The sequence below is a fragment of the Bos indicus genome, chromosome 14 (assembly GCF_029378745.1).
Source record: "Bos indicus isolate NIAB-ARS_2022 breed Sahiwal x Tharparkar chromosome 14, NIAB-ARS_B.indTharparkar_mat_pri_1.0, whole genome shotgun sequence".
In the NCBI taxonomy this organism is placed as follows: Eukaryota; Metazoa; Chordata; class Mammalia; order Artiodactyla; family Bovidae; genus Bos; species Bos indicus.
In genome coordinates, this window is record NC_091773.1 from 68357554 (window position 1) to 68429206 (window position 71653).

Here is a 71653-nt window from a genome sequence, read left to right on the forward strand (position 1 = left end):
AGCATTTCTCATGATGTACTCTGCATAGAAGTTAAATGAGGCTCATCCTAATTGCCTTTAGCCTCAGTTTTCACATCCATAAAATGGAGTTAGTAATACCTACCACATAAGAGCGCAATGAGGATTAAGTGAATTAATATGTGGAAAGGACTACAATGGTACCTGAAGCAGAGTAAGAGCTAAGTAAGACTTTGCTCATTAAAATATGTAGAATGATAATAACTGGACTTGCTTCAAAATTTATCATGAAGTATTTGGGGCCAAAGTCTGACATTTCATAGCCCTCAGTTAAGTTAGCTACTACTGTTACAATTCCAATGAAGTCAATCCTAAAGGAAATCAGTCCTGAATATTCATTGGAAGGACTGATGCTGAAGCTGAAACTCCAATACTTTGGCCACCTGATGCAAAGAACTGACTCATTGGAAAAGGCGCTGATGCTAGGAAAGATTGAAGGTGGGAGGAGAAGGGGACGACAGAGGATGAGATGGTTGGATGGCATCACCGACTCAATGGACATGAGTTTGAGTAAACTCCGGGAGTTGGTGATGGACAGGGAGGCCTGGCGTGCTGCAGTCCATGGGGTCGCAAAGAGTCAGACTCAGTTGAGCGACTGCACTTATTACTATTCCAAGGGATGCCCCAAGCTCAGGGGAAAACCCAGAGGGTGAGTTAAAAGTATGCAGGGAAGGATATTTTCCATTCCGGTCAATACATTTGAACACAGGATTGGCTTTGCTGTATTTCTACTCTAAATTTAGTTGGGTGTATTTATTTGTCAATCATTTTTTTGCATTTATAGATTTTCTCCTATACAATCAGCAAGTTCCATCTATGAAGAGATATTTAGCCCCTGCTCCTTACAGTAGGACGAGATTTTTATCTACCTGAAGCTGTTTGAGTCCCCCCACTCCCGCAACGTCCGCCTGCTCTGTGGCAGAAGGATGAACTAAATGACCTCCTCTCACCCTAAAGTTTCTTCTCCTGAAAGGGATGCGACAGGTCAGATTTCCTCTGCTGTCTCACACATCTCTCTGCACCTCTCAGCCCGTTCATCTCACTGGTTTTGAAAAATGAATGCAGGATCCCTTCTTTCCTGGAGCTGCCCCTGAGTTGGGAGAGAGAGAAGAGCCATAGGGAAGGAGCCTCAAGGAGAAGAGAAGGTGAACATTTCACAAAAAACCAGCGAGGTCACCAGGTACATGGGAAGCTGGGGGAATTGGGACATCACTGCCATCCAAGGGCTTCAGCCCCTGGTCCTCTCCCATGAAGGACAGCATGCCCTCCCTCGAGAGGGCTGGTCTCTTGCGGGGAAGTCCAACTGGGGTCCCAGCTCCGTCTCTTGAGCTACAGGGTCTGGAGCTACTTACCTCTCTAGCTTTTTCTCATCTGCAAAATGAGAACAACAACAAAACAAGAATATGTCATGGGCAGTTAGAAGGATTCTGTCTTTCTGTTTCCCAGACATGCCAAACTTCTTCCCACCTCCGGGCCTTTGCACGTGCTGTTTCCTTGGCCCAGAGGGCTCTCCCATCAGATTTGTGTGGCGAGTTTCTTTTCCTCATTTAGGCCTCAGAGAAAATATCCTCTCCACAAAGAGCTCGTTTCTGACCACCCCATCAAAAATGGCCATTCCTGAACACCGTTGTCACACTACTATGCTTTATTGTTTACGTAACTCTCATCACGATTTGAAACGGCCTTTCCTTACGTACTTGGTTGTTGTCTGCCTCCCCTGACTAGCACGTAAGTTTCACAAAGACATGTCCACTGTGGTATATCCCATGCTTGGCACATTCAATGAATGAATAATGTATTAAAAGCACTTATATTTTCAGTCAAAACTCAATGATATTATTATTATCATCATTAATTTCATTTCCAGGAAAGAACAGTCAGGTTGACTGTTGTTTTGTTTCTAACAATCCAGAATTCTCTAGGCTTTGATCATAGACAACTTCAACCTATGTCCCATTCAAGTTTCATAAAAATACATCTTTGGTGAAAAATGCCTATAGAGTCACATGATTCCTTCATTTTTCTAAGCATTGCAGAAGCTACACGATCAGAAGAAAAACTACTTCCTCATCCCTTGGACCATTAGAGCCCATTGTCATGATTTTTGGAACAATTGGATGGGCAGGATCCATCCTCTGGTGGTTGCCATGGAGATGCCCACTGCCAGAATGGAGGCCCATTCTAGAGGGCACCCACTTCCTCTGGGCCAAGTTCACATGCTGCGTTTGCTGCTGGCTGGGCCATTCCAAGGAGGAGGCAGGAGGATTGTAGGTACCTTTTGATGGGTTGCATCCCTGCTGATTGGGAGGAAGTCAGGCTGGGCACTGGACTCCCCATCGTGCAGACGCATGGAGGCCAGAGCACAGGCTTTGGCCTCTCTGGGGTTGTTTCCTCCCCAACCCCTCCCCACCCCAGGCTCAGTGCTTGCCTCTTTAATCACTTTATACCCAATACCCAATGCATCTACACTACACATTCTCCTTAGCCTCGTCTCAGCCGGGATATAAAGGGCATGCTGAGTGTGGGTCCGTGGGGCATTGTTCTCTCCGGCGCAGGGGAGTAGAGTGACATTCTATATTAATGTAACTAATTAATGTAACAAGAGGCTGGGTTTGACCTCCCGGCCCACAAACCCCCAAGATGATGCTGGGCTACCAGGCCATGTTTCCAGGGCAGTGGTGCTGGACTCTCCGCGTCTCAGACAAGAACAGGATTATCAGGGTGTATCAAAGACGGTTCCTCTCCTGGGGGCATTAATTAATTTCCTCCCCCTGCCCCAGCTTCCAGAATTTCAAAGGCTCATGTCGCTGTTTGATCACCAGAGGGCACCATCAGCCTGGTTTCTGGTGTCGCTGCTGCTCTGATCAGAGAGAACTTAACAGGTATGACCCCGTGAAATAAAACTAAGTATTTTAGACCCATTTTAGAGTCGATAATTGGCTCATTGCTTTGAAGTAAGGCCACTAACAGTTAAATAAGGCAGGATTTCCTTGATTCCTTCCGGCCCGATCTCAAGATGAACAAGAAACCAGGAGGCTGGTTTAAATGGTTTTCAGGGAACTAACTGGTGGCTCAGTGGTAAAGGATCCACCTGCCAATGCAAGAGAAGTGGGTCAGGAAGATGCCCGCCCCCCACCCCGGAGAAGGAAATGGCAACCCGCTCCAGTATTCTTGCCTGGAGAGTCCCATGGACAGAGAAGCCTGGCGGGCTACAGTCCATGGGGTCACAAAGAGTCAGACACGACTTAGGGACTAAATGACAACAAGAAGGCACTGATAATTCCAGGCGTAAAAGGACAAATAGTGATTCTGGGCATGAGAAGCACGTGGCTTTCTATGGAAGTTGAGGAAGGCTTTGAAATAATTTCAGGGAGAAGCACTTCTGAGATCTGCCTCTTCATTCACCTCGAAAGATTCATCCTTTCCCTGGCCCTGAAGAGCCAGCACTCCATCAGGCCTCTGGCGTCCAGCACTGTCTCCAGAGCCTCTCTCTTCAGGTGAGTCCCCATGGGGATCAACACAGCCATCAGGACTCTTCTGTTGGGCATACTTTTGAATCTAGCTGACCCACAGTAGGTTTATGGAGAAGGCACTTGTTAAGCAAATGAACACTGCAAAGATTGCTAGGGTGTGTGATCCAAAGCTTTTGGTCCACAACTTTTCATTGTGTGTAAACAGACTGAATTCAAAAGTGAGTCTCAACAGGGCCAGAAGAGTTGGTCTCAGGGCCAACTTGGAAATGCTGGCAGCCTTCACTTGGAAACGCTGGTAGCTGTTATGGTTTAGAAAATAATAAAAATACATTTAGAAAATCCGTAACTCAGACTCTCTGTTCATTCACCCACCATTCAATTAATAACTCTTGAAACACTACTTTCCACTGTGTTGCATAGACGCCCCTTTGCCCTGGGCTCTTCATTGTCTTATGGGGGATAAATATATACAAAAGGGAACTGCTGTGCAGTAGGGTGAGGATGACTGGAATGTAAACAGTGCTCCTGGAAGAGAGGAAGAGAACAACGCGGTCTGAAGGGTGAAAGACGCCTTTCTCCTTCCATCATTCTCTACCTGATCGTGCTCTCATTCATTCTGCACATATTCATTGCATGGCATCCAGGTAGCAGGTGTGCGAGTACATAGGCATCCATGACAAGGTCTGCATAAATTGGGGCCCTATCATGAAATTAAAAGACGCTTACTCCTTGGAAGGAAAGTTATGACCAACCTAGATAGCATATTCAAAAGCAGAGACATTACTTTGCCAACAAAGGTTCGTCTAGTCAAGGCTATGGTTTTTCCTGTGGTCATGTATGGATGTGAGAGTTGGACTGTGAAGAAAGCTGAGCGCCGAAGAATTGATGCTTTTGAACTGTGGTGTTGGAGAAGACTCTTGAGAGTCCCTTGGACTGCAAGGAGATCCAACCAGTCCATTCTGAAGAAGATCAGCCCTGGGATTTCTTTGGAAGGAATGATGCTAAAGCTGAAACTCCAGTACTTTGGCCACCTCATGCGAAGAGAAAAGACTCTGATGCTGGGCGGGATTGAGGGCAGGAGGAGAAGGGGATGACAGAGGATGAGATGGCTGGATGGCATCACTGACTCGATGGATGTGAGTCTGAGTGAACTCCTGGAGTTGGTGATGGACAGGGAGGCCTGGAGTTGGTGATGGACAGGGAGGCCTGGTGTGCTGTGATTCATGGGGTCGCAAAGAGTCGGACATGACTGAGCGACTGAACTGAACTGAACTGAAGGGGATGACAGAGGATGAGATGGTTGGATGGCATCACCAACTCAATGGACGTGAGTTTGAGCCGACTCTGGGAGATGGCAAAGGACAGGGAGGCCTGGCGGGCTGCAGTCCATGGATCATAAAGAGTCAGACATGACTTAGTGATTGAACAACAACAAGCTCTCAAAACTAACCAGCCGACGCACCTGGGTAGGACAAGTCCCTCCCTGAGGAGGAACCTCTGGCAGACTCCTCCTGTTCACAAGGAGCTGGCACTCCGGTCTTTCCTTTTGACCTGAGAAGTGTTTCTTTTTCTCTTTTTGATCATATGCATAGAAGGAAATGGGTTGTACTTTTCTAGAGGAGGAGCAGAAACAGCGTTTCTCCCGAGGGCCACCGACTCATGGAGAAATTGAGGAAAGAGAAAATGAATCCAGAAAAGTCAAATGCAAGTGTCAGAAACCCAGCCTGAGCAAGCATACACTGCAATTAGGATCCATCAGAATGCACTCTTGCTATGACTCATAGCAGTGAAAGAACATCTGACCATGTTAGCCTTGGGCTTGCGTCTGGGGACCTCAGTAGCTGGAAGCAACTTTCGAGTTACTCAAAACTCTTTTGATTGCAAGTGACGGACACCTGACTGAAACTAGCTTCAGCTGAAGAGGGCAGAGGTGAACTACAGATGGTGGCTCTAGAGACTCCCTTTCTCAAAGCTCTCCTCTCATCTTCACCTCTCTGGGATGTGGGCTCCATTCTCTACTCCAGAGAGCTAGTTTTCTCTGGAGGACGAGAACCAAAGTTGCTGGCAGTTCTTTGCTGACATCTTTTCAGCTTTGCCTGTGTAGCGTAAAGCAGTCCTCCTTCCTAACTTCTCTTAGAGAAATCTGGGTGTAGATCCTGATTGGCTCAGCACTCATCTTTCTTCAACTGCAGACCAATCACAGAGGTGAGGGGGGAAGGGGTCGCGTACCAAGGCTGGCCCAACCTCGGTCCTACACCTCTCCCTATGTCTGGGGTGAGCGTGCTTGGGAGCAGAGGCTCAGAAAGCACTTTGAAAATTGTATTGCCATTCTGTGTGGTGTAGAGGGGCTTTCCAGGTGGCGCTAGTGGTAAAGAACCCACCTGCCAATGCAGGAGATGTAAGAGACATGGGTTCGATCCCTGGGTTGGGAAGATCCCCTGGAGGAGGGCATGGCAACCCACTCCAGAATTCTTGCCTGGAGAATCCCATAGACAGAGGAGCCTGGCGGGCTATATAGTCCATGGAGTCACACAGAGTTGGACACGACTGAAGTGACTTAGCACGCACATGGTGTTGGGTCCGTACTGATAACCTGACCAGGCCTCCTGTGGGTACGGTTCCTCTATCTTGTAATTATAATAGCTGCTTTTGGTGATCTCCATGATAGTCATCAGACTGTGAGTAGCTTATCCCCAAGAGAGGGGTTTAAAATTCAAGTTATCCCAGAAGCAGGAAGCTATGATTCCTTAAGGGCATTAGCACAGACATCTCCAGATTTTAATGTCCTTGTTTTAAATTTTGAAAGAATCAATGTGTCCTCTGGCATATTACCAAAACAACTATTTTTACTCGTGATTCATATCAACTCTACTTTCTTTCAGGTTTATCATTTGAACTAGGTTTTAAACATAATGAGATTCAGCATATGATCACCAAAATTCCAAAGATGTTAACAGCAACTAAAGGAATGGTTTGGGAAGGCAATTTACAAGATTTACAGAGTTTTATTAAGTGTCAGACACATGCATTATATCTCACAGATGTCAACATTGGCATTTGAACCTCAAATTACTTTTATTACAAATTTCTCCCCAAAACTCTCATGTGAGCTATAGCCGGCCCTGTAGGAAGAACAACAATAAAGACTTTAATGGGGAGACCTATTTACAAATACATGATTTTTTAAAACATAGTATGATGAGAGGGAATTTAAATTATAACTTTTATAATGACTGCTTTGTCCAGCAAGAGAACTTGTTTATTACTTCTTGAGTCTGTCGCTGTGGAGCATATCTTATTTTTCGGCGTAAAGTCACATGGACAGTCCTCAGATATGTGAGTGCTCCTTGGTCTTGGGCAGAGGGGCAAGTGAAATCGGATTTTTTGTGGCCAAGCAGAGATGCTTTCCCCAATGCTCCTTAGTAGATCTGGTGATTTGGGAGCAGGATGGGGAATATGCAAGAGTTACAGTTGGAGGAGAAGAAATCAAGACTTCAGAGCACTTCCTTTCTGATTAGAATCTTTCTGATGGATTGAGGTGGTCCCAACTAAAGTCCATGACGGAAAGGATCCCAAAGATCCTTGAAGAGAAGGCACAGGAAGGAGAGAGGGAGGGTCAGTGTATATTTGAGTCTGGGAGTCACTCTTGACTTTGACATCTTGTTAGAAAGGCAGAGTTGAGAACAGAGCTGGAGCACAAACATCAAAGCTTTAGCCAGAGAACCCAAACGTTTAAGAGCTAAATTTTGGAGAAAGAGGGAAAGGCTGGCTCCTTTGGACTCAGTTAAGTCTCTGAGGTTCTCAAACCATTCAACTGGAGGTGGCAAGAAAGTAAGAGGAGAGAACAGGAGCAACTGGGGCTCTGTTAACAGCAAATGACTACTTGAATATTAAAAAGAGATGAGACCTTATTGGAACATCAGGCAGGTCATACTAAAAATAGTGAAATAGTAAAAATATTAAAACATGGTAAAATAGAGATTTATCATCCACCTCAGATTTACAGGGCTTACCTGATAGCTCAGTTGGTAAAGGATCCGCCTGCCATGCGGGAGACCCAGGTTTGACTCCTGGGTCGGGAAGACTGTCACAGGTTTTAAAAATCAGTTTCTGAGTCAAGAAAGTTTTTGAAATGTCTATAATAGCGAGAAGAGGGAAAATGCTATTAGATATTAGAAACAAATTTTTTACAAAATGGGTACCACTTCTGCATTTGAAGATTACATATTTCCGGGCAAGGTAAGGATGCCTTCTCCAAGAATGTAGCCCGACTCAAAACAAAAAGCTAGAAAACAAAAGAAAATGAAGCTGTAAATGTCAACCTTTTTGCAGGCTCTGCTATGTAACAGGTGGAGGCAGGCTCTCCTGGTTGACTGTTGCTTTGCGAGGCGTTTTCCTGAGGCTCAAAAGAAAGGCCTCGTTTCTTTTGAGCAGCAGTGAGGGAGGAGACAGGAGCGGATCTGATTTATATAATAAGGAAGTGGGATTTTGAGATTCCCAGGAAAAGCTACAAGAGAAAGGGGTGGTGGTGGTGGTGGTGGTGAGGAAACAGGGCAGAAGCTAGGAGGATGGAGAAGAGACAGGACCAGTGAAAAGGTCTCAGAGGTGGGCTCCAGGGAGACCGCTCGAGGACAAAGGCCTCTAAAGTGACTTTATCAGTCACCTCCCGGGCCTGTGGCCGTGTAACTTCTCTACACCTGCAGTGTAGTGTGCCTAGCATACGTGGCATCCTGAGGGCTGTGGGGAGCCAGGGATCAAGGATGATAATCACGTTGAAGACAAGATGGCAAGAAGAAACTGAGAAGGATAGGGAAGTGAGTATTCCGCCTGAAGAGGATCCTGGAACAAGAGGGAACTGGGGAAACCTACTGCTCCATGATTCCCCAGAAATATCGGGAGCAGGAAAATGCTGGTTTTCTCAGCATTAATCTGAGATGCAGGTTTCAGATGTTTTAAGGGGAATTATTAACAAAAGGATGCTCCCACAAGGACAGCGAGATTTGCAGGCATCCAGATGGTTGGCCCTTCCCTCAGGCTCTCTGCTAGGGATTTCTCATGGGTTTCTTCATTAATTTCCTTAGAGACATTTGACTATCTAGGTCTAAAGCATGTTAGTACACCTGGAAGATATCCAGCATGGATTGAGTTTTTCTAAGTGAATGAATTTCAGAAACAGGGATTTGATGGGAGCCAGAGAGAGAGCTGGGTTTCCCAGGTGGTGCCAATGGTAAAGAACCTGCCTGCCAATGCAAGAGATGTAAGAGACGTGGGTTTGATCCCTGGGTCGGGAAGATCCCCTGGAGGAGGGCATACAACCCACTCCAGTGTTCTTGCCTGGAGAATCCCATGGACAGAGGAGCCTGGTAGGTTAACAGTCCATGGAGTCACAAAGGGTTGGACATGACCAAACGACTTAGCAAGCACTTAGCACACACACATGCAGGGAAAGGGCCAGGAACAACCAGGTTAAGTTTGCTGCCTATGTATTTGAATTTTATAAAAGAGTCTCGAATGAAATAATCACTTTGGACAGTTGCTGTGAAGATCTCTTCCAGTTTGTGTGTGTGTGTGTCGGGGGTGGGGGAAAATGGCAGCTTGAATTAATTGGCCTCAGTTATTGGTTTGCTTTCATCTGCAGCCACGTAAGAAAGATAACCCCAGGACTGTGCTAATTGTAGAGCCATCAGAACAATTTGTTAAAAGGTAAGCCTAGCTGGTGGAGTCCTAGGGATTCTGTAAACATTTTGTCAGTTTGCACATTTTGCAGACAACCTTTAAGGAAACATCTGCTTGTTTAATGGGCTTCCTTGGGTGAGCTCTGTCCTGGGAGACACTGACTCCAGCTTTTAATCCTCCTTGCATTCGAACTGATGGCCTCTAATGTTTTTTTTCGGCCATTAATCACATGGCCAATGCACCCCGTCTTGCTGGAAACTTGGAGGCTATGGTCAGGGCTGGTCCCAGATGGTTTTCTGGAGAATGGCCACCGTGAGCAGCCCCTCCCCTTCCCTGGAAACTGCCCCCTGCCCCCCGCCCCCTTAATACGTGACTCCTCTGTTCTCCTCTTCTTTTGCCTGGAATGAATGACACTGTTGAAGTAGGTGAGCACCCAGGCAAAGAAATTAGTAGAATAGGGCATTTATTCCAAAGGAATAGCTGTATGCCTTGCTAAAAAGTATTATGGAATCCTTTCTAAAAAAAGTACTTTTAAGAGTGTTGGACTTTCCTGGTGGAGCAGTAGATAAGGATCTGCCTGCCAGTGCAGGAGACACGGGTTCGATCCCTGGTCCAGGAAGATTCCACATGCCGTGGAGCAACTAAGCCCGTGGGCCACAACTCCTGAAGCTGGTGCACTCTAAGGCCCTCGAGCCAAAAGTCCTGAGCCCATGTGCTGCAAAGACTGAAGCCTGCGCGCCTAGAGCCTGTGCTCCAAAAGAGAAGCCACTTCAATGAGAAGTCCAAGCACATGATGAAGAGTAGCCCCCCACCCGGTCCCCCATCGCCTGCGGCAACTAGGTAAAACCCTTGCACAGCAACAAAGACCCAGCAGCTCCTCCAAGTTTTTACAGGGGCAACCCACAACACACACACACACACACACACACACACACACACACACACACAACGGTTTTCCAAGAGAATATTTGTACTATGTAGCATAAGACATGCTGGTATTTCCTATCCTATTGTATTTTATTCTATCTCATTCCATTCTGTTCTTTCAGTGAAAAAAAGCTGCGGGCCATGACTCATGACTCTGATGTGATAACCCACTAATGTGTTACAACCCACAGTTTGTAAAACATTGTAATCTGGAGCATTTGAAATTGGGTCACAATATTAAAATCCCATTTGTTTTTAATCCAGCATGCCTGGAAAGTGATTAGAAGGCATTAATAAGGCTCTCTACACTCTGATCAGTCCTCTTTCTGATCTAAACAAATCAGCCTTTCGAATCATGTTGAATCTGATGAAGGGGCAGCCCTCTTTCTCTTACCTGGCTGAACAGGAGTTGGGAGGACGTGGTTTTGCAACCCAGCTCTTATTCCAGCTCTGCCACCAACTGTGAGACCCTGTTCAGGATACACCTCAGCCTCTTTTTCTAGTCTGTAAAATAATAATGTTGCTAACAGTTAAGATGTTTCTATGTGCTAATCTCTGTTCCAAGTATTTTACATGCACAATTCACTGCAGATCTGCCAGTGAGATGCTATGTTGGCCCCCATGTCACAGCTGTGGAAGGCGAGCCCAGGAGAGGTTTTGCTAAGGTAGTCTACATGCTAAGGCTGTAGACCTGAGGACAGCCAGGATCTGTGACTGGGCAAGCTGTACCATTATTATACACCACCCATTTGCATGCATGCTAAGTCGCTTCTGTCGTGTCCAACTCTTTGCAACCCTATGGACCATAGCCTGCCAGGCTCCTCTGTCCGTGGGATTCTCCAGGCAAGAATACTGGAATGGGTTGCCATGCCCTTCTCCAGGGGATCTTCCCAACCCAGGGATGGAACCCATGTCTCTTAAGTCTCCTGCACTGGCAGGCAGGTTCTTTACCACTAGCACTGCCTGGGAAGCCTGCCTCTATGTGGGGCCCGTTGAAATAAGTGACCTCTCAGGTTTTCCTCAAATCTGACTTTCTGTGTTTCTCCTTGTCATGTGCTTGGGAGTTTCTCAAAGACTCAAACTATCCTCCTTGTGGTTTTTTGGGAAAATGTTTGTGATATATGGCCCTAGAATATTATCACCTCTATAAGATGAACCCCAACCAATGTTTCTTACTCTCAGAAGAGGTGTGAGTGTGTGTGTGCATGTGTATGTGTAGGTGGTCAAGGAACACGGAAGGCAGGGAAGCTGAAAAAATCATCCAAGCACGTTTCTTTCTTTGCCCTTCGCATCCACGCCCCCACAGTCCACATCAGGCCACATCAGGTGCTGGGTGGGAGTGGGCACCGTGGGACTGTAACTGTTACTGCTAAGAGCTGATGAGGAGAGGATGCAGACAGGCCAGCCTTCCAGGTGAGACCCCTGCCTGTGCAGGAAGTCAGTGGTGAGGGTACACAGGCGGGGTCAAAGGTTCCAGGACACCAGGTGTTAATGGAACTGCCGGGAGTAACGGGAGAGAGGTTAGGGCTAGCTTGCAGTAGGAGGCCTGAATGCCAGGAGAATCAAAGATGCTTGTAAGAGACCTTTAGCAATGAAAATCATAATGTCAGGTATTACTGTGTTACACTTCTACGCTGATATTCTTGGCCAGTCGGGCACTGTCTAATGTTGCTAAAATATTAACTGACTTCTAACAGAGGGTCAGACAATCCTCAGCAGCCATTTGGACCTTGAAAAAGAAAAATGCAGGAAGGGAATTGTCATGTTGGTTCCACCCAATTGTAAAAATGTACTTCACAAGGAAGCAGTCCGTATTTACTTGATGCTCCATTTTAACAAATATCAAATAATAAAATCCTCATGGAGGAGACAGGGTTCCCGCCTCCCACCCTTTTAGGACCACTGTGGGGAAAAAAATCTCTTAAGGGACACACATGTAAATAAATAGGAAAGTAAACAGATTCGTCTCAAGGGGTAGGTTTTTTTTTTGGTTTTTCTTAAAGAGGAAAATTTTCTTAAAGAGGAAAATATAAATTCCCTCTACAAGAGGAAAATATAAGCACCAAATATCCTAATTGGTGCTTTAATTAGGATTAATGTGAAAGGAAAGTTTTTAGATGGGCTGCAGTTCCCAATGGCAGCTAGTTAAAGGAGACTAGAAACAGTGATGAAATGAACAAGAATGAAACACATGGCAGGGAGAAAGAGGAGGTGGGGGGGTGGGGGTGTAAAGAGAGACTCGGGACCCAGGAGCAGGGACAGGTGACAGCCGGGTGCTGAGCTGAGTAGCAAGAGCTCAGGGTGAAAGGGACAGTGGTCAAAAGTCTGAAGGAGGCGGGAGTGGAAATAACTGAAGGCAAAGTGAAATGGTCTTATTTAAGGGAAAAAGTAATCATATGAAGAAAAGGGATTTAGCACAGTTGCCATGTATTTTGGAGAGGTGAAGAAGGGATGGATTTTAATCCTAAGAGGACTAATGTTGTTTGGTTGCTGAGTCCTGTCTGACTCTTTTGCAACCCCGTGGACTGTAGCCTACCAGGCTCCTCTGTCCTTTGAATTCTCCAGGCAAGAACACTGGAGTGGCTTGCCATGCCCTCCCCGACCCAGGGATGGATCCCGCGTGCTGTTTCGTCTCTTGCATTAGCAGGCGGGTTCTTTACCACTAGTGCCACCTGGGAAGCCCCAGAAGACTAAAGCAGTTTTCCATTGACATTTGTGTAGTTAGGCATAAATCCACTCCTGGTTATGCCTACTGACAGGTTCTGTGTAAAGGTGTTAAAAGCCAAGCTTGTCTACAAAGCTGTCTAGAAAGTTCTGCCCTTAAGCATATGATTTTACAAATGGGCATTGTTTGAATTGTGTTTTATTAAATCTTTGTATTTTTTATTGTGGTAAACTGCACTTTAAAAGGGACCATTTTACAGTGTACAATCCAGTGGCATTTAGGATATTCACGTTCTTGTGCAACGCTATGATTATCCAACTCCAGAACTTTTTCATCTTCTCAAATTGAAACTTTGTACCCATTAAACACTAACTCTCCATTCCCCCTCCCCCCAGCCTCTGGCAACCACTATTCTACTTTCTGACTCTGTTTTTAAAGACCAATTCATTATAAGTTGTAGCTGTGGCATTTCATCATCTTAGCATTTGAGAAGCAAAGTCATGGAAGGAAAGCTTTTCAAGGAAAAGTAGGGCTTATGGTGACATTTCAAACTCGTAAATCTCATATTTATCTATTTCCAAATAAAGTTTCAACCATTTTTCACATTTAAAGTGTTCATTTAATTAATTCTAAATGAGTAGACAACAAATTTATCTTTGTTTTTAGTGATTCCTAGGAATGGATACATTGAAGTCTCTTCAAAAAGAACAAGAAATCAAATTGTTGTTCCACCAAACCATTCTATTTGACTAGAATCTACTGAAACTAGTCAGTATAGGCTCCTGCCCTAAATTCTAACAAAATATATGGAATTGTTTCTATAATGATTGAGAAAACATTCACCAAGTTAATTGTTACTTGCCATTTCTTTTACAGGTAAAGCCTGGGATATTAACAAATAGACAAGAGAGCAATAAACAACAGATACTCTGATCATTTAGCTAATTCTACTTAGAGTTCTGAAGCAAGAATAGATTATGATACATTGATAGTAAACATGACATTCTCAGCACATGTAAATAAACCTGAATTTGAGAACCTCTGTTTTCCCAGAGTGCTAGTAAATACACTTTTAACAGAGATCTCATGTAAAGTAGCCATATGCTTATAATTATCCAAATATTGTAGATCCCCTGTGTGAAATTTCACATCTTTATTGCTTCTATTTTAATGTTGACAAAGTTGGTAGTGATTTTTAAAACCAAGTCTGATCCTAAATAGGAAAGACAATTTCCTATGTAATTGCAGTTTTCTATGCAAGATTTGGCAAAGATCAAATCATTTCTAGAGTTTAATCATCTTTACTCTCATAAGCATACTAGATGCTCATTTGAGAAGGCATTTTGTCTGCTCAATTTAAGTATCCCAATACTTATTAGCGAACTGCAATGTGTTTTTAATCTAGACGATTTGGACAAACATAAAACATGTTGAATCATTATAGAAGAAAAGTGTTGCCACAAATTCACAGTGAAATACAGTAAAAGATCACTATGTCAAACAAATTAAGCTTTTTTAGAGAAGCAACTTAACAAAAGAAATTCTTAAGAGAATATGAGAGCTGGTTAGATTGACGTTTTAAAATATAATTCCAGAGCAAAAGTATAAAAACTGAGAAATAATAAAATTACCAGCGAATTATTTTACATTTAAAAAATCCAAATGGCTGAGTAATTAATGGTCACCATATTTACATACGGGTTTCCCCAATGGCTCAGCAGGTAAAAGAACCTACCTTCAATGCAGGAGACTCAGGAGACTCAGGTTCGATCCCTGGGTCAGGAAGATCCCCTAGAGAAGGGAACGGCAACCCACTCCAGGATTCTTGCCTGGCAAATCCCATGAACAGAAGAGCCTGGTGGGCTATGGTCCATGGGGTTGCAAAGAATTGGACACAATTGTAGTGACTGATCACAGCATATACATACATGCATCTTTAATAAGAATTTGCATAATTTGCTGTATGCAATCTACATAAAAACCCCAGAGGGGTTTATTTTTACCTCCATCTGAAGTGACAGACGATTGCCAAAGCAGACAGACCTCATGGCACAATAGGTCTCCACATCACACTGGGGAGAGCAGGGGGGATAGGGGGCTGGTGCCTCTAAGGCTGAATTGTGCAAGAGTTTTATCTTCATGTGCACCATTTCCTACGGGGCTTTTTTTTTCCCTCTTGCCTTCTCCACCACTTTTCGTCTTTCTTCCTGTTGCTCAGGATTCCGTTGACTATTCACCCTTGACCTCCTTTGAGGAAGATTGCTCAGTACTCTTAAGTATTTTCTTTTTTCTTTTCTGAGGGACTGTGGCCTGAAGATGAAGTCAGGAAAGGTCAGAAACACAGAGCAGCGATGCTCAGCTTGTAGAAATGTGGGGCGCCAGGGCCTCAGTAGTAGGTTTCCTCCTCACGCCTCTTGCTGAAAGCTCTAGGAGCTCAAAGGAAGAGAATTCTAAACCCACTGTCCCGGTTCTTTTCGTCCTTAGCCTTCTTTCAATCAAAAACCTGCCAGTCTTAAGTCTTGTTTCTCTTGGACCATACAGGTATCAACTAGTTACTGTTCTCAGATTATCCGTGTCAGTTTACTTGGAATAGTATGATGGTGGTAGAAACACATGAATGGGGATCATACCTGATCCCCATTTGTTTAACTGGGACACTATGAAAACAGTACCACAAACTAAAGAAATTATTTCATTTGTGCAAATTTCAAGTGTTAGACTATCCTCCTAGAATATATTTCAGGAGACTTTACAGAATGTCTGCTTCCCCTGTGGGTAGGCCCCCTTCCCCAAAGGCTCAATGGGTAAAGAATCCACCTGCAATGCAGGAGACACAGAAGACGTGGGTTTGATCCCCTGGAGGAGGAGCTGGTAACTCACTTGAGTATTCTAGCCTGGAGAATCCCCATGGACAGAGGAACCTGGTGGGCTGCAGTCCATAGGGTCGCAGAGTCAGACATGACTGAGCGGCTAAGCACGCAGGGCCCATACTAAAAAGTTAATCTCCTCTGTCACTTCTGTCATAAAAGCTGCTTTTCAAGTGACAGTCTAATGAAAAAAAATGGCATAATGCAAGAGATGAGCTCTTTTAAATTAATGTATTATTTATTTTAATTGAATATCGTTGATTTACAATGTTGTGTTAATCTCTGCTATACAGTAAAGTGATTCAGTTATACACATTCTTTTCTGTATTCTTTTCCATTATGGTTTACCACAGGATATTGCTGTGTTGTATAGTAGGAGCTTGTTGTTTATTCATTCTCTCTGTATATGTCCCTAGTTTGTATCTGCTAACTCCAGATTCCCACTCCATCCTTCCCCTACCCTAAGATAAACTATTTACTTAAGAGAATCTTCTCTCTCTGGGTCAGTATGAAATAATGCTTTAAAGACAACAACAGCACCGATTTCAGATAGTAACAGGGCAATTCTGTTTGCTTTGATTCTGTATCTTTGGGCAGGTACATCTTTTTTAATGGATGTTTTGTTGCCAAATGCTTCACACACCTAATAGAGGACCCTCTAATTTCTCAAACTAGTGTTAATGTAGATGTCACTATCCCTTGCTTATCTTGCAAGCCCCTGAAAACTTCACCAGGTCCAGCGCTGTTTGGATTCACCACCGGTAACTCTCTCAGTGTCCACAAGAGGGCAGGACACACCATACTGCACAGCTGTCGGTATTCCCTTCTCTTTGGGGGGGAAAAAATGTAACCATGAAAACAATACTAAGCTGTGAAAGGTGCCTATACCAGACCTTCTCATTTCAGCTCAAGAACCTCTCCCCCTTTTTGCTGTTCCTCATAGAAGAAACAGCTAAAGAAATTACAAGAGAATCTAAGACTGGACAAGAAACAGCTGAAGAAATTACAAGAGAATCTAAGACTGGACTGAAAAATTCTACAACATTGTTTCAAATTCTTAAAATGTTCTGAGAAGGTCTAGAGGCAGATCTTCGTAGTTTGTTCTCATATCTTTATTTTTTACAACACATAAACACACACACACACACGGAGCAAAGGCCTCTGTGTGGTCTTGTTAATATTGAAATTCTTATTTGAAACATATCCACTAGGGAGGAAGAGGTACAGCTTTATCCCTTACTGAGGATCATTGTCATAATACCTGAGATGTGAAATGTTTTTTAGTATAGGGAAAGCACTGGCTTAAGAGTCAGAAAGACTTGCCTCCCTCCTAGTTGTGCAGATCCCTGACTGGCTTGTGACCTTGGGCCCCATTCACTGAGTTTGTCCATCTGCTCATCAGTGTCATTAGAAGTGGTTTCAGGCAAAGGAGAGCCATCACCTCCTTTGCTTGGACCTGAGTCTGGGAGCAATGTAGGAGGATAATATCTGCACCAGTGGAATCCTGCTAGGAGAACAGACCACATCCTCTGTGGTCCCTGTTCTGGTGTCATATCCTCTTACCCATGACTCCTTCCAGTGCTCCTAAGGTACAATAGGCTGATGACTTTGGTTCCTGTTTACTGATAACTTGTGGCAGATAATAATTGCCATGAGCAAAAAGAAGAGTGGACATACAGGACAGCAGCTGCAGGCAGGAAGCCTTCTTACTGACTGGGGGGATCTGAAACCATGAATCACCACTAATCAGACTCCATACTGATAGAAATTAAAATACTGATAACCCAAACCACAAGTGTTTGTTTCCCTGAGGGAAGGGATGGAGAGAGACCGCAAGGAGGAGGCCTCTCTGGGTTGACACGGGAGAGAATACAAGCAGCAGGCGGAAGGGGAAATGCTTCCTCTACAAGTGGGAAACAAGGGGTTTTAGTCTGTGGTTTGGGAGAGGCGGCATGTGCAGGGAGGGGAAGGGCTGGTGAAGACCTGCAGAGGGGACAGAAAGGACACGGAAGAGAGACGTCCAAGGAAATGGCCTTGGCAGTGAAACAAAATCAAACCAAAAAACGTATAGGGACCAGCAGACATGCTTGGGACATAATGTTAAGTGACAAGGGGCGGAAATGACATAACATCTATCCCTGTGCGGCAATCATAAGTACATAAAAGACAGAGACAGATTACAAGAGGACCCATAATGGCAAGCACATTTTCAAAGTCTGTTGTAGTGGCAAAAATCTGAAAAACAATTTGTTTTGTTCAGTTCCACTTCCTTTTATGTTGTTAAGTTTGAAAAAAAAAAAATAAACTATTTGGAAGCACAGAGAAAGGAAGGAAGAAAAGGTTATGGTAAGGCATCTTGGAGTCTAAAGTCTCAGAACTTGATAATCTTGAAATAAAAACTGGGTCATAAGTAGGCCTGTGATAGAGCCAGAAGGGACATCCACAACAGATAGAGAGGAGACTGGCCAGTTCCATGGCCCAGTGGTTAAGAGCTCAGGTTCTGGAGCAGTGTGAACTTGGCCCTCAGTTCCATTAGCTGTAAAATGGGGATAATACAATCCTGACCTCATAAGATCGTATTGAAGATGAAAGGAAACAGGTTCTCTTGGGTGTTTGCCATTACCTAGGGAGGCCAGTGTCCAGACCTTAAGGAAGTTTGGGAACGAAGGGAGCACGGAAGCAAAACTCCCTCTTTACGCAGTCAGGTGACTGGTCTCTGCAGGGACAGAAGAAGGAATGAAATAGCAAAAGGGAGAAGGGGGAAGAAATTGAGAGGGTGAGGAGTAAGAAGACTGGGAACACGTGCGCGCCCGCGCGCACACACACACGTACAATGCGGTGTAGGCGAGGAAATCATCTGACAGCAAGTAAAACCATAAAGAAAAGAAAAAAGCAAGAAGGAAGTAGAGACATCGGCCCAGGAAGACATCGGCCCAGGAATGGGACCAGCACTGGGTCTGGAGCCTGCGCCCTCAGATTCTGTTTCTGGCCGCACATCCTGTTGGCAGAGCGTCCTTGGAAAAGTCATTTATCCCCTCTCAGTCTCATCGTTTAAATCTGTGAATGTGGAAAACTGGAAGGCCAACCTCCCATAGAGGCTGGGGCGATTGAAGAGCATGTTATGGTTGGTGCCGGGAGCACCCAGTAAACGCACGGAGAAACTCGACGTCCACAGCGCTCCAGGGGCACGGAGACCAGCGAGTGAGAGGCAGCCCCTCCGCCTCGATTTCAGCCGTCAGGCCCGGGAATGAGTGAGGCAGTGGGTGGAGAAGACAGGCACGGGGAATCTGGGGACAGATAAAGGAAACTCGTGACGGGGCGAGGCTGAGCTGAAGAGAAACAGATTGGGGAAGAGTTGCAAAGGGAGGGGTCCACCGAAAGGGAAGGGGGGGGGGTCCGAGGAGGGAAGGCAGAGAGAGATGGGAGGGCGGTTTGAGAAGAAAAGCAGGCTGGGGAAAGAGGGTTGGAATGCAGAAGGAACTTGGGGAAGGAGGAAGTATGGAAGGCGGAAGGGAAAGAAGAGAGGGGAAAATGGGGACGCACTGGAGGCGGGGGCCAGGCCTTCAGAAGGGAGAGGACCGGGGTGACAGCTGGAGGAGAAAAGAGTCGCCTAAACGCAGCTTCCGAAGAGGCTGGGGACTGCGAGGAGAGAGGCTGGGGCCTGCACGAGAGCGCTGCAGCTTTCAGCATCCATCCAGACTCTAAAGACTCGTGGCCTTTGGGTGACCTCGAGGGTCGGGAACAGACGCCTGGTCTTTGTGGAAAGCGGTAACCCCAGTGAGAGAAAGGGGCTGTTCTGGGCTGAGCCCTACGCCTGGCGTGCGCGGCGAGAGGCTTCCCTGGCTCCTGGGCTGGCCATTGAGGGGGAGCGATCGACTGGCCCGGGAGGCCGGAGCCGGGAAAGGAAGGTACCACTGCCCGGAGTCGACGCGCAGTCGGTTGCAGAGACGCCTGCTCGGAGCTGTCCCTGGGGGGCGCCGCCGCCGCTTGCCTCCTCCCGGGGCTGCACGTTTCCAGCCAAGTGGAGGCGACCGAGGTGGTGGTGCTGGTGGTGGGGGCGGGGGAAGACCGGGAGCCCGCGAAGCGCGGTGCTGCGGCGGGACCGAGCTTCGAACAGAGCTGGAGGGGCTCTGGCGCTGCGGAGGACCCTGGCTTCCTTGCCGCCGAGCGGCCTCGCGAGCCTACTCCTGCCCGCCGCGCCGGGCCCCGCTCCGCGCGCACCGCCCGGCAACCCCGCGCACGTCCCGCGGGGGCGCTGCGTGCCCCTTCCCCGGCCACCCGGCCCACAGCGGCCCCCTCTCCCCCACACCTCCTGCCCACACCACCCAGCCTCTCCTCCCACCCTCTCCTCCCCTTCCCTCCGTCCTCTCCCCTCCCCTCCCGACGAGGGGCGGGAGGGGGCGTGGCAGGGCCGGGATTTGTGTGGCTGGGACCCGGCTCCTCGCACTCCGAGTCCGCCGGAGGAGCCGGGCCCCGGCCGCTGTCCAGCCGCTCCGTGCCGCCCCTCTCGCCCGGTGCCGCCGCCTCTCGGGGAGACGCTCGCCATGGATACCTCCAGGGTCCTGCTCTCGGCCGTCTTCCTCATCAGTTTCCTGTGGGATCTGCCGGGTTTCCAGCAAGCTTCCATCTCTTCCTCCTCGTCGTCCGCCGAGCTGGGCTCCGCCAAGGGAATGCGAAGCCGCAAGGAAGGAAGGATGCCGCGGGCGCCGAGAGAGAATGCCACGGCCCGGGAGCCCCTGGATCGCCAGGAGCCCCCGCCGAGGCCGCAGGAGGAGCCCCAGCGGCGGCCGCCACAGCAGCCTGAAGCTCGGGAGCCTCCCGGCAGGGGCCCGCGCGTGGTGCCCCACGAGTACATGCTGTCAATCTACAGGACTTACTCCATCGCCGAGAAGCTGGGCATCAATGCTAGCTTTTTCCAGTCTTCCAAGTCGGCTAATACGATCACTAGCTTTGTAGACAGGGGACTAGGTAAGTGGCAAAGAGGACACCCGACTGCTTTCTCCCTGGAGGTCAGCCGCCAGGGCTCAGCTCCGGCGCTGGCAGGAGGCTGCATCTGTGAATTCGCCTTTCCGCTCTGGATACCTCCCCCTTTTCTTTTCTTAAATTGCTTTTTCTCAAGCCCAATACGTTTCCGAACGCGGCTGCAGATTTTATTCCAGTGTGCAATTCTCCCTGCCTCTCTTTCGTCTGTTTCTTTCTTTCTCCATTCCTTCCCTCTTTCTCTCGCCTTTTGCAGAAAGCAGCGTGGGGGCCGCATGTCTGGTGGCTGCTGGAGGAAGCGTGGAAGGCGGGAGGTGGCGGGTAGATGACCCGGGCTGGAGAGGAGTCGCGGCGGGCACGGATGAAACCCGCGGCGAGGTTTCCCGGATGGTACCGGGTGTACGGTCCAAGGCCCCGAGCTGCGCGTTGCGGACCGAGCGGCCCTGGGACCCGAGCAAGCCCTGGGAAGCCCCGAGCTCCCATCGGCTCCGGGAAAAGCCGTCAGAAGCGAATGCTGCGGTCCAGAGCAGCGAGTTCTCGAGCGGCGGGTGGCAGTGCCCTGGCCCAGCCGTTCCGCTGGTACCCGACCGCTCCTGGCGCTGGGTGTGGGCATGGTCAGTCGCATAGGAGCCCCGCGCCCTCGGGGTCGCAACCGAGTCATTTCTGCAGAGGCAGCGGCAACAACTGGCTGGGAGAGCCGGGAGCAGAGGCAAGTGGGCTCAGTTTGGGTGTTTTGTTGGTTCTTAATCCACGTGGGTGCCTGACTGTGCTCACCCACCTTTCTCAGCCAGGCAACTCGCCTCTCTCTGCGCATCGACCCAGGGGCCCCGTCTTTGGGCCCCTCCGTGGGCTCTGGTGCATGTGTGGGTGTCTGCGGAAACCCCTGCGCCCCCTCCCTGCCACCCGCGCGGGTCTGCAGCGTGGCGAGTGCCTTGGAGAGAACCTCACGCTACCCTGGTCCCAGAAATTGGGGAGGGATCCGCCGGCGCCGGGCACTCAGCTCCTAAAGAGACAATAACGTGGAAGGAGATGGGATGAAGGGGAATAAAGCAAAGGGAGGGCAAAGGGGAGGTAGGGGGCGAGGAGAAAGGAAGGAGGCATCGGTCCACTCCGCCACCCGCCCAGACGTAGCTCCTCGGCTTCGATATACCTTCCCAGCCCCGCCACTTCCAGGTCAGTGTAAGTGAGGTCTCCCAGGAACTGGCCAGCACCGGGGTTCGGACCGAGACGACCACCCGGCTGACCTGGGGACTGGCACGCCCTTGAAATTTACAGAACAGGCCCCGAGCCCCCGGCTCTTTCCAGGCTTCAGGCCCCAAGCCCCCTTCCTTGCCGCCGCCTTCCTGACCCGCATGGATCCAGCCCACGAGGCGTTCGCGGCTGCAGCAAGAGGTCAGCGAGGTTCACGAGCTGCCGAAAGGTCTGGGCGGCAAATTAACGCCAGGTATTTTATGGTGATTTCAGGACTAGTAAAGCCACCTTGGCAAATACAAGTGGCTTCTTCGCAGCTTTGCATCAGGGTCCCCGGCCTCCCTGCTGCCGGCACAGCTCGCCCTGACCCCACTTCCAACCCTCGCCCTACCTCTGTTGTTTCTCTGCCTCCAGATCCTCTGTGTATCCTTCATCCTCTCTAACTCCCTAATCGAAGACTTACCCCAGACTTCCCCAGTCGAGAGACTAAGGAAGAACAGAGGGGATTATTCTAAAGGCCTTTCCCCAGGGAAAGAAGTCCCGGAGGCCCAGGGTGGCCAGCGGTTGGGCGCGCCTTTTCTTCTCCGCACGGGAAGTTGCCAGAACCTCTGCCCCTCCCCCAGACAGACGCCCCCTAACTCGCAAGCTGCGCCCCAAGAGTTTGGCAGAGGACCAGGGGACCCTGCGGGCTGCTGGGAGGCGTCTACCGAAGCCTGCGGCGTCGGGGCAAGTGTGGGAGGTCTCTGGGGACTCCAGGTCGGGCGCAGACGCGGGCTCGCTTCACCCTGGCTTGTGCGGCTGCCTCTCCCCGGGCATCGCGCTGGGCGCCCCTGGGCGCCAGAGGTAGGGAGGAGACTGGCTGCGCGCCCAGCCTGGGGGAGGCAGGGGTGGGGGGCGGGGGGCTCTGTTCCTGAGCCAAGCTCTCCAGGCTAGCCGGACCGAGATACAGACGTTCGGCTTCCACTCCCGAACGCGGTCCCCAGCCGGAGGAGACGCGGCGTGACCACCTGGCCCTCCGCGTCCAAGGCGCGGTCTTCCCCGAACCCTCAGGTTCCCAGAAAACGGGAAGAAAAGGCAGTTCGTTGAGCCGGAAGGTTGTGCGGCGGGTAGCACGCCGCGCGGGGGCGAAGGAGTGCGAAGCCGCCGGCTGCAGGGGGCGCGCGGAGGAGGGGGCGCGCAGGGGAGGGGGTGCTTTGCGGACCACAGCCCCAGCTTGATAAAGGGAAAGCCTCACTTTCCCTCTCACTGATTTTGATTTGATGTGTCACCGGCGGTGACCTCGGGCTGGACCTTCCGGGGCTTGCTTAGCATCGGGCCCCTGATTGGAGTGTTTCAACTCAGCGATCTAATTGAGGGTTCATGTCATAACACATCAAACGGTGTCTAGTCTCCCGTGATGGAAGGGACCCGCCAGCCGCGCATCCCGGGTTCCTGGCGAGGACTTCCGCCCCTCTCACGTGGGGACTCTCAAACCGCGCCAAACCCTCGGGCCTCCCCTCCCCCAGCTGGGGATGGCAGGACAAGGAGCAAAGAGAAGCGGCCAACCGAGAGCCGCGCCGGCCGCGCTGACTTGGCGCCTTGCCTCGGGGATGTTTAAATCGCCGTCGAGTGTGGCAGGCTTGGCTTTGAGAAGCAGCGGGTCCCTCGGGGGCACAAGCAAAGACCACGTAAGGAATCCTGAAGCCCGCTGTTGAGGTCTGAACTACTTAACATACAGTATTCCAAAAAAAAAAAAAGTCTTCCTCACCTGAGGGCCCCCGGAACCCCAAAAGTTACACCTAAAGCTTGCATTTCAAGAATGGGAGCGTGCGGATGAACTTTGCCCAGCGTGGATGGATTCAGAGCGCTTTAGATTTGTGACGACTGCATGTTCAGTACTGCCTCACTCCCTGCCCTCCTTCTCTCACCGCCCCCCTCCCCCCACCCAGGAGACTTGATTGCAAGCTTTTAAAAATATGTCCACCCTTTCAGTTTGCTCTCCGATATAACTGGGATATGTTGACATATTGAGCATTTACTGTGTACCGAATGCTGGGCTAACATCTGTTACATGAATTATTTCATTTAGTTCTAACAACACCTCCCTCCCCCAGGAAGAAAGTGCTACAATCCCTGTTTTACAGATGATTTTAAAGAAGGCAGAGAGATTAAGCAAGTTGTTCAAGGTCACACAGCTAATGAGACCTGAAGCATATAGCCAGTTCTGCAGGCTTACCTCTGGCGCTACATGGATAGAGCAAGGCAAGAGGAAATTTCTAAAGCATGGTGGCAGGAAACAGAAGTAGAAAAAATGGACAGACTCCCTACCTCTGTAATCTCTCAAGACTTAGGAGTTGGAGTGAAATGTTGAATTCACAGGTCTAAAACTGAGATGCACCTTGCTTCCTCTTTGATCTCCCTGTAAAAGGCACAAACCGCTTTATCCCTGACCTTCAATTTTTAAAGGTAGTTTTCACATAGCATGTATGTGAGTGAAAGTCACTCAGCGGTGTCCGACTCTTTGCGATCCCATGGACTATACAGTCCACGGACTTCTCCAGGCCAGAATACTGGAGTGGGGAGCCATGCCCTTCTCCAGGGAATCTTCCCAATCCAGGGATTGAACCCAGGTCTCCTGCATTGTGGGCAGATTCTTTACCAGCTGAGCCACCAGGGAAGCCCTGACCTTTAAGAATGCCTCCAAATCGTGCTTTCAAGATGATTTTGGATCCACAGAGATGGGAAAGTGTGTGCATGTGTGTGTTGGCACAGTGATAGGATCAGGATGGACCAGGTTGGATATACAGACATTGCAGTTAGCCCATGATAGAGCTTATTAAAAGACCACAAGTACAGGGGGCTTGGATCCCCAGCCCCGGAGCCTGGGAAAGGCAGACAGTGAGAACTGTGAATTCAGTGTGGCTGTAAGATAGAGGGTGAGGGAGAGTGAGGCCAAACTCGGACTTTAATTTAGGTAGTGAGAAGCACCACTGTTAATTCCAACAAGGGACCAAAAAAAAAAAAAAAAAAAAAAAAGCCTCTTAAGGATGAAGAAAACAAAATGAACCTAAGAACACTGCTGTGAGTTAGGTTTCTAGATAATTTTGAAATAAGAATACTCTTTACGTTTTTTTTTTTTTTTTTTTGGTTGTTGTTACAATAGCACTCTCAGAAAGGAGGCAGTAGGGAACAGATAAAAACCAACCAACCAAACAAACCCAAAAAAAAAAAAAAAAAAAAAAACCCACTAAAACCTAGATCTGAACATCCTTGAAGAACTTGACACCCTGGAAATGAACCTCAGGAGAGTTTGCCCGGGATCGCTGGCTTCTAGGTTTACCTTCTGGGTCGCGATTGCCAGGGGGCAGGGCAGGACAGTTGTGGGGATAGTCTGGCGGCGGGAAGCACTTCTAAGAGCGGCGTCGTTCCCTCCTAATTGAAGTGCGTCTGGCGCGGTATGTTTATGCAAAACAGCGAGTTTCTGGGTGGACCTGGGCAAAGAGTGGTGCAATCAACGCAGCCGGGCTTTTGCCCGAACCCTGTTGTCGTTGGCAAACGGAAAATGAAATATAAGCAGGGAAGTATTTTAATGGGGATGGAGGGAATTCACAACTGTTAATTATTTGGTGACCTTGTATTCGATTTGTTTGAGTCCCTTATAAAAACACTAATGCAGACCAGACGGCCAAGTGAGGAAGCCGGCAGAAGGTTCCAATCTAGGCTTTATTTCCCCGGAAAGAGGGAACAGCCTTGGGAAAGGACTGCTGAGCGTTCAAGTGCGTGCGGGTGAGGACGCGCCCCCCTGAGCCCCGCGCAGGGTTTGCGAAGCCCTCCAGGTTCAGGATCCCGGTCAAGTCCAGTGAACGGGCAGGTCCTGGAACTAACCCCCGGGGTAAGGGAAGGAAGCCTGAAACCAGAAGTTTGTTCTGCCCTTCTGGATGGGATGACTAAAACATTTTTCAGGCCATAAACCTAACCCTTGGCCACGGGCTCGTTGTTAAATGGCAGTTACTGTCACTCCCATCCCTAAGGCCTTAAGGGCCGCCTTACAAATGCCGCTTTAGCAAGAGGCTAACAACGCCTAGTGTCTTCTACAGCGAGAGGGCAAGTATCGCCAGAATTCTGGGCCGGGCTTCCTCAGCAGGAGAGACTAATCAGAAAAGGACACTGTGCTTTTTCCTGGCGCGGGAGGTTCTGGGGCTCTGGGAGTTTGCGAGTTGCTGGGGGGGAGGGGATCGAAAAACGTGCACCAACGTCCTTGTCGTTTCTGCACATGAAAAAAAAAAAAAAACATTCCCTAAGCCACAACCCACGATAGGCCTTGGGAATCCCTTCCCGGGCAAACTGAATCAAGACATGAAAGCTCCCCCTTCTGACCAGAGTGACCTCGGGGAATGCAGAGCGTTGGACTGATGGGCTCTCTAGTGCACCCCGTTTTTTTCTCTCAGCTGGAGCTCTGGGGTTCTGGCCGCACACCTCGGGGAAGCTGGTGACTTCTTCCTGGGGGTGGCGTGGTCAGACAGGGAGAAGGCAACTGAGCAGACAGGTGGGGGAAATATGTAGCAGGAGGGCGGAAAGAAAACTTTTGTTTCCTGCCAGGACTTCTGCTTGCATCCAACGACCCAGAGCAAATCAACAAAGAATCCCTGGGAGCCTTTAAGTGCAGAGGAGAGTTCTGGTTCTAGAACTCTGCGGGTATGGAATACCCCCTGGTTAAGCGATGCTCTCTGGACCTGGGAAGAGGTCCGAGTTGAGGCCGCGAGGGGTGGTGAGCAGGAATGTGGGTTCACAGCGCCATTTCCTTGCTTGGTACATACCACCTCCCTCAACCCCGTTCCCATCACCCCCACCCCAACCCCCGCGCCCTTAAAGCCTGGCTGTTTATTTTTAAGCTCAGTGTCGGTTAAATGGTGTCTCTTGTTTGGTGGTGGTTGTAGTGGTGGTGGTTTAGTAGCTAAGTCGTGTCCGACTCTTGCGACCGGCTTTCTGTCCATGGGATTCTCCAAGCAAGAATACTGGAGTGGGTGGCCATGTCCTTCTCCAGTCTCCTGTTTACAGGGATCAAATAGGTCCTCGTCGGCATAATGGGTTCCAGGGAGGCTGCTGCCTCCCTCCAGGACAGTCCATTAGCGCTGCTGGGGGCCCAGGGTTGGGTCTGCTGGGGGTGAGCTGCTTCAGGCTCTGGGAGCCGGGAGGCGCGCGCTGCGCGGCCCGTGGCCGGGGCGCCTGGGGACCCGGCAGGGTTTAGGGACCCGGTAGTGGGCGTGCGTGCAGGGGAGGAGAGGGCGGGTCTGACGGCTGGAGCGGAGGGGAAAGCAGGAGCGGTGGCAGCGCGGAGGATTAATTTTGGGGTCAATCGGGGATGGTTTACCCATACCCCTTCTCCCCCTAAATAACCTCTGACCCGAAGAGAATCCGTGAGCCTGTTTTATAAATCTGGCATCCGGGCAACTTGGTCCAGTCGCGATCCCACTTCTCAGCCGACCGCCGCTCCCATGCCCAGTAAGGTGGGCGGGGGGCGGGGAGGAACTGAAGGATGCTAGACTATGGGTCATAACTGCCACCAGGAATCTCGTTTATGCTAGCGCGTTATTTCGGGACTCAGCCCGAGGTGAACACAGTGCAGCGGAGTTGCCATGATGCCGGCCTCAGGAGGAGTGTCCGGGTCAGCACCTGAAGAAACACGAATCACTGAGGTTTCTCCTGAGCAGGAAGCCCCCCCCCACCCCCCCCCCCCCGCCCCATCCCGTCCCCCGCCCCGGCGCTGACCGTCCCATATCCCCGCACATAACCACACGCCAGTTTGAGCCAGTCCTTCCACCTGCAACTTCAGGACTGGTCATGGAGGGGAAACAACGTAAAATGGGAAGCTTTTCTTCTACTTTGAATCTCCAAGCTCTCAAGTCCAAAGGCCGAGATCATGTTCAGCCCAAAGGGCAGTTTCAGGGCTGAGATGCAACTCCCCTGGGCTCTCAGGTGACCCTATACAAGTCGACATAGCAGGTGGGGCGACCTTGGGCAAATCAACCAGGTGTGGACCCTGCTCCGAGGGTCCAGGAGACAGCAGTGACCTGCAGGCGATGCTGCGGCCGAGGACAACGGGGCACAGGCTGCTTAGCTGCAGAGGAAAGGTACGAGAGAAGGTCGACTCGTGGGTGCTTCCGAGCTTCTGTTTGGATTTCAACTGCGGTGCTGTCAAATTAAGATCTGAGCCAATGTGGTCCAGAGCCCAGGATAGGATATCAGTGAAGAGAGAAGCCTGATGAAGTGTCCTTCATCTGGGCTTTGCATCTCTGGCTCATGAGCCCCTGTGGCCAGGAGAGTTGCACCATGTGCGTGGAAACTGCTTTATAAATGAATCTGTTTCATCCTGAGAGACAAAAGGAGTCTCTTCCAAGTACTCTGGACTCCTGCTAGGGGTGCCCAGTGCCCAGAGATCAGGAAAAGGGCTGGCATGTCTCCTTCCAGAAACTTGCTGAAAGCTCCCTGGAACAGCGAAGTTGTTCCCAGCCGGGTGGAAATCGGGGTTCCCCTTCGCTCTCCCCACCCAACCTCACTGGTTTGCCTCAGGCTGAGTGAAAACTTGCTGTGGGAACATTGAGGTTTCTCTTCCGGATAGAGGCTGGCCACCAGACTCATTCTTTGTGGTTCCCAAGGCCCCGGCTAGAGCCAGGCAGAGGGGGCAGGGACGTGCTGGGGCTTTGGGAAGAGGGTGGAAAAGTCCTCTGTGGAGGCTTTCCTGGGGCCTTTCTGATCTTTAAAAGGTGGAAAGAAGCTGAGAAATTCAGGGCAAGCTATTGGGGAAAACACTGGGGAAGCCAACAGACCAGAGCGAAGGCTCATTGGGTGAATGTGTGGTGAGGAGGTGCTGGCCCAGGGGAGGTCTGTGGGACTGTGATGCCACAGCCTCCTCGCACTGAGGCCCAAGGCGTCATTCATGGCTACAACTCCTTCTCTTCCCAGCTGCCTGATGAAGCTAGGGAACACCTCTTCTGTACCCTAGATTGGCTCTGTGGACAGTTTGTGCCCCACAAACGTGCCAGCGGGAGAGTGGGAGGCGAGGAGCAAGGAGACCAGCCACTAGGGCTCTCAGGGGTGAGGTAGATTTGCATACTGCCTACCTGCTACCTGCAGAGGAGGGCCCTGTCCTTGATGAGGTTCTGGCTGGAGGTTGGTAGTTCACTTGGCATTGTGGGAGGGACCCAGAGCAGTGGATAAAGCCTAGGGACTGAGATGGAGCAAGGTGATGGGAGTGAAGCTGAAACCCTTATGGGCCTGGCCCTTCACTGGGAGCCCTTGTTTCTTTCTTGACCCCTCTGCCCAGCACCTCCCCTCCACTCACTTCTGAAAATCTTGTGGAGAGAACTGGACTGCATCTCAAAGAAGACCAAGAGGACAGGTGCGTCTTCCCCCCAGGACCCCTTACCTGGCCATAGGTAGTTATAGTAATATTGGCTGCATTGGTTGGGTGCTTCTGTCTGTCATGCACAGCCGGCTCTGGTTGCCTCCACTCTGACCTTTACAATGACTCTGCAAAGTGGAGGGGTGGTGGTGTCATTTTCCTGCTTTACAGATGAGGCATATGATGCTGGGAGAGCTTATGTGATTTAGTCCATCCAAGATCATCCAACCAATAAGTTACAGGTCATAATCCCAATCGGAGAAGGCAATGGCACCCCACTCCAGTACTCTTGCCTGGAAAGTCCCATGGACGGAAGAGCCTGGTGGACTGCAGTCCATGGGGTTGCGAAGAGTCGGACACAACTGAGTGACTTCCCTTTCCCTTTCCCTTCAGGATCCCAATCACGGCTCAGACTCTAGATTCCTATCCTCTTTCCATGTCATCAGTAGTAACTAACAGGTACACATATCCTCGGATGTCTTTCTTACTCTATCTCATTTGCCAGCCTTCCCTCAGTGACTGTGAGCTGGCATGACGTTCTCATTTAGCGAAAGTTGTTTCCATCTAAGTTCTATTTCAAAAGTCCAGTTGTTGGCATTCCCTCGGTTCTGCTGATTAGGAACTGATTGACACTTGGAGATCAGGGATGGATGTCCTCCCCACAGTCACCGGCAACGCAAAAGAGCTGGAGAGTTCTCAGGGTCTCTACCAGACACACAGCTCAGCGGCTGGGAAGTCCAGAGTGATGGCACCGATACTGGAGCCAGACTGCCACATCTACCTCTATCTTGGACAAGTGACATTTGAGCCCTCTGTGTTTTAGTTTTGTGAATCATGACATAACAATGGTATTTTTTCTTTTTTTTTGAAGAAAATGACTTAGATAGTTTTGAAACTTAAATGACTTATTATAAGTTTAGAATTTAGATCATGCCCAGCACACAGTGGGCTTCTCAGATGGTGCTAGTAGTAAAGAACCTGTCTGCCAATGCAGGAGACATGAGACATGTGTTCGATCCCTGGGTCAGGAAGATAGATCCCTTGGAGAAGGGAATGGCAACCTACTCCAGTATTCTTGCCTGGAGAATCCCATGGACAGAGGGGCCTGGCAGGCTAGTTTGTAGGGTAGCAAAGAGTCAGACACGACTGAGGTGACTTAGTACGCACATAGTGAGTGCATAAAACAGAGTTCACTGTTAGGATTATGCTGGAGTTGAGCAAAAGCATCCCAGACAGGGTGAATTGTGTGGGTGGCCTCATGAATCAGTGGGACGGCTCAGCAAGGTCAGCAGTTTGCAAGGCTCAGATCTTGGTGGAGGTGGGGCTCAGGACAAAATGACCTGGAGATCACTGTCCCAGAAGAGGGTAATAGTTGGAGAAGAAATTATTCAGAGACCTTCATACCCCATCGGAGAAAGGACGGAAGACTCCTTTTCACTCACCCAGTACACCTGGCTCTATTTCCAACTTGTGGACTTGGGCAACCTCAGGGCATCGTCAGGGCTGAGTGACCTGGGAAGAAGAGGCTCCAAGCCAGCTCTGAGTTCCCTGCTTCAAGGTCTTCTCATTTCCAGTAAAGGGAAAAAACAAAAAAGGAATTCCTGGTAGAACCCAGCGCCCTTTGTGTTGGCGGCTCTGTGATGGATGTGGGTCTCATGTCCTCCCTGTTTGCCCCGCTGCCCAATCAGAACCCTGGAAGAGGGGCGTGGCTCCGGTCCCAGGGCTTCCGTCCGAATCAAGACCTTCAGATCGTGTCCCCCTTCCGAGTTGCAAGACCCTGGGCGAGGGATGACTCCTCGTGGAGCCCCCTCTGTCACCTATAAAAGAATGAGTGCGTAACAGTTAGAACGGGCCTCCCACGCTGTCGCTGAGGATTCACGCACGGGACCGAGGCCACCAAACCCTGAGCACGTGCCCGGCACAGAAGCGCTCCCGGGAGCATTCAGGGATGTTTTTGAAGGTGGTGGTGGGGGGGTGTGGGGTGGGGGGCGGAGGAGGGAAAGGCTGAGCAGCTAAGACCTCCGGAGTCTCCTTTGTGAAGACGGGCGATTATCCTCCCCGCTCCGTCCCCACCTAGCGGACTAGGGGTGGGAGACCCCGCTGTCATCGGAGCTTTCTGGGTCGCAGCCCATCGCCGGAGGACACGCGGCCGGACGAGCGGTGGGCGGCCGGTGGAGGCGGGTGGGGCCTGCCAGTGGCCGCTTAGGTCACGGCGGATTTAGAGGACGCGAGCGGGACACGCACTAATTGGCAGCGTCCTGGAGCCCAGGGTCTGGGCGCGAAGGGCCTTGCGGGGCGAGCTGGAGCTGCGGGGCGCCCTCCGGGCCCCGCAGAGTGACGCACGATGCAACCAGGACTCTCAAGAGGGACTTCAAGTTTCGGACATAGGGCAAGATGTCCTGGGGAAACGCATTGCGGGCCGGGCCCTTTCCGCCCCAAACCAAAGGATGTTTGGGGTTTTAGGAGACTGTCTGCAGGATGGCGCGCGAGGGAGCCGTCCGCAGCTCGATTAGTGCGGGTGGGCGGGGTAGGCTGCCTTACCGCTCTCCTGGTATCCTGACTTAAGGCGCCCTCGGGTATCCTTTTTCTTTACGCACTGATATTTGCTTCTTGGGCGTCCCTGGTGGCTCAGATGGTAAAGAATCTTTCTGCAATGCAGGAGACCCGAGTTCTATCCCTGGGTCAAGAAGATCCTCTAGAGAAGGGAAGGGCGACCCACTCCGGTATTCTTGCCTGGAGAATCCCATGGACAGAGGAGCCTGGCCAGACTACAGTCCATGGGGTCGCAAAGAGTAGGACACGACTGAGCAACTAGCACTCCAATGATGGGAGAGGAGGCTTGTGGGAGGGAGTGTGAAGGGCTGGTTTTCTACCCACAGATGGCCAGGACAGCAGGAGCCAGGCCTTGTGATGCCAGGATCGTCAGGCAAAGTATCTGCAGGGTCACAGTGGATGGTGTGTGCACTCCCCAAGCTGGAAGCCTCCTCTGGGGCTATTTCTGTAATGCATGCCTCCAGAGCAGGTCCAGACAGGTGGAGAATGTGTTCTGATGGGGAGCTTCACAGAGCCACCACGGATGGTGGATTAGAGGTTCTGGACACACGTGGCTGTAAGAGTTTTTTTTTTTTTAAAGTGGGGGTGTCTGTGGCAGGGGGCAGGAGGAGCAGGGAGCGATAGGAACTTGGTTCTGGTGAGTGCTGCCTTAGCTCTGGCCCTGGCCCTGAGTTTTACCCTCCCCACCTGGTGGGGCATCTGAAAGAGCCCAGGGGGTGGGCTCATCTAGATGTCTGTGTGGTTCCTACAGTGGTAACTCAACCAGCATCACCTGGGAACTGAGGAAAATGCAAATTCTGGGTCCCACCTCAAACCTCTGGGGCCCAAGAGAGTATACATTTCTGACAGATTCCTGGGGAAAGCTGATGATGCGTTTTTAGGGACCACTGCAGTTTCAGTGGCTTGGAGAGCTATTCACACTGCTCTACTCTGGTACCCGAGTCACCGCATTCTCACGCACATGGCCCTGAGCCCACTTCCAGGCCCTGGTCAGCTTCTTCTCTGGGTCTGTGCTCCTAAGGGTGTGTCAACTGCCCAGTGTGTGCACCTGTAGCTGGGGAAGTGCGCACCTGTGGCACATGTGTCCATGCAGGTGAGGCCCCCCAAACTGTGGGATGGAGCCAGTATGGGAAGAAAAGACAGCAGGATACAGGTGGAAGCCCCCATTTGTATTCTTTCTCCTAGCTCTGGAATGGGTGGGGAAGCAGGCTGATCTTGCTAGAAAAATCAAGTGAATCCCAAGTCTGCAGAACCAGTGGAAACCTCTTTTTACAGAGGTTTTATCTGTTTTGACCCCTCTTGAGGACTACAAAAACATGGCTCAGCTGTGTAGACTAAGCATTTATTAGTTCACACTTTTACTTTTTAAAATTTAAATTAAAAAACTTTTTTTTTTTTTTTACAATATTGTGTTGATTTCTGCCATACAACAATGCAGGTAGGGAGGGGATTAAGTGTAATTATGGCTGATTTGCATTGTTGTATGGCAGTCCATGCTTTTAAAAAAAGGAATGGAGACAAAAGCAGGCTGATTTCTCTGTGTTGCATGAGAGAAAACTAAATAAATCATCTTTTACACCTCCCTCTTCTTCCCCTATACCTCTCCAACCAGTGACAAATTGTCTCAAAAGTTATGTAAGCAGAGATGGAAATGATTTCCTAAAGGATCCCAGGTTTGATTCCTACCAAGCCCTGAAAATACAGTTTGGACTGTATGCTTCATCACTTATACCCTGGCCACTCCCAGTTGCCTTGGCTCCAGGACCTGGACTCTAATGGATAGGCAATGAGAGCCATGGGCTCCTGCTGCTAAGTCGCTTCAGTCGTGTCCGACTCTGTGTGACCCCAAAGACATCAGCCCACTAGGCTCCTCTGTCCCTGGGATTCTCCAGGCAAGAATACTGGAGTGGGATGCCATTTCCTTCTCCAATGCATGCATGCATGCATGCTAAGTCATTTCAGTCGTGTCCGACTCTGCGACCGTATGGACAGCAGCCCACCAGGCTCCACCATCCACGGGATTCTCTGGAAAGGATTCTGGAGTTGGTTGCCATTTCCTTCTCCAGGGAGCCATGGGGCTTACCGGCTAAATGCTCCAACTCTGGAATTAAAGAGACCTAGGTTTGAGTCTGAATACCACCACTTATTGGGCTTCCCTGGTGGCTCAGAGGTTAAAGTGTCTGTCTGGAATGTGGGAGACCCGGGTTTAATCCCTGGGTCGGGAAGATCCCCTGGAGAAGGAAAGATCCCCTGGAGAAGAAAACGGCAACCCACTCAAGTACTCTTGCCTGGAGAATCCCATGGAGGGAGGAGCCTGGTAGGCTACAGTCCATGGGGTCACAAAGAGTTGGACACAACTGAGTGACTTCACTTTCACCACCACTTATTAGTTTTCAGACTCGGGTAATTAGTTTTTCCAAGCCTTGGTTTTCCCATCTGTAAAATGGGAACAATATGAGTACTTACCTTGCAGGACCGATCTGTGCTCGTGGATAAAGTAAGGATGAAAAATATGTCAGCCCTCAAGACATCGAGCTGGTGCAGCAAGAACCTTAGGTTTGTCCCTCTTATCACCTCCTTAGTTTGGGGAGAGAGAAATTTGAGAGACAGGAAGGGGAAGCCTCAGGCAATAATAGGCCCAGAGATCTGGGTGGTGGTTGAATGTTGTCAGACACAGGTTTCTTTAAAGGAGAAGAAAGTGTGCTGAATTCCCACTGATTTTAATGTGACCCTGGTCGGTTTGAAGGTCTCGGCTTCCATAAATCAAGTGCCTCCAGCGGCTTTTCCCTTTTCACCTCTCTAACCCTTCCCACAGCTCCATCTCAGGTCCGGACTTGCACGACTGAGTGAGGCGGCCGGCTGCCCAGCGGTCAGCCTGGAGTGGGGACTAGGTGTGGCAGAGGCTCCAGATCTAGTGCCCCGGGGCTACATCTGGACAGGCATCGAGGGCCGGACCCCAGGACCCGGTGACACTTTTACTATTGAAGTCTACCCCAACTTTACTAGCTTCTGGGGCAAGCTGGGGGCTTTGGGGATTTTTGTATTTGCTGGGTTGTAAATATTTTATGAGAAGGCAGCCCAGGAAAATCTGGTTAGCTTTCTGCCTTGCACACTGAAGTGGGATTGGCTTCATGCACAGATGTGTCAAAAAAAGAAGTCCAGTTTTGCCTGGGTCCCCAGGAATTCACCTTGAGTTTTTAAAAGCTTGTTATTGTCCCTCCTCTAGGTGCCCCCATTTTTTTCTCAGTGGTAACCAAAAATTTTATCTTCAGGATTGGTTGCAAAGCAAGACGATTTCAGATTGGGTAGGTGGAGGAGGGGAGAACGTCAATCTGTGTGTGTATGCATTGCTTAGGTTCTTCTCCTTGCTGATGTATTTATTTCTCATTGGCTGCAGGATCTTCTCAATGGATAGATGCCTGGTGTTAGTGTTGATTCATTTGCACCCTTGCAGACTTTGGAAACCCTTCTTGCTCTTATGTTTCTTAAGTGACTAATGAATTTAAAAAAGAAAGAAATTGCCTTGCAGCTCCACATTCTGTGAACTTCCTACTGGGCCTAAAGGTTTCAGCAAACCTGTCTGCTGGGCAGCACCTTCCACCGTTCCACCAGACACCTGGGTTTCAATTTGGGCTGTCCCTTCAAATAAGCTTGGAGCTTTTTTTTTTTTTAAAGCAAAGCTAAGAAACCCCAACAAAACTCCAATACCCAGGCCCCGTCCTCAGATATTGATCCAGTTGACTGAAGCACACCCTGGTGCTGTCATTTTTAAACTCTCTAGACAGTTATAAAGGGCAGCCAAGAAGTTCCCCACTTACTGACTGGCCTGTACCCTGGGTCAGACAGGCCTGTAGACGCTGAGGTGAGCAAGATTGGCCAGTACAGGGGGCTAGCTCCTACGGGCTGCTGGAGATGGGGCATGGCTGTTGCTGGGAAAGGCAGATCATGAGGAGACGAATACAAACGAGGTCCTTGTAGATCGTGCTCAGTGCCGAGAAGGTAATACACCAGGGTCCCCCGATAGTGACCGAGGGAGTCTGCTTTAGATCAGGGTGGTCAAAGATGGCCCTTTCGGAAGAGGTGACATTTGAACTGAGACGGGAATGATGAGAACGAGCCAGTCAGGAGGTGTGGAGGTATTGCGGCCACAAAGGGCGCATTAGTGGTTACTCAGGCTCCTGGGAGTGGGTGGGAAAACCGGGAGGCCGCTGCGGCCGCCTTCTCCACTGACTTCCGCGCAGGGTGTCCCGCGCTGATGGGGACGAGGGGGCCGCCCTGGTGCTCCTTCCTTTTAGCCGCGCTCCGCCAGGGCGGGGAGCCGGGGTGGTCAGCCCTCCGGGCAGGCGCCCCGGGACCCCTACCGACCTGGCCCAGCTCCCTCCCAGGGGCGGCCGCAGAGCTCCGGGCTGATCTCCCTCTTAAGTGAAACTGACTGTAATTATTATTATTATTATTTTTTATCTCGCAGACGATCTCTCGCACACTCCTCTCCGGAGACAGAAGTATTTGTTTGATGTGTCCACGCTCTCAGACAAAGAAGAGCTGGTGGGCGCGGAGCTGCGGCTGTTTCGCCAGGCGCCCGCTGCGCCCTGGGGGCCGCCGGCCGGCCCGCTCCGCTTGCAGCTCTTCGCCTGCCAGTCGCCCCTGCTGCTGGAAGCGCGGAGCCTGGACCCGCAGGGGGCGCCCCGGCCCGGCTGGGAAGTCTTCGACGTGTGGCGGGGCCTGCGCCCCCAGCCCTGGAAGCAGCTGTGCTTGGAGCTTCGGGCCGCGTGGGGCGGCGAGCCGGGCGCCGCGGAGGACGAGGCGCGCGCGCCTGGGCCCCAGCAGCCGCCGCCCCCGGACCTGCGGAGTCTGGGCTTCGGCCGGAGGGTGCGGACCCCCCAGGAGCGCGCCTTGCTCGTCGTGTTCTCCAGGTCCCAGCGCAAGACCCTGTTCGCCGAGATGCGCGAGCAGCTGGGCTCGGCGACCGAGGTGGTCGGCCCCGGTGCTGGGGCCGAGGGGTCGGGGCCGCCGCCGCCGCCGCCGCCGCCGCCGCCGTCGGGCACCCCGGACGCTGGGCTCTGGTCGCCCTCGCCTGGCCGCCGGCGGCGGCGCACGGCCTTCGCCAGCCGCCACGGCAAGCGGCACGGCAAGAAGTCGAGGCTGCGCTGCAGCAAGAAGCCCCTGCACGTGAACTTCAAGGAGCTGGGCTGGGACGACTGGATTATCGCGCCCCTGGAGTACGAGGCCTACCACTGCGAGGGCGTGTGCGACTTCCCGCTACGCTCGCACCTGGAGCCCACCAACCACGCCATCATCCAGACGCTGATGAACTCCATGGACCCCGGCTCCACCCCGCCCAGCTGCTGCGTGCCCACCAAATTGACTCCCATCAGCATCTTGTACATCGACGCGGGCAATAATGTGGTCTACAAGCAGTACGAGGAGATGGTGGTGGAGTCGTGCGGCTGCAGGTAGCGGCGCCTTCCTGCCGCCTCGGCCCGGGATGGCCCGGGGGGAGGTCCGACCGCGGAGAGGCGGAGGGGAGCTGGCCCCCGACGAGGCGGAGAGCGGGGCCGCAGCCTGGACTTTTTTCGGCCGGTGGGAGACCAGGGAGTTCTGCCTTCCCAGAACCTTCCACCTGCCTGCCCAGAGGGAGAGACGGAATTTCACACCTTCCCCGGGGGGGGCCATCCTGGAAAAACCAGCCAAGGAAGATTTCTTCAGTTTTTTTTTTTTTTGTTTGTTTTTTTCGGTCGTTATTAGTGTGGGTTTGGGTTTCCTCATGTGTTTCAACAGATTTCCATGGGAGGTGGGGGGCAGGGGAGACGCATACCTATTTCTCAACTGCTCCAAGGATTGGGGGGAAAAGAATGAATAGTTAGTTTAAGAAGGGAACCTGTGGAAGGAAGACTCACCTTCTACCACATCTCGGTCGGATTGTTTTCTACTTGTGCAAAGGAGGTGGGTCTTTCTGGCCCTGTTCTGTGACCCCCACCCCGCGCCCCTGCAGAAAGTGTTAAGGTAGAGATATTACAAAGTCAAAAGGGGTCCTGCCTTTGGAAGAGCTTTGCAAGACAAGAGGCGGATCCAAGCGGGCCTTTGCCGCTTGCTTGTATACCCAGCTCTGCCCCGGCCTCTTCGGGTATAGAGAAGTGGCAACCTGCATCTCACTCCAGGGGGCTCAGGTCACCGCCTTCACTGGCTTTTTCTGGGGGAAAGGGGAGCTGGTATGGATGGAATGACAAGAATGAGTCCAAATGGAACCCCCTGAAGGATAATGAGAAACCACAAGACCAGCCTCTGACGGGCTGACACCGAGGTGCCTTCGCCCAGGCTGGAGGTAACCTATGGAAAAGCCCTTCCCCATATCTGTTTCTCACTGATTTCTTTAGGCAGAATTTGCCAAAATTCAGACATCCCCTTTGAAGGGGAAGGTGATTTCCCATTTAAACAAACAAACAACAAAAAAAATGGGCAGAACTGGGGAACTTAGAACTAAAGTAAGAGATGCAGAGGATAGGAAAGTGACCCAAGAAGAGGAAGGGTGAAGTCGGAGGGGAGGTGATTGCCCACCTTCCTCCCCAAGGATGCGGATGGAGGGTCAGGCCCAGGAGCTGGGAGGAGAGGGATGAAAGGAGGCACACGTCCTTGTCTTCGAAGTTTCTTTGGAATCTCTCTTCCCTCCCCTCTCTCTGACATTCCTGCAAGATTACCAGCCAGCAATAGCCCAGGGCTCCCCCAAAAGAATTGTTTCAGATTGTAATTACCAGTTAGGCAGTGTTTTTAAAACTTAGTAATGAGGAACTGTGAAAAGAGCAAAGTGTTACATTGAGCTTGGGGTGGGAGATGGGGAACGGTGTGTTGAGAAAGAAGGCAAGGGTGGAATTCATCTTCCGGAAGCAAGAGAGAGCCGGGTGCAAGTTAAATACCCATCCTCAGGTTGCCAAAAGCATGAACTTTCCCCAGTCTGCACCAGTGTTATTTTCAAACATCGTCCATAAGTAGGCCCTTTGAAGAGTTAGCTTCCTTCTTGTCTTTGACCATGAAATGGTTTAAACAAGGGAACTTGTACCAACCGTTACAAGACCTTTTTGTTCTTCCTAAGTGGTGTTGCTCTCTCTGAATCTAAACCTGTCGCTTGTTTGGTTCAGAGAACTACAAACTATCCAAGAAAGGGTGAGACTGATAATAAATGCTAATATAAAATGCTAAGTAAAAAAGAAAAAAAAAAGACTTGGCCAGGAGAAATAATTTAAATGCACATTTGCTTTGGATGCACTGTTGTTCTGTTAAGGCTGTATATATTTGTTTATTTAAGGTGACTGAAAGTGCAAAGAGGAAATGGACAGCATGCAATTCATCTTAATGTACAAAACGTTATATGCACTCAAATGTTATAATTTCTAATATTTTTAAAGTTTATATTCGAGTTGTACAAAGTTAAGCATTCATCAGATATTTCATTCTTTCATAATGTTATCATTTTCTTAAATATTATTACAAAATTTTAAGTCTGTCTAATGGAGAGTTTTTTTAAAACTGTCTACCTCACTATAATACAAGTATTTACGACACAAAAGTTACCAGAGGTCAATTAATATTCAAAACATTTTTTACAGTACACTTTTCCTGGATGATACTCAATCTAATACTGTATTATTAAACTCATTTTTCCCCTTAATAAATCTGCCTGTTTTATATGGATCTATTTAGAAAAATCATGTTCTCAAGGAATTACTGTCAATGGTATTTTGGTCCAGTATGAGACTGAATGTCTGAAAAGGTGTTGATGATTTTGAAATCCATCATTCAGAGCATTGCAGTTTCTCCTCACAACTCTTCCATAACTCTCTTTTCATAAAATTTTCATTCACTAGATTAAAGCCAAATCCTTGTCAACTGTTAGAACAGCGTTTATGAGCCTGTAACTCGTTCCAACATCTCCAAAGCCCAGATAGGAACTGGATTGCTTCTTAGTTTCTTTAATGTTGAAAAAAATTGTAAGTTAGCTAGGCCAGCCAAGATGTCCATAATTACCGCTTACATTATGGCATAGGGGGAGCAGAAGATATGAAATGCTCCTTGCTATAAATTAGGGAGCCTGTGTATAAGTGTAACTCTGTGTGTTCACTTTGTAAGGCATGATGCTGTCCATGGATTATCTCATTTAAACCCCTCAGAAACTCCATGAAAACTTATTATAACCCTCATTTTGCAGATGAGGAAACTAAGGTGTGGCAAGTTTAAGTAACCTGGCTGTGGTAGTTAGGATTTAAACTTAGTTCTTTCAGATTCTAGAACCTGAAGAATTAACCGCTAGACACTTCTACCCTGAGATATCTATCTGCTCTCTAATTGGTCCTGAAAAGCGGGGATTTGCTGTTAGCCACTATTGTCAGGAATGACCAATTGGAGGAGGAGCTGCTGCTCCAGGGGCCACCAGCATTGTCTGAAGTTTTGGAATATGTGAATTATGACTGCTGGAATAAGGAATCTGAAAAATGGGTACGGATTGCAAAATCCTGGGAGTTCTCAGCTTAGGGCTCACTTCTGCAAATGCATGGTTTAGGTCATTGCTGGGCTTCTGTAGCGTCTCTGCAATTTTCTGGAACTGCCTTGGGTGTGGTTTTTGTGAATTTTGGTTATCAAAATACTGATTAATTTACAGATAGGTTATGTTTCAATAGACTGGTTTTAAGAGGACTGTTAAGAATTGAGAAACATTTTCCTTTGGAAGCAATGTTGTTTGAGTTGCCAGGTCATCTTGCAAAAGCTTTATTTACCCTGATGGAAATTCTGCCCCGCCACCCCACGGAAGTTTTTAACAAAGCAATTTTGACCAATGGGTTTTGGGCACAATCACCTGAGAAAGCAAAAGAGAAGCTCCTTGTCTTTCCTGGGTGGAGTCTCTTTTTGAAATAGTTGAACATTCTTTGCATTTTCCCACTACTTGTTCTGTACCCTTCACTCAAGTCCCTCAACCTCACAACTGCCCCAGGACTTCCAGCCCTCCCCCTACTCTGCTCCCAATCCAGAGATTTCCTTTCTCTGCACAGATATTTCCATCCCCAAAGTAATTTTCTTCTCTTTCCTCTATCAGAAAATTTATTTCTCAACTCAGATGTTAGAAGAAACAATCGATTGAATTAGATGAAGATGTTAACATCTCCAAGCTTCCTAAGCTTGGAGACATTTGCAGTTTAAGGAAAAAAATCTTGCTTAACTCAGATCTCTTGTGAGCGATGTGAAGTCAATATGGGAGGACTCAACACAATTTTGAGCTAGGCACTAGGGACAAAGGGATGAATGAAGACACTTAGCAATGTGAAACTTTTTGGTGTCCATTGGGGGACATTTTGTGCAATAAAGAGACTATTTACAGCTAACATTTAAAAATTAATATCCAATGTATTAAAGCAAGCAGTTAATAATTTAATTGTTTCCAAAGATCGTTAATTTAATGAATGTAGGCCCCATGAAGCTTTTTTGGGGGGCTTGTTTATTTCTATATTCTTAGCATACAGAATAGTGCCCAACATATGGCATGCACTCAATAAATATGTTGAATGAACATTTACAAATCCAATTTTACTTATAAATCTAGTAATTTTAGCAAGCGTTTTCAAGGGAGCCTTTGATTTTTGTCTTCTCAACTCAAGTTGAGTGGACCAATCTCCCTTAATCAACCAATTCTGGTTACAAACCTAGTTAATAAACTTCTTTTAAATATCGTACATTGCTTTTGTCAATTTAATATATTCATTTTCCCCTCAAGCCCTTTACAGTTCCCTAACAGGAAAAAAAAAATCTTCCCACATACTTAAATTCTTCTAAGTATTTCAATACCGCTTACACCATTTGATTTAACACTGGGTGGGAATCTAAAGTTAATTGCCCAGGTGACCATTTAAACCGACATCAGAAGGCTGTTAGATACCTTACTAAGCCACGTTTTCTTCAAACGTGCAAACATTTAAAATATCAAATAAATATAGGTTGTCTCAATGATTATAAAACATTATTTTAGAACTTAATATAAGTATTAATTTAGATTAATTTAGGTTCCAACTAATCTTTGTACTTATTCCAAAGTTTCTTTGGGTTAAAACCACTAACCCTCTACTATAGTTTCACAAGCAAGTGAAAAGACCATGTCAACAGACTGTGTGGTTTCTAATCTACCAGAGGTTCAGTTGAGGAAGAAGCAGATGGATTCTTCTGAGAGGCCAGAATGCCAACTCCTCCTTAATAGTCACCCACCAACAGGAACTCCAAAGCCACATCTTTTACAAGTTGGTCTCTCCTGGGTTCAAGAGAGGCTGTTAACCCATCTTTCCTTCTGATTTGAGTAAACTGAATTCCATGCTCCCCATTAAGATTGAGGCTTTTTTTCATTAATGAGCTGGATTTCACATTTATTTAATAACTTTAGGACATTTTCTTGTTTTCACCTTTGGCTTTAAAATTACTGCCACTCTATTGAATTCTTCTGCCCTTCCATAACTTTTCCACCAGCTCTTCCAACTTTATCATCAAACTCTGGTAATCAGAATTCTGTAATCTTTTTCTGTATTTGTCCTGTCTGGAAAATCTGCAACTCTTACAGTTATGAGAATGACATCTAATGGAAACTGCACATGCTTGTTCCTTGCCTGATTCTGTGGTTCACCATACAAAATTGTGGGAATGAGAACACAGTTCCTGCACTTGAGGAGTTCACAGGAATATTATTATTGTTATGTTTACTATTATCTCCTTGGTTAATCATTACAGGAACTCTAATTATGATTGTTCTGCTTTACAGATGAGAAAACTGAGGCTTAGAGAGGTTCAAGCAATTGCTGGGGAGAGCTAAGATTTAATCTGATAGACTCCAGAGTATATTTGCATCTGCTCAGTCTTTCGGCGGTTATTTATTAAGTTCCCATAGTGTGGAAGGCTCTGTTTGAGGCTCAGAGAAATTACAAATAGAGCTAGAGGTAAAGGAAGTTCCAGAATTGAGCTGAACTTTCCAAGACTTTGCAGACTCCTAAAGGCAGACTGCTCTCTCTACCTAAGTTCTGCTTTTAATGGCTTATTTCCTTTCCAACACACAAATTCTCTGAAAGCTTTATCCTCCCTCCTCCAGAAATGTTGAAGAAGCAGGCAGAGTAGGATCAGGAGTTGAGAAATGAGGAAAAGGGCAATATTTGCAGCCATGGGTTCTCTGTACCATTCAGATGTTCAGAATTACAAAGGGTGTAACGCTAACCCTTCCAAGAAAGTCCAAACTTATTAGTAATAAAATGTGTTTGATTTAAAAAGAAAGAATTTAATAAATACTTATTATATATTAGTGTCATCTGTGACTAGGGGCAGAATTCACCAGATGTAACTGAGGATGATCACATGAGTTGAAATTAGAGCCTCTTGAGGCAACTTTGTTTTTGAAAATTCCTCTTTCCAGTGATGATTCCTTTACCTCTACTGGGAGTTCTTAAGCATGATAATTATTCAGAAGTAGGAATGTGAAAACTAGTTAATATGCCTTTTCTTCTCAAAACAGCTAGGGAATCAACAGTGTGTGCATCGGGAATTTTAAAACAAGTTTAACAGGATTATTTACTTTTGACCTAGGCAATGACCAACTGGGATACATCCCTAGTTTAACAGGATTATTTACTTTTGACCTAGGCAATGACCAACTGGGATACATCCCTAGTTTAACAGGATTATTTACTTTTGACCTAGGCAATGACCAACTGGGATACCTCCCTGATTCAGGGATTCGGCAGTCCATGCTTCCAAGTTTGGTTGCGTTTGCAACAGCGGGAATCTTCTGTCTGCACTGAATGGTTTACTTGGGATTGCCAACTGACTTACACCAGCCAGTTTTTTTTTTTTTTTTTTTTTAATTTCTTGATTTGATTTCTACTTTGTTAGAATTCACTTGTAATTTCTAGGGAAATTATCTTCTCCAATTTGTCAGAAGGAAGGGACACTTGGATTGCCAAATATCTACCCTCTTTGCCTTTGAAACTAATGCAATCATTTACATGGAGGAATACTTACCTATGTTGAGACAGTCTTAAAAACTCAGGGTTTCTGTTTTAATCTTGAAACTTCCCTTTATCTCCAGTTTTATATCTAAAATCTTCAATAAGTTGAGCAAACCATGGAGATAATTAACTTCCGAGTTATATTTTTGTCCTTACTAGTGGTTAATGCTGTGGGATACCAATAGCATTCATGTCGTGGTAGAAGATTGAAATGTATTCAAGGCCCTTGGTGGAGAGCTCAGTTCATAGTTTATTCTCATCAGAAAGAATTTTTAATGTGGCTTATTTTAAAATTGCTGTCCAGAACAAATGGACAAAATCCACCTTATACGAATGTTTGGTTTAGGCTTAAACAATTTTGTATGTATTCATTCCAGATTTTAACTTTTACTAAAACCTGACTGCTAAAGCTTCTTGGGAGTGAGCTTCCAGTGAGACAGAACCTCTGCCACTGCAGGGAACAAATGGTTTTTCCAAATAAACAGATGATTGTTTCACTAAAAAAACAATTTTCTGTTTTCTAACATTTGCTTATACTAATTGGAAAGTGACGTCTCAGCCAACACATTGGTAGGTGTTGCCTGGCTGGCAGTGAAAGTGTCTTGGGTTGAACAGGAGGACAGCAGAGTGGTTGAAGAGTACCATGCTCTGAACAGACACTGTATCTTAGAACTCCTCCAAGTTATCCCAAATCTTTGAATTTGGGTTATTTGTCCAGAGGTGGACTGCAGGTACAGGTAGATCTAGTTTCAAATTCAGTTCAGTTCAGTTGCTCAGTCGTATCCGACTCTTTGCCACCCCATGAACTGCAGCACGCCAGGCCTCCCTGTCCATCATCAACTCCCGGAGTTCACTCAAACTCACGTCCATCGAGTCAGTGACGCCATCAGCCATGTCATCCTCTGTTGTCCCCTTCTCTTCCTGCCCCCAGTCCCTCCCAGCATCAGAGTCTTTTCCAATGAGTCAACTCTTTGCATGAGGTGGCCAAAGTACTGGAGTTTCAGCTTCAACATCAGTCCTTCCAATGAACACCCAGGACTAATCTCCTTTAGGATGGACTGGTTGGATCTCCTTGCAGTCCAAGGGACTCTCAGAGTCTTCTCCAGCACCACAGTTCAAAAGCATCAATTCTTCGGTGCTCAGCTTTCTTTATAGTCCAACTCTCACATCCATACATGACCACTGGAAAAACCATAGCCTTGACTAGACGGACCTTTGTTGGCAAAGTAATGTCTCTGCTTTTTAATATGCTGTCCAGGCTGGTCATAACTTTCCTTCCAAGGAGTAAGCATCTTTTAATTTCATGGCTGCAATAGTGTCTTCCAATCTCTTGGTGTCACCTAGGCTGCAGGTGGTCACTCTGTAATCAGGTTTCCTGGGTCCTTATTAGGTCCACCCATGTTCCTTAGCAGGGAATTAGCCAGGAAAATTTGTATCTTCCCTAGCAAGTCAAGAGGGTGAAGGAGAGGTTATAAGGGCAAGAACTTTGCTCCTCCTGTTGGCATGTTGGTGGGTTTTGTGGTTTGTGGTGAGCTTCGACTCTCTGCTATTTATATAATGTATAGACAATGGTGGTGGTAATGGTAGTTACAGTGTCAGTCTGTTTAACCATTAGAAATTAGAGATAGGGACTTCCCTGGTGGTCCAGTGATTAAGAAACCACATTTCCACTGCAGGTGCATGAGTTCCCTTGGCAGAGAACTAAGATCATGAATGCCACACACGGCCAAAACATAGGATGAAAAAGAAATTAGAGATAAATATATGATAATAATAGAATCAGTTAGGCCTATTCAGTTTTATTTAATAGAAAACTCTTTGGTTAAGAATAACTTAAATAAGAAAAGTTAGTTCTCACATAAAAAGAGAAAAGTTTAATTATAGTCCAGGGTTTAATGAGGATTCCACAGTGTCTTCAGAGTCTGAGAATCCCGTCTGTTTGCTCCATCATTTTAGCTCAGTTCTTTCATATTCAAATTTACCTCATGGCCCAAGATGGCAGCTGGAGTCCAGCAGTCACACCCCAACTAGAAGTCAAAAGATAAAGAAAACAGCCAGAAGGGAAAAAAAGGACTTTCCCAGCTGGTTCAGCTCCCTTTAAGCAGCCTTCCCAGAGGTTCCAAACAACATTTCTCTTTAATTTTCATTGACCAGAACCTACCAACAGCTGGCTTTGAGGGAGACTAGGGAATGTAGCCTTACTCTATATAGCATGTGGGCATCCTTTGGTTAGGCAGCAAGTAGCGTTCTTGCCTGGAGAATCCCCATGGACAGAGGAGCCTGGCAGGTGGCAGTCCATGGGGTCACAAAGAGTTGGACACTACTGAGTGACTAAGCACAGCACAGCACAGCCTTGTGATAGGAGGGGCTTCCTTGGTGGCTCAGATGATAAAGAATCTGCCTGCAATGCAGGAGATCTGAGTTTGATCTCTGGGTCGGAAGATCTTCCAGAGAACGGAATGATATTACAAGCATAGATCCAACCCCATCACTTATGCCTCCTATTCCCTGGAGCTTTCCTAGCCCTGAGTACTCCTCACGTAGAGTAGAGTTAAAACCACAGTGGAAACCAAGTGTCCCTAAAGTGACAGTTGAGAAGTGCAGGCTCTACAATAAAAGCCCGACTAGAGAACAAGACTAAGGCTGGGAAGACTAAAGCCCTTTACTTCCTTCCTCCAGAGCTGAAAATGCACACCACCCTGATTTAGCTATTTAACTGCAGAAAAAATGACAGTTAAACTGAAAGACAAGAGCAAGCACTTATTAAGGAAAATGTCCACTGGGAAGGCAAACGGTTGACTTTGACAGATCAGATTAGGAATTCCTCCTCCTGTGAGAAAGTGCTGATAAGGGAAACAGCATATGTGGAGGATCCTATCTCAACATTAGCTGTCTTACTATAGGTGTTCATATTATGCTGAATGTGTAACTAGCCATACATAGTTACAGATGTATAAATAAGCCTATTATTATATGCATATGGATATATTCTCTATCTTTATCTGTTTCATGTACCATATGTATCACCATGCATAATGTTATAACCCTGAGCTTTGCAATCAATGGGCCTGGAAGGATTACAGTTGTGCTGAGATACCAGGTCTGGGGCAACCAAAGTTTTAGCAGATTACCTCGACCCAAGGGCAGACTCTCTGTTTGTTCCATCGTGTTCTACAGACATTACCAGCGGCAATGTACACTCTGACTCAAAAAAATGCTGGCAGGCACTGCTAAAAATTAGTTTGTTTTAGACAGTGTCATGGTATATACCATGGGAATACCACTTTTAAGTGTCATTTATCCATGCTGGGAAATAAGTAAAAACTCAAGTTAGTTGTAGGTGCCAAGCCATACTTGATTGAAATGCAGTGCTAACCTGGGCTATTGATCAGGGGTCAGCGCATAGAAGTAAGAACTAGTCAGGCTAACCATAATTAAGAACCAAAAGCTCCTTAGCCTCTGGACCAAAGAACTTTAATAAGATAAATGAAGAGACCAGGTAACTCAAAGAAATTATAGTGTCACTGATAACTGTGTAATAGTTATGTATACACACCATGTATAATAAAAAACAAAACCAAAAGCAGTATTCCACTACTTGGATGTTTCCAGTAGGGTTTCTGTGAAGTTCTGTGAATAATGCATCAGCATTCAAATGGCATCTTTTGCTGCACATCTCAAACATTCTACCTTATTCATTATTTAACATGTTGGCCTTTACAAATGGGCAAAATGATGAATTTTAATGATTGTTCACAGCTGAGTTTCATTCAAGAACCAAGCCTTGAGGGCTCAGTAGCTTCATATGTTATTTTGCTCAAATGTAGACTAGAGAACAAATATTTCTCCCCAAAAGTATGCTCAGCGAGATGTTCAGAAGCCAGTTCGGGTTGGTGTGGCTGTGGGGATGAAGAGGAGGGGCTTTCAGTGACCATGGCATCAAATGGCGTGGCTTCCTGATAGTGTGTGTCATCTGCACGTGTGGGCCATAGAGCTATAACATAGAAATGTGCACACACCTATGTTTAACTCGCTTACAGGGTTTTTTCAAGTTTAACAAATGACCTAGTATGTAGAAAATACTCAGCAATTATTAATGATTATCATCATCATTATTCTATTGCTTTGGGGTATATTTTTGAAAGCTGTATTCATTTTTGACTGGTGATAGAAAGGACAGTTCAAACGAGCTGGTCCTAAGGAAAAATCATTTATTTGTGAAAGAGTTGTGAGTACTTTTTTGACTTCTATCATATGCCAGATGCATCAGATCAGATCAGATCAGATCAGTTGCTCAGTTGTGTCCAACTCTTTGAGACCCCATGAATCGCAGCACGCCAGGCCTCCCTGTCCATCACCAACTCCCGGAGTTCACTCAGACTCACATCCATCGAGTCAGTGATGCCATCCAGCCATCTCATCCTCTGTCGTCCCCTTCTCCTCCTGCCCCCAATCCCTCCCAGCATCAGAGTCTTTTCCAATGAGTCAACTCTTCGCATGAGGTGGCCAAAGTACTGGAGTTTCAGCTTTAGCATCATTCCTTCCAAAGAAATCCCAGGGCTGATCTCCTTCCGAATGGACTGGTTGGATCTCCTTGCAGTCCAAGGGACTCTCAAGAGTCTTCTCCAACACCACAGTTCAAAAGCATCAATTCTTTGGCACTCAGCCTTCTTCATAGTCCAACTCTCATATACATACATGACCACAGGAAAAACCATAGCCTTGATTAGACGAACCTTTGTTGGCAAAGTAATGTCTCTGCTTTTAAATATGCTATCTAGGTTGGTCATAACTTTCCTTCCAAGGAGTAAGCGTCTTTTAATTTCATGGCTGCAGTCACCATCTGTAGTGATTTTGGAGCCCAGAAAAATAAAGTCTGACACTGTTTCCACTGTTTCCCCATCTATTTCCCATAAAGTGGTGGGACTGGATGCCATGATCTTCGTTTTCTGAATGCTGAGCTTTAAGCCAGCTTTTTCACTCTCCATTTTCACTTTCATCAAGAGGCTTTTTAATTCCTCTTCACTTTCTGCCATAAAGGTGGTGTCATCTGCATATCTGAGGTGATTGATATTTCTCCCAGCAATCTTGATTCCAGCTTGTGTTTCTTCCAGTCCAGCGTTTCTCATGATGTACTCTGCATAGAAGTTAAATAAGCAGGGTGACAATATACAGCCTTGACGTACTCCTTTTCCTATTTGGAACCAGTCTGTTGTCCATGTCCAGTTCTAACTGTTGGGGATGACTCAATAGGAGGATCTCTGTAGAAGAGAAGACTTGCTAAAGTCACTGGAGCACAGTGCAGTAAGCATCATTAGATAAGTCAATGCAGAGAATTCATCCTGGTGCCAAAAATATGTGTCAGTTAGGATCAGGTTCATCTACTTGAACAGAAAGCCCCAAGTAACAGTGACTCAAAGCAGATAGTTTGTCTCAATTTTGAAAAAAAAAAAAATTGGAATTTGACATTCCGGGGTTGATATAGTGATTTCTTAGTCATTAGGAATTTTTTTTCATCATTTAAATGTGGTTTCCATCCTCAAGTTTGCCACATAGTTCAAGATAGCTGCTGGAGTTCCAGTCATCACATCCATGTTCTAGTAGGCAAGAAAGGGAAAGACATGCAAAAAGAAGGCACCCCAATCCCAGCAGTGTCAGCTACCTTTACAGAGCCTTTCTGAAGTTTCACATAAGGCTTTGACTTACATCTCACTGACTAGAACTTAGCTGTGTGATCTTACCTGGCTACAAAGGAGGGTGGAAAATGTAGTCTTTTACATGGGCACGTAATTGCTGGGAATAAAACAGTTTCTGTGGTCATGGAAGGAGGTAGCACATGGATATTGGGAAGATACTGGTTTTTAGGAAGAATATCAGTACAAATTCTCCCCAGGAGTATGGGACTTACCACTGGAAATAGAGAAAGAGTAGCCAGGAATGTAGGGTTAGCTTTAAACATTTTTTTTCTAAAATTGAAATATATAGTTGAATTACAATGTTGTGTTACCGCTGTACAGAAACGAGACTCAGTTACACACACACATACATGCATTCTTTTTCATGTTCTTTTTCCTTATGGCTTATCATGCTATGCTATGCTAAGTCACTTCAGTCGTGTCTGACTCTGTGCGACCCCAGAGACGGCAGCCCACCAGGCTCCCCCGTCCCTGGGATTCTCCAGGCAAGAACACTGGAGTGGGCTGCCATTTCCTTCTCCAATGCATGAAAGTGAAAAGTGAAAGTGAAATCACTCAGTCGTGTCCGACTCTTAGCAACCCCATGGATTGCAGCCTAACAGACTTCTCCATCCATAGGATTTTCCAAGCAAGAGTACTGGAGTGGGGTGCCATGGTTTATCATAGGATACTAAATATAGTTCTCTGTGCTATTGAGTAGGGCCTTGTTGTTTATCCATTCTAGTATACCAGTTTGCATCTGCTAATCCAAACGCCATCCATCCCTCTCCCACATCCCTCCTCCTTGGCAATCACAAATCTATTCTCTATGTTCCAGATTAAAAAAAAAAATTGCCTATTTTCTCAATTACAAAGATGATTTATTTTTAATATTGCTTACTGTTATTGTACAATGTACTATCAGATACTGCTTTCTTCAAATATCTGGAAAAAACTGTGACCCCATGAGAGGAGAAAGCTCATGTTACAGAAGATAAGGGTGAGTGCTCACTTACTTGCCCTAAAGAGCAGTAGCAGCTGGGTTTCCTATCCTTTGAACAGCACTGGAAGGGTTAACCAGCTAGGGCTTACCCAGGACTAGAAGATGAAAACCAGTAGGCTGGGATATTACTTTTATTGTGTTGACACAGATGCATTTTTGTAAGGATTTATAAGAAACTTTTAATTTTTCAAAATACTCTGCCTCTTGCTTTTCAAATTCCATTTTACTTATGTATGTGTCATCGAGGCTGCAGCCTCACAGGGGGAGAACGACAACAAAAATACTTCTCTTTTCTTTGAGGTTTTATATTCATGGGGAACATTTTTACTGAGTCAATAAATTGCTGCTTACCAGTGAGGGTTCCCCAAAGGAACTGATTTTCAGAAAATGTTCTGAAGTTTGGGCAAAGTACTAATCATTTCAGGAAGAGGGAACAAACAACGTGAGCCCGTTAACTTCCAAGAGAAGCAGGAGTTTTTGTGTGATAACATCACCACCACCAATAGTGATTAAAAAAAACACACACGCACACAACAAAACAGCAACCATTTATTGACTGCATGCAGAAGCCAAGCCAAGTGTCTTCCTTGAATCCTCCCCTCCTCCCATTTTCTGCTGTCTACTTCCACCATCCCCAATTTACAGATAAGCAAACCGAGGTTCAGAGAGGTTAAATTAAATGCCTGAGGAGACAGGGCAGGGGGTGAGGGGGTGGGGTGGGGGAAGCAAAGCTGGGATCCACACCAGGCAATTTGATCCCACAGCCCACAGCAGTCTGAACCACTATGTAATATTGTCTCACAAACATCCCTAAAATCTGCTCCATCTCTTATCACCGACAAAGCCTTGGATTTGCTGGTGGAGAGAAAAATGCTTGAAATCTAACTGGGCTCCTCTAGTATCTGTTTTGACAGCCGAAATTAATTGTTCATTTTCTGAGCACTTTTTGGCAAGTCTTTCTGATGACCCGAACTGCCGTCTCCTTCCTCTGGGGCTTGGCAGGTCTCCCCGGTGCGGAGCTCGGGGTGGGCCCGAACTCCAGCGGTGCAGCGCGCTGGCAGACTCCAGGATCTTCTGGGGGAAGGACGGGGTTGTGCTCGGCTCTCTGGGGTTGCTGAGAAGGATGGTGGGCGATCGCTGCGTCTCTGATGAGACTGCAAGCCTCAGAAAGCTGATTAAACCAAATGCGATAATTGAGTTGAGCCTATCGCACATCTGTGCCGTTCCTCTTGCCAGAGTACAATGAACCGTCTTTCTCACACCCCATCTCAGCGCCCTCCGGGGAACCGGAGAGGTCTGTCCTTCCCCGGCACATTCCCTCGCTGTTGACCAGAAGAGGGAGCAGCTTCCGCTTGAAGGTGAGGCGTAGACAGACACCCGTCGGAAAGGCCACCCATCTCCCCAAAGGCTCGGACTTAAAAAAAAAATAATTGTGAAAAAATGCTCCCGAGGACAGAAAACTATCAATATTTTCCGATAGTTCTGAGCCCCTGGGTACCATTTGGGGCAACTTGATTTAGAAAGGTAAGAAGCTGTCCATAAATGTGCATTAATTATTTGAGAAGAGCCTCCACATCCTTGATATCATTATTGTCAAGATACCCACGTGCTGGTGTCTGAAACAGAAGGCACGAGTCTTCTGTGCAAAGTACTTATAAGATAAAAATGTAAAAGAGATTATGTGGATAAATGCCTTAATTTCCACCCCTCCTTAATTTCTCTGGGTTCCTTTCTTGCCAATAATATAGGATGCAAGTAAATGGGGGAGGTTAATGTTTGGCTTTGGATGAGAATGTTTTCTCCCCGGATTCTTCACAGTCATGGCAAGATTCCTGGTAAAGGTGAAGACTTCAGGCTGAGTTTTAAATTAGGAGGAGAAAAGTCCATTGAAAAAGGGGAAGTGATTCCTATAGGTGAGGATGGGATGGAAGAAGAGTTGTAAAAAAAGATCAGTCACCAGTGTCTGCTTGACAGCAGAAGGAATAAAGAATTGGGCAGACTGTCGGGGGAAGAGGAGCATGAATTTGAGGATGGAAGCAGTGGGAATGACTGAGGCTTCCGTGAAGAGTAAGGAGATGCTGGCAACCTCAGATAATGGGGAGGCATTTAAAGCAGTGGGTCCCGGTGGGGAAAAATTCAAGAAATAAAGCCAAAGATATTAGGGAGGTCAGATGTACTCATTAGCCAGGCAAGGTCCCAGGGTATACCTGCTGCCAGGGGAAACTTTTAATAGCTCCTTTGTTGACTGTCCTAGAGTCCCGGTTTGGCTGGTAAATGGCAAAGTCACGCTAGCCTTGGTTTATACAGGGTTTATGGTCACGGAGTAAAGCACCTACTTAGCTATGCATATGGAGGGAGAGGAATATATTCTGGAGAGATTGTCACACACACACACACACACACACACACATGCATACACACATATGCGAATAACCCTACCAGGTAGTGGGAACAGTGAAAAGTCACCTAACTTGATTCCTTGTCACAAGGGGACATAGTGTGGGGACCATGAAGGTGAGTCACTCCGTTTGATAGCAGAACCCCAGGGACAACTGATATTTATTGAATAAAAGAATGTTGAACAAAAAATCCACACTTGTTAGATGAATGAAATTGTGTGCAGGTGGAGGGAGCAGAGCTCGATGTGAAGAAAGGGTGAGACCAGAGCCTGAGAGCAACCATTTGGGTTGAGAGCGACCTGCTGGGTTGAATTTCTAGGAAGAAGCGTGGAGGGCTCTGTGGAATCTCGCTCCGAGTGGGTTGGCCTCAGTGAACAGATGAGAAATACAGAGGCCATGTTTTGGGGGCATGAAGGAGACATAGAGCAGGCGAAGCTTCGGGGCTGGAGAGGTGGTGAAGACCTCACGTCTAGTGTGTGCCAGCAACCGCGCCAGGTGTGAAACAGCAGGGAGTGGTGCACAGGGGCGGCCCTCACCGTGATCCTGGTCTGGCACTTAAAGACAATGACAAACAGCAATAAATCAGAGTGATAATGTTAGAGGAGGGCAGCCAGGAAGGTGAGGAGAGAATCCTGCAGGGGAGAGGCTCAATCTTGGAGAAGGAATAGGGCTTCTCCAGAGGCAGAGGCGGAGGAGGGAGGATGAGAACATTGTGGAGGGATCAGTTTTGCAGAGAGCTGCAATGGACATTCAGAGTATCTCTAGGACTAGACAGCAGGTGGGGGCACAGGGTGAATGGCCTTGAATTCAAAGCCAAGGCACGTACATTTCATCCTGTGGCTCACTGTAAGTTGTTAAAGCAAGGGAGTATTTCACAAATCAGTTCTGTGCGTTGGATGGAAGGACAAATTGAAGGATGGAGAGACTGGAACGAGGGAGACAGGTGAGCTGAGAGAGAGATCTTGATATAGCAGAAGAAACAGAGGACGGGATGGCGCTGGGGACTCTTGCAGGGTCTACTCGAAACGTTCCAAGGGCAGTTTGCATGTGGAAGATAAGGGAGAGAGAGGACTCAAATATTTTGACTATGAGGAAATTTGGGGAGGGTGGTGAAAGGAGACAGCCCCAGAAACAGAACTTCAGAGATGTAAGAAATGAGTTTGGTGAAAGAAAGCAGAGACAGGTTGAGAGAGCTTAAGCCTGGAGGGGTTGAGATGGGGTGAGAGTGTGATGGGGGGAGGAGACAGAGAACAGGAAGGAGAAGGGTGGAGGTGGGCTCGCTGCCAAGGCCGCGAGAAAGTGGTTTTGTCTTGTTTTCTAAGATGGATGGGAAAGCCTGGGTATATTTGGTTTTGATGGGGTTATAGAAACAGAAGGAAAAAGCTGATGAAAAATGAGGGAGATTCTGTGGTCACCCGAGAAAGCAAACAGCTCCAGCAGCTGTTGCAGTTCTGGTAAGAAGCTTAGTACCAGCAGGTATTCTAATTCTTGAAGATGATGCTGGCGAGTTAAAATCCAGGTGAAGATTGGGAAAGGAAGGCAGAAAAAGAAATGTTGCTGAAGAGGCAGAGAGCAGCCAAGGACAAAAATGGAACTGATGTGTGTTTAGTAGGGATTGATATGTCAATAGAGAAGGAATGAGAAAGAGAGGGAGGGTGTGGGATCCTGTGGGTGCTGATGACACAGGAAAAGATAAGAAAACCAGAAAGCAAGTTGAAGATGACAGTGGGTGTCGATTGTTTTTGTCACCTGACATCCATACCTACTTCTTGAGGTAAGAATGCCCCGGGGTTTGTTTTGGAGAAACCACCCTTAGTCAACGTTTAACTCACATGATTAGAGTTTGGTTGACTGCACTGAACCCCAGCATGGCAATGCGAGACTGAGTCTAGTCCTAACGGTGTATTCTACCCTCTGAGATCGGTGATTGGTACATGTGTATGACATGGCTCAGTCAGAGCAAGGGAGGCTCCATTCTGGGATTCATTATGGTGCCACTGGGGGAGAAGACACTTTGTTTAACCCTGGACTTGAACCTTGAAGAATATAAACTGGAGTTGCTACAGATACATTACAACTTTGAGGGAAGAGCCCATCCGAGTCTATGGACAACATGGTGGAATGAGTGTTGGCAGATGGAGAGAGAAACCAAGCCCCATGGTATCATCTGAGCCTAAGCTTGAAGAGAGCCCTAGCTCTGGATGGCCTTTGGTTTGGGTTTTCTGACTTGCAATAGAGAGTTGCAATGGATAAAAGGATATAGAGGGAATGTTATGGAAACACAAAAAGGTGACTGAAGAAGGAAGATAGTTGAATGTAGGAGTGGGAGAGAGGCACAAGCAAAGAGATTGCTGGAGTTTATCAAATGGATAGGGATTGAAAGGAGAGGATGACCTGACCAGACATTTAATATGCAGAGGGCACCTTTGGAATATAGTATATTTCATGGATGGACATCAGTCTGGGAATAGAAGTTGCTCTGGGGATTCAAAGATATTTCTTTCATGAACACAAAGAGAACAACCTGCAGTGATGATCACCACACTCTGGAATACTGATAGAAGCCCATTCTCTCATTCATTCATTTGCTCAGTAAAAGTTTGTTAGCATGTGCAAAACACTATGCTGAGAATCAGAAGGTAGAAAAGGCATAGTCTTCTCCCTCGAAGTGCTTCCTTGAGACAGGGCAGCAGTCAGATGTCATCATAGTTCTGGGTGGTCTGCAGACTGGATAAAAGTCCATGAGTTTGAGCTCAGAGGGAGCCAGAGGGAGGAGTCTACGTGGCCGTAAGTTCATGCAAGTTGTGCATCTGTCAGATGCCTCAGTTAACTGCTGGTTTTGGCACTGGCAGTCTAGGTGAACTTTGTTCTCTCTTGGAGTCTTGGTCCCACATTAGAAAAGAGGAATGTGGTTCTCTCTGTTTTCCTGTTCTGTTTCTCTTAATGAGAATGGACACTGACTTATTAACTGCGCTAACCTCTGGTTATTGTAGGATGCTGTTCGTTCAGGCAATCACATGTAGATTTTGAAAGTCCTCTTGACTTTCACCAATTGGTTGCACTAAGTACAGGTCTTTTTTTAAAAAACAAATAATGATACTATTTTGTATATCTAGGTCCAATGGCAGGCTCACTCTATTTGCTTTTCAGAACAGTGTGTCTAAGCAGCTGCAACACATATTTGATGCAATGAAAAAGCAATTTTTGTCTTGAAAAGAAACCCTAACATTTCTCCCTCTGTAAGCCTGTCCAGATGATCATAAGCCAGATAAGACCCTGAAACAAATTCTCTTTTACCATTTGTAATGAAAAAAAAAACCTCCTTTATTCCCAGCGAAGCCTCCCCTTTTCATTAATGGAAACACAGCTCTTATCTTGATGTATGTGTAGCTGGTGCTTCTTCAGTTCTGACAACAAGAAAAGTGAGCATCAGAAAATAATGGAGCCCTGAAAAATTGCTGTACTGATACCACTGAAATTTCTCCTTCTTTCAAGCCAAATCCACCCACGTGTCATGTTTGAGAAATGAAAAGCACGAGAGACATCTGTTAAGTCGACAGTCTGCAAAAGGGTTTTTCTTTTAAATAGTCAGCGATTATTTAATCATTGGCCAGCCTTGAACACTCTTCTAAGTATGGTGACAGCTAATAGAAGGGAGAAGACATCCTCTTTTTCAGAAGCTTCTAACTTAAAATGGTAAAAAACGGTTAGGAAAATAAATGTAAAAAGCTGCAGCAGTTTCAGAACCCCTGGACTCAGATGCAGTGGCTGCAGCTTCCTGGGCCATGTGCCATTTTGACAGTGTGTGATAAGAAGAAAAAATGTACCATTGCCTCATTCTTCACATACTTTGAGGTGAGTGAAAAATAAAAATAAATTCTACCCTTGAGGGAAGCCTAGCCTACCCAAACTGTCCTGTGTGGCAATCAGGTGGTGCCAAGGTCTGGCTGGTGTTCAGTGATGTGCCTCCAGCACTTACAGTGAACACTGATCTGTAGCTAGTTCAGAGCTCCATGTGTTGCCATAAAGCTCAGGTAGTTGATGTGTTCTTCTTGCCATCTAGAATGATTAAAACCAACGCCTATAAAATATATTTGCTCAAGTCCTTTTAACTGGATCTCCAGATTAGACAACCTTGTCTTTAGTCTGGAGTGGGCCAGGGCCATAGAAGGAGGAAGCAAGGATGAGCGACTCCACCATGAGACGGTATCCAGGGCATTTAGAGCTGTTACAGGCTTTGGGGTTTTATACTGACTCTGGGTGGGGGACGAGGGCTCTGGCATGGACACCTCACTCACTTGCAAGACCTTGGCTGGGACCTGACCACCTCACGATGCATGTGCGCACGCTAAATTGCTTCAGTCTTGTCTGACTCTTTAAGACCCTATGGACTGTAGCCCACCAGGCTCCTCTGACCTTGGGATTCTCCAGGCAAGAATACTGGAGTGGGTTGCCATACCCTCCTCCAGGGGAATCTTCCTGAACCAGGGATCAAACCCATGTCTCTTACATCTCCTGCACTGGCAGGCACGTTCTTTACCAGTAGCACCACCACCACTTGCAAGGCCTTGACTGGGACCTCACCACCTCATGGTAGCCTTACCCAAAGTCCGAGACACCTTGACCAAATACCAGCTGCTCTGTCCACTGATTGGTGGTTGGTGGAGTGTTCTCATTTGCTCTTGAAACTTCAAGATGTGACCTAAGTATTATAGACTGCATATTTCCATCTCCCTTAAATCCATATGTTGAAGACCTAATTCCTAATGTGATGGTATTCAGAGATGGGGCTTTCAGGAGGTTATTAGGTCATGAGGATGGAGCCTTCATGATGGGGTTAGTGCCCTTATAGGAAGAGAAATAAGAGAACTTCCTTTCTCTCCCTCTTTCCCTCCCTCCCTCACTGTCCCTTTTATTCCTTCTCTCCTCCATCTCCCTCTTTCATGTAAGGATCCAGCAAGAAGGCATCTATCTGCAAGCAAGGAAGTGGGCTTTCACCAGAACTGAACTGGCCAGCAAGTTACATTGATCTTGGACTTTTCAGCCTTCAGAATTGTCAGGGATAAATGTTCATTGCCCAAGCCATGGCATGGCCCAATCTATGGCATTTTTGTTATAGCAGCTCAAACAAAGACACGTGAGTTGGTCTGCCTGTCTCTATTTCCCTGGGGAGTTCAATACTAACTTCCATAGCAGATAGTCTGTGTGGTCCCTATTTCTCAACTCATTTCTTTATGCTAGGTTTCACCTCACCACCAGTCTAGCCAACTGGTAATATTGAGTTCCAACTGAACCAAAGCTCACCCAGAAAACCCTCGATGCCAGTGCAGGATGTCAGCATGAGACCCATTGCCATCATTTTCTGGGAGCAGAATTCTATGAAGGAAGTAGATAAACAGATGCTCAACTGAAGAACAAGAGCAGCAGCTACTGCAAAGAATAGATCCCCAACAATGTCAAGACAACTATCTACAACATTTTGCCCAAGGGTTCAAGGCAGCCATCAGCAAAATCCACTATCTAGGAGCTCTTCAAGGGAATCTCCCAATCTAAGCAGCTTAGTGTCAAATCCTGTCTGAAAGCTTTCTCTGTGAGTACAGGAAAAGGGATGGCTGACATGGAATTCCTGGAGGATGAGCGCAGTAAGAACCACTGTCTCAGAAAATCAAGAGAATCAGGATGTCACAAGAAAGAATAAGGGTACTTCAGCAAAGGAGCAGGATCTCAGTTCACCCAGCTTTCAACATGGGCCCATTTCCCCTCCAGAATTAGCATTTTCTGTCCTGGCCTTTCTTGGTTATACTGGGGGAATTTGAGGGAGGGGAACCTGTCTCTTTCTTCTCTTTGGAAACTAAATTGACGGGATCTCCATTAAATTTCAATAAAATATCTCTGTCTGGGGCTTTCTCCCACCCATGGGTCTGCTATCAAGTGCCCACAATTCAGAGGACCTGATCTAGCCCAGGTTATGGCCAAGAGAAAAAGAGAACCAAGATGACTGACTCTCAGCCAGTAGAAGCTCAGGGTTAATCCTGACTTTCCCCTTCATGTACTATCTCCAGGTGGTTTCCTGGTTTCCCTGTGTTCCCTTCTCATTCTCTCCACTCAGCTTCAGGACTGGGTGTTGATGTTATTTCCGTGTTGAGTTCGCCTCTGAGTTCTGCTCTGAGCTCTAGTTTTCCTCTGGAGGAGACTCATGCTGTCAAAGTGATATCCCTACTTTACTTTTGCTTGGGACAGCCAGGATTGGGGGCAGGAGAGAAAACCACCTTGACCTCTCAGCCTCTAGAAAGGAGCCCTTCCTCACGTCCCCTTGCTCATTACATCCCTTGTTCATTGCATCTCCTCATCACAATCGAATATAAGGCAGGGACTGCACTGACAGCTAGGAAGAAAGTAAAATATTCCCAGGAGGAGCTGGGTGTGGGGATCCCAGGACACCCCACTGTTATCTCTTTGCCACTTTCTCTTTTTCTTTTATTCCTGGGGGACTTTCTCTGCCTCCTGTTTTCCTATTCTGCCACTCAGATTCTATTTTGTGTGAAATTTGCTGCTTTTGGGAAAGATGATGTTTTGCTGCGGTGCAAAACCAAACAGAAAATGGAAAAAGAAAAGAATCTGAGCTAAACCACTTAGACTCACCTCTTGCTTCCATTCAGTAAACTTCCCTTAAGCATCTAGTGTGTGCCAGGCATCTTGCAGGGAGGTATATATGCCTTCATGACGGGGTTAGTGCCCTTATAGGAAGAGAAATAAGAGAACTTCCTTTCTCTCCCTCTTTCCCTCCCTCCCTCACTGTCCCTTTTATTCCTTCTCTCCTCCGTCTCCCTCTTTCATGTAACTGCACCTCCTGCAGAGGGAGTTGAGCCAAGTGGAAGCTAAGGAACAGGCCACCCTGTGGAAGGCAGGGGTTAGGGCTGGATGAAGGTGTTAAAAGTGGCCAACCAAGACAGAATAAGAAGTGAACTGGGATTATTTCCTGTGACCTCGTGACTCATCAAAGCCCCTCTGGGGGCGGGGGGGTTGAAATTCCCAGTTTAAGGAAAACTAGCATGCACACACACATACTTTCCCCAGTGGGTCATAGCCATGGATAGTCACACATTTATATAATTACTGATGCTTATTCTAAAGTCGTGGGGCTTCACTGGTGGTTCAGATGGTTAAAAAATCTGCCTGCAGTGCAGGAGACCTGGGTTCGATCCCTGGGTTGGGAAGTTCTCCTGGAGATGGAAATGGTAACCCACTCCAGTATTCTTGCCTGAAGAATCCCATGGACAGAGGCGCTCAGCAGGCTTTAGTCCACGGGGTCGCAAGTCAGACACAACTGAAAGACTAACGCATATACATTCTAAAGTAGCGGTTCTCAACCAAAGGAAGTCACACTCTCCCTTTTCAGGCACATTTAATAATATCTGGAGTCCTTTATTTTGGTTGTCAAGACTGGGTGGGTAGGTGGAAGGGGGAAGGAGAGGTGATAGTTACCAACTTCTAGTAGATAGAGATCAGGGATGCAGCTGAATATCCATCAATACACAACCTCCCACAACAGAGAATTATCAGGCCCCAATGTCAGTGGTGCTGAGGCTGAGAAACCCTGTTCTGAAGGAGATCCCTTGCCTCACTAATTGTGCAGCGATACTAATAACTAACATTTGTCAACCCTTTGCCTGGTGTCAGACACTCTTCTTAGGATTTTACACGTGGCCTCTCATTTATTTCTCATAACAGATTACAAGGTAGGTTTTATAATCATCACTTTTTTTTTTTTTTTTTTTTGATGAGAAGAGTGAATCCTGGAGAGGTTAAGTGGTGTGCTGAAAATCCCATGTTTAGAAAGCAGCTGGATCAGGATCTGAGCCTCAACTTAACCACTTCGGTCTACCTTTCCTCCCATGACAAAGCATGCTAAAGTCCTTTGTTCTCAAGAAGACAGAGTGAAGAGAAGATCTCAACAGCTTGTCTTTATAATGGAAATCACTGAGGTTTCCAGTCTCTAAAGACTGCCCTGGGGTGGGTGGATACTGGTGAATAAGAAGGAAGACACAGATAGGCCCGGTGTTCACGACGGGACAGGTGTGGTCGCCCTGCTTCGCGGGTATCCCTGCAGCATGAGCCAGACCCAGAAGCTTTTGGAATACCACTTGGAAACTTCTTGGCAAAGCCTAACAATGGAAAAGCATAAGCAGATCCTAAATTACCATTATCATTAATCGGGCTTGACATGAACAACCCCTTCCTAAGTACTGTTCAATCATTGCCCCTTTTCATGCTTTTCTCCCAGATTCCCACAGGCCTCCTTAGACTGAAGGGTACCTGAGCCCTGCCCCTGTGTGTGGTCCTCAGTGGAACAATGGAGGCAAAGGAATCCCTGACAGAGCAGGCTGGGACCTTGGACATAAAGCAGATACGGGGCTCAGCCCGGGCCCTGCAGTGTGAGAGAGGGCCATAGGGCACAGGGCAGGAAAGGGAAGAGGAAGCGGGAGAGAGGTCAGGTCTGAAGGGGTGGGGCGGGGGCGGAGAGAGCCAACGATGGAGCAGGTTTGTGTTCAGACACATCCAGAGTTGTCACTTTAATGGATTCTGCAGGAGGAGGCAGGCCTGCTTTCCAGGTAGCCTGGGAAACCAGCTTCCCATGAGAGAAGAATTTTTAAAAAGCCCTTTATTCAAGAAATCTATTTGTTAGTAATTGTTTTAGAGCATTCTTCTTTTTGATATGTATTAATTATGCTTCAGATTTTTTCTCAACCCATGAAGGTTTTTAGGGAAAGGCTGGACCACATCTCTGAGCTGTCCACTCCCTTGTCCTCTTATTCTGCAAATATTTGTTGAGATCCCACCAAGTGCTAAGCACTGTTCTCAGCATTAGGGATACAGCTGCAGACAGAATAGGCGTGGCCTTGCCCTTGTGGAGCTCATACACCAGAGAGGAGACAGGAGGAAAAAACAGTAAGTAAAATAAAATAATAAATAAATAACTTATGTCTGTGCATCAAAGGCAGAGAAGGCAGTGGCACCCCAATCCAGTACTCTTGCCTGGAAAATCCAATGGGTGGAGGAGCCTGTAGGCTGCAGTCCATGGGGTCGCTAAGAGTCAGACGTGACTGAGTGACTTCACTTTCACTTTTCACTTTCATGCATTGGAGAAGGAAATGGCAACCCACTCCAGTGTTCTTGCCTGGAGAATCCCAGGGACGGGGAAGCCTGGTGGGCTGCCGTCTATGGGGTCGCACAGAGTCGGACATGACTGAAGCGACTTAGCAGCAGCAGTGCATCAAAGGACCCAATGAAAAGAATGAAAAGGCAACCGATGGAATGGGAGGAAAAAAATGTGCAAATCATACAACTGACAAGTGGTTAATATCTAGTATATGTAAAGAACTCCTACAGCTCAACGACAAAAAAAAAAAAAAAAAAACTCAGCCAGATTAAAAATGGGGAAAAGAAGATAAACAAATGGTCAACGAGCGCGTGAAAAGAGGTACAGTGGCGCTAGCCATTGAGGAAATGCAAATCAAAACCACGGTGAGATTCTCCTTCACACTCACTAAGAGCGCTTCTGTAAAAAGATAACAGATATTGGTGAGAATGTGTAGAAACTGGAACCCTTGTGCATTTGTTGGTATGAATGTAAAATGGTGCAGTGCTTTGGAAACAGTACTGTGGTTCCTCAAAAAAGTAAAAACAAAATTATCGTATGATTTATAAATTCCACTTCTGGGTATGTAACACTGGGTTGGCCAAAAAACTTGGGGTTTTCTATAACAGCTTATGAAGAAACTCCAAACAAACTTATTGGCCAACCCAATATATTCAAAAGAATTGAAAGCAGGATCTCAGATATTTATGTCCCCAGCACCACTATTCATAGCAGCTAAAAGGTGGAAGCAACCCCAGTATCCATCGATGGATGAATGAATAAGCAAAATGTGATCAGTTCAGTTCAGTTCAGTCGCTCAGTTGTGTCTGACTCTTTGCGAGCCCATGGACTACAGCACCTCAAGCCTCCCTGTCCACCACCAGCTCCTGGAGTTTACCCAAACTCATGTCCATTGAGTCGGTGATGCCATCCAACCATCTCATCCTCTGCCGTCCCCTTCTCCTCCTGCCTTTAATCTTTCCCAGCATCAGGGTCTTTTCAAATGAATCAGTTCTTCGCATCAGGTGGCCAAAGTATTATATACATGATATATACATGCAATGAGGCATCATTCAGGCTTAAAAATAAAGGGAATTCTGACATATACTAGGACATGGATAAAGCTTGGGGACATAATGCTAAGTGATAAAATTAAGTCACAAAAAGACAGATATTGTATTATTCCACTTATATGAGGTACCTAGAGTTATCAAATTCAGAGACAGAAAGTAGAATGGTGGGTACTAGAGACTGAGGGAAGTTGGGGTGGAGAGTTAGTTGTTTAAGAGGTAGAGAGTTTGGGGTTTGTGAGAATTCTGGAGATTGATTGCATAACAATGTGAATGTACTTAATACTACTGAACTATACGCTAAAAAATGATTGTGATGGTAAACTTTGTGTTATGTGTATTTTACCACAATTAAAAGTATAAGTAAATGATAATTTTGTTAGAAGGTGACGAGTGTCATGAAGTAAAAATAAAGCCACGTGATGGGAAGGGGTGTGCAGGATGGATTTGGTGTTGCAATTTAAAAGCTGACATCTTTAAGTCTCACTGACAGTGACGTTTGAACAAAGACTTGTATATGGTGGGGGTTGAGCCACGTGAATCTAGACGAAGAGCGGTCCAGGCAGAGGGTGCAGGTGGGACAAATCTTTAGGCGGCCTGGCATGTTCGAGGGACAGGAGCTCAGGGAGCATTGAGCCAAGTGAGCAAGGCGGGGAGAAGGGGCAGATGGTTCTGGGCCTTGGGAGCCACTGCAAAATCTGACTTTATCCTGAGTGAGGGCAAAGCCACCAAAGAACTTGGAATGGAAAAGAGCCGTAGGCTGGCAGGCGTTTCAGTGTGGTCGTTCTCTCCGCTGTGCTGAGAAAGGGCTGTAGGGGGCCCGACAGGAGACCAGGAGGACATCCTCCTGAGTGACAGAACCGCGGTGGGATCCAAGTGGGAGCAGTGGACACGCTGAGGGGAAATTTGAAGGGAAAGCCAGCTGATTTTTCTGATGAGTTGGAAAGCGTGTGTGTAAGAAAAACGAATGAATCCAGAAAGACCCCAAAACTTTTGTCCTGTGCCATAGGAAGAGTGGAGGAGTCATGAGTTAACTGAAACGGGGTGAAGGGCAAACGGAGCAGGTTTTGCAGGGAGGAATCGGTGTTACGTTTGGATATGTTGCGTCCGAGGCAATAATCACCTCTTACCACAAGAACCTCAGTGGATGTTCAGGCCTGGATTTCAGAAGGGACCTCCCCTCTGGAGACTCTGCCTGGGAAGCCAGCAAGCTGTAAAAGGTAGAGGTTGAAAGCGGTGAGTCAGGAGGAGTCGCCTTCAGGGTGAATCTAGAGAGAGAAGAAGCCCCAAAGGCACCCACGGTGACCTGATGTCAGTAGGTCCCAAGCATAGGAGCGACCAGGACAGGAGCCTGAGAAGCGGGCAGAAGTTATGCGTGGAGCCCACAGTCTGCAGAGAAGCTCCGGAGTGGAGCACACTGCATTTTGAAGATAAGGAAAAATCGCGTCCCAGAAGAGAGAGGTGATGTACTCAAGTCGCGTTGCTCGTCAGTGACCATCGCAAAGGAAGTGCTTCTCACAGGAACTTGCCTATCCAGGAGCCAGAAACAGAGCACCTAATTTTAACGCGGCGGGGACCAAACATTCGTAAAGGAAGAAAGTTCTTTGAGGCTCATCTGGACCCGCTGTGTAATTAGACAGTACATTACAAATGCTATAAAACTGACAATAACGATAAGCAAAGCCAAAGGAAAGAAAAGTGGACCGTAGATCTTGGTGTCTTCATGGGGTTGAGCAGTTGATATGCTAGTAGTACTGGCACAATTATAAATTTAACTTTCACATCTGCTTCTTCTTAAACATTCTCTGCTCAACCCGATGAAAAACCTCATTTTCTCCAAACCCTTTCAAATGACCAGAACCATCAGAATACCTGGAAGTGTTTTGGACACTCATGTTGTAGAAATTCTCAAAGTCCACCAGGTGGAATTAACAGTGTTTTTCAACCAGATGTTATCTGTAAAATAAAGACTGAAGAGAGGTGAAATATATATTTTGAGACAGTCAGTGCAGTGTAAGTTTTTCTTGCAATATCATTTCAATGGCATTCTTTTCTGTATTGTGTGTTTTACCTTGGCCTCATCTGTCTTTGACAAAGATTCAAAAAAATAGACATTGCTTTTTCAGTAGCATCTCAATATTATTTTTTCCTGTAGTATGTGTATCTTTTTTTTGTTTTCTTCTTTCCCTGATGACTGGCTGTTCCATATCTTACCCCTCATAGTCTTAGACTTTCAGGAAAACTTGGTAAAGGGAAGAAATTAAAAAGCCAAATCACCCACAAAAATAAAGTTCTTCTCCAGAATCAATAGCCAGTACTAATATTTTAACGTGTTTACTTCTAGTGAATTTCCTCCCTAGACTTAATTCCTTTAAAGTTATTCATGATTACATAAATATAACATTTTAGGTTATTAATACTTTTTAACCAGCTGGACTATTCTGGGTTCCTTGCTTCTGGAGAAATATGTGACTGAGTAAGGAGCAAAGGAAAAAAAATCTCTCCCTGGCGTCAGGGTTTGAAATGCCCATATGCCTGGGTGTGTAGACATCACAGAGTGGTGTTTTGAGAGCATGTTGGAGTAGTACGGGATCTTTCCCTTCCTTTCACCTCCTCTACACACACACACACACACACACACACACACACACACACACACACACGCACTTCCTCCTGGGGAGAAAGGAAACAGGAGAGGTTCAGAGGATTCAGAAGAGCCTCAGGCTCTGTTCTCCGGGGAAAATGGCAACAACTCAAGACAGATAGTCTTATGCGGGAACAGAGGAGGTTGTTTCCATTTTTCCAGGTGAAAAGTAAGGAAGTGATAAAATTATAGGGAAGAAATGGCTGTAGATGTGTCCAGGCCAGAACGCTTAAACCAGCCTCATGAAACGTCCAATCCTGTGCTGTGGTCAGGAAGCAAAAGAGTGACCCAAGATTGGAAGATGACTTTGGCTGGAAATGAGGACCGTATCCAGTCTGGAGGATAGATTTCTCCATAGATGCCCAAACTGAGGAGCTTCCAGGAGAAAGGAATTCTGAGGTTAAGTTTCTACCACTCTGAAGGATTTATGTAAAAAAGGAAGTTGAATTGTTATAGAAAAATACTATTTTCACCCTTGAGTTTGTGGACTACAATCTGTGCCAAATTCTACAAATTTATTTCATCACCTGATTTTTCCCAATATCTTAAATGTTTCTGTCTTAACATTATTTTTAATGCTGGCTTACTATTTCATTGAGTGGATGTCAATTTTCTTAACAATTATTGTTAAACATTTTGTTTTTCCCATTTTGTGCTGTTATAATTATTGCTGTATGTATCCCTAGGCACAAACATTGAGGATGAATGGTTTAAAATCAGTTACAGAAGTGAGTTATTGCTCAGAAGGTATGAACAATTTTAATTCCCATAATGCATATGCCAAATTCCCTTCCAAATGCTTGGCAGGAATGTGTACTTTCCTGAGCCATTGACAAGAGCTCACTGTTAGAATTAAACATTATTTTAGCATCAAATGACTTTGCTGTGTTATAGTTGAAGAAAAGATTCCACTAGTTTACAAATATGTTCTTTTTTCTCTGATTGAAAAAGCAAAATATGTTCATTTTAGAACATTTCAAAAGTGTAGAAAAGTACAAGAGCTAACTAAAAACCACCTAAAACCCCATTATTGGAAGACAGCCTCTATTCACTAGCTGACATCCACATCCCAGGCTTGCTTTCTATTAATTTGTGTGTCTATTCACACATACAACCACATGTGCCTATATCTGGCTTCTTACAGAACTGGAATCATTATATATAGCATTATGTAAATTTTTTATTTAAAAATTCCATGAACATTTTTTAAAATCATAAAATGTTCTTATCAAAGTCATTTACACAATTATTAATGTTTTAAACCTGTCTTAGATACAAAACAGTCAGTGATAGCCTGCTGTTGACATGTTGGAATGATAATAAAAGGATACAAACGTGCACGCACCTATTTCACATAGATTCTGACCCTCAAAGAGTAAGATTATTTTCTGTGCAGTTTAGTGAATGAGCACTGACATTGAAAATAAGGGCTTCATTTGGTTGTGTTGCTTACTAGTCATGAGACTACAAGACTCAGTGAGCATCACCACCCTTAGCCTACCATTGTCTTAAGGGTTTGTTGCAAGTATGAATAGGAAAAGACAGGAAAATGTCATAAGACGTATCATTGGCTGGGATATCATATTCTCTGTTAAACTTTATATTTGAAGTACACAGAACCCAGTGAGTTAGCCGAGACCAGAGCCCAAAATCTTACTTCTGGTTGGCATCCCAGGGCTTCTCTCTTTCCAGCAATTGTAACAAAGTGCTTGTGAGCCGTAGGATTACTACTATTAAAGGGCCACTGGATCCTAGATCCCAATCTTTTTTTCCTTTTTTAAGGACTGGACCAGAACAGATTTTTCTTCTTTTTAATCTTATCAGGTTATCTTCTGCCCAGTTGCAAGTTGGTTGTCCATGACTTTCTTCAATGGCTCACCACACACAGGCGATTGCTAACTACTGAGTTCTTGGCCATAATCATCTCTTCCTCTCACTTTTGCATGGGGGTTGTCTATTTAAAAAGCTGTCCTATTAAGTGGAGCAGCTTCTACATTCAGCAAAGTGATCATGACAAAATCCAGCCAGCATTTGCCTTGCAACAAGTGGGTGCTTTTGGCTGCGAGGCTTGTGCCATGCAGTGTGAGCTGTCTGACTTTGACGTGACATAACTTGCATGGTGCATTTGCTCTCCTCATGCAAAGACATCCTCTATTGTAAGGCACTGACCACTGTATGTGAGCGATAGAGACTCAAGACTCCATCCCTCTTCAGACACATCTCAGGTCACAGTAGGGGTTTAGCCCATCGTGTTTATTGGTGGTATTTTAGCAGCGAGATGTTGATTTTATAGGCACATTATTTTTAGGATTTGTTATTATGCTACTTATAAAACACCCGATTCATGTGGACATTTAACAGCGACTGAATTATTACTTAGTAAATACTCTTTTGAAATCATTTAGAAAATATTATTTTGTCCCCCAATTTCTTTAAAGATGAGTTAAGAAGACTCTCTGCCACCAGTTCCTTCAGCAGCCCTGAGAAAATTAATTTAGTCCGCTTTACTTTAGCTTCCTGTATGCAAAGACAAAGGTTTGGGCCTTTAGAATTTCCTGAAACCTTAGAAAAAAAGGGTCTTTGAGAACATTCAGAGGAAGAAGAGGTGGGAGAGAGGAGGAGAGGGTGATAAAAATTACTTTGCTCCCTGAGGCATGTGGTATGTCCCCTAAAGAAGTTTCTTCCTCTCTCTTTGATTGTTGAAATATGTTGAGTCACTGGGAGAACTGTAGTTTCCTTACATGCTCAGGGGAATTTTACTGTGGACACATCCTTGTCATCTATGTGTATAAATGCATGTGCACACACACATTCATGCACACAATCAAAGGCTCCATGCACATACACAAGGACTCATGGATTTTGGATAACAGACTCTTCAGTGAACAGTTAGAACTTGTGTTTATTGACCGCTTACTATGAACTGGGCACAGTTTGTATGATCTCATTTTGTATTTCATTTTATCATCACCAAGAAACTCTCATCTGAAGTGGTTGCAATTGTTGCCCCCTTCTAAAAGTGAGCAATGTGGGGCTCAGGTAGGTTGTAGAACTTGCTCATGCTCCTACAGCTGTTCTGTGACAGAGCCTGAACTCAGGCCCAGCTCTGACTGACTCTGAAGTCAGATTCTCCTCAGAATGCTAAGGACTGGGGCTCTAGGCTTCTTAGAGTTCTAACCATGAGGAATGGCAGAATTACTTCAGGACCTTTAGTTTCTCACTCAGTGTGGGGTCTGTGAAGACAAGAAGTGGGTGCTCAAAGCCCTGGAAATGCTGAGCTGGGTTTATACCCCCGACATGAGACATCTGTGTTCATTTCTTCTTGTGAACCTGTAACGGTTAGTTTTATGTGTCAATTTGGCTGGACTAAAAGGACACAGATATGTTTTCAAACATTATTCTGATTGCTTCTGTGAGGGTGTTGTCTGAAGGAGCTTCAATACCATTTAAATCAGTAGACTTTGAGCGAAGCAGATTGCCCACCAAAACATGGGTGGGCCTTACCCAATCAGTTGAAGTTCTGCATAGCACTAAGACTGACTTCCCCTGAGCAAGAAGGAACTCTGGCAGCTGATTACCTTTGGACTCAATTGCAACTCTTCCCTGGACCTCTAGCTTGCTGGCCTACCCTGGGGATTTTGGACCCACCAAGCCTTCATCATCAGTTCAGTTCAGTTCAGTCGCTCAGTCGTGTCCAACTCTTTGCAACCCCATGAATCACAGCATGCCAGACCTTCCTGTCCATCAACAACTCCCGGAGTTCACTCAGACTCACGTCCATCGAGTCAGTGATGCCATCCAGCCATCTCATCCTCTGTCGTCCCCTTCTCCTCCTGCTCCCAATCCCTCCCAGCATCAGAGTCTTTTCCAATGAGTCAACTCTTTGCATGAGGTGGCCAAAGTATTGGAGTTTCAGCTTTAGCATCATTCCTTCCAAATAAATCCCAAGGCTGATTTTCTTCAGAATGTACTGGTTGGATCTCCTTGCAGTTCAAGGGACTCTCAAGAGTCTTCTCCAACACCACAGTTCAAAAGCATCAAGCCTTCATCATAGCATGAGCCAGTTTGTTAAAATAATCTTTTCATCTTCCCATTTATCTATCTATCTACATATTCCAAATCCTGAAAGATGATGCTGTGAAAGTGCTGCACTCAATATGCTAGCAAATTTAGAAAACTCAGCAGTGGCCACAGGACTGGAAAAGGTCAGTTTTCATTCCAATCCCAAAGAAAGGCAATGCCAAAGAATGCTCAAACTACCGCACAATTGCACTCATCTCACACGCTAGTAAAGTAATGCTCAAAATTCTCCAAGCCAGGCTTCAGCAATATGTGAACCGTGAACTTCCTGATGTTCAAGCTGTTTTAGAAAAGGCAGAGGAACCAGAGATCAAATTGTCAACATCCAGTGGATCATGGAAAAAGCAAGAGAGTTGCAGAAAAACATCTATTTCTGCTTTATTGACTATGCCAAAGCCTTTGTTGTGGATCACAACAAACTGTGGAAAATTCTTCAAGAGATGGGAATACCAGACCACCTGACCTGCCTCTTGAGAAACCTATATGCAGGTCAGGAAGCAACAGTTAGAACTGGACATGGAACAACAGACTGGTTCCAAATAGGAAAAGGAGTACGTCAAGGCTGTATATTGTCACCCTGCTTCTTTAACTTATATGCAGAGTACATCATGAGAAACGCTGGAATAGAAGAAACACAAGCTGGAATCAAGATTGCCAGGAGAAATATCAATCACCTCAGATATGCAGATGACACCACCCTTATGGCAGAAAGTGAAGAGGAACTCAAAAGCCTCTTGATGAAAGTGAAAGTGGAGAGTGAAAAAGTTGGCTTAAAGCTCAACATTCAGAAACCGAAGATCATGGCATCGGTCCCATCACTTCATGGGAAATAGATGGGGAAACAGTGGAAACAGTGTCAGACTTTATTTTTCTGGGCTCCAAAATCACTACAGATGGTGACTGCAGCCATGAAATTAAAAGACACTTACTCCTTGGAAGGAAAGTTATGACCAACCTAGATAGCATATTGAAAAGCAGAGACATTACTTTGCCAACAAAGGTCTGTCTAGTCAAAGCTATGGTTTTTCCTGTGGTCATGTATGGATGTGAGAGTTGGACTGTAAAGAAGGCTGAGTGCCGAAGAATGGATGCTTTTGACCTGTGGTGCTGGAGAAGGCTCCTGAGAGCCCCTTGGACTGCAAGGAGATCCAACCAGTCCATTCTGAAGGAGATCAGCCCTGGGATTTCTTTGGAAGGAATGATGCTAAAGCTGAAACTCCAGTACTTTGGCCACCTCATGCGAAGAGTTGACTCACTGGAAAAGACTCTGATGCTGGGAGGGATTGGGGGCAAGAGGAGAAAGGGACTACAGAGGATGAGATGGCTGGATGGCATCACTGACTCGATGGACGTGAGTTTCAGTGAACTCCGGAAGTTGGTGATGGATAGGGAGGCCTGGCGTGCTGCGATTCCTGGGGTCGCAAAGAGTCGGACACGACTGAGCAACTGATCTGATCTGATATATATGTAAATATATGTGTGTATAGATACATATGTGTGGATATATATAGATGTGTGGATATATATGTGTGTGCATATGTATCTGTATATATATGTGTGTGTGTGTGTGTGATATCTCTTGGTGTTTCTGTTTTTCTGGAGAATGCTAACTAGTACAGACCCTGTCCCATTTAGAACAGGATTTCTTTAAAATTGTTAATGGATCACCGAACTTTTCCTTTAGGATCTCCTGCAGCTTATTATTTGGAGAAGGCGATGGCACCCCACTCCAGTACTCTTGCCTGGAAAATCCCATGGACAGAGGAGCCTGTTAGGCTACAGTCCATGGGGTCACTAAGAGTTGGACACGACTGAGCGACTTCACTTTCACTTTTCACTTTCATGCATTGGAGACGGAAATGGCAACCTACTCCAGTGTTCTTGCCTGAAGA

At 46.8% G+C, this 71653-nt stretch overlaps 1 protein-coding gene across 1 annotated transcript; it reads left to right on the plus strand.

Moving 5' to 3' along the window:
• The first annotated feature begins 19877 nt into the window (after nt 1-19877).
• GDF6 (growth differentiation factor 6) lies at nt 19878-39396 on the plus strand. Its single transcript, XM_019974142.2, has 2 exons — nt 19878-20594; nt 36200-39396. Exons 1-2 carry the CDS (start codon nt 20171-20173, stop codon nt 37186-37188), a joined length of 1413 nt encoding a protein of 470 aa, XP_019829701.2. The 5' UTR covers nt 19878-20170; the 3' UTR covers nt 37189-39396.
• Nucleotides 39397-71653: the final 32257 nt, after the last annotated feature.

Bases quoted from the DNA above. Each gene is read 5' to 3' on its own strand.
- GDF6 (XM_019974142.2), top strand. From the start codon at position 20,171: ATGGATACCTCCAGGGTCCTGCTCTCGGCCGTCTTCCTCATCAGTTTC. The intron at 20,595-36,199 runs GTAAGTGGCAAA...TTTATCTCGCAG, and splicing joins CTTTGTAGACAGGGGACTAG to ACGATCTCTCGCACACTCCT.